Raw genomic sequence first — 71,335 nt, 5'->3', positions numbered from 1 at the left:
TAAAGTGTATATGTATTTTATATCTACAAAATGTGTTGGGTAAAACATGGGTAGATGAAATAGTTGTTTTGTGATAACACGATGGAAGACATCAATGTTGTCGGTGATCCAGTCATCTAGTGGAGTATAGATGATGACTATGGACGATACTTGACAGTCCGGTGGAACGTTAGCAGGCTCATAACCTGTGACATCCCCATTTTCGCGGCCAGAAAAGACCGATTTTGTTTATGCTTTATAAAAATCAGAGTACTTCTTTTAATAAAAATGTTGCGGAATTTGTTCCCAGAAAAACATGATAATCGCGTTATCAAAAGCATTTCTAAAGAAACATATTTTTATTCACTTTTAAAAACATTTGGGATGTCATCGTCAATACAGAAACATAAGCATAAACAGAACTTACATTTATTTACACTAGTGATCTACATCTCTTTTAAATCTCTCAGTGTAATGTGACTTCATATCGACACCTGTGATACAAATAAACTGAGTGGGTCAGGTTGGGAAACCTGGTCAGTACATAAGGTTTTCAACCCACAATAATATACTTATTATGTTTTAACAATCAAACAATCAACCCAATTACCCATCCCCATTATCTTCTTTATTCTTAACGATCTACCCTAAGAACCAGCTATTTCTCATTCATTCATTCCTAAGGATCATCCTAAGGAAACAACATGAAGTCCATTGTTGCCAATGACACTTTGGTCAAGCGCAGCTGCTAATCTTGTCACTTAGGCGCAGCTGCCAGAATTGGGACATTTCCTATGAGGCGCTTCTGCCGATATTGACCTTTTAACGCCACTGTCATGGTCATAAGGCTCCCTATTAGGCACAACTGCCGATACTGTCCTTAGAGCGCAGCTGCTAGGACGTTTACCGTAGATCTAAAACATCTACGGGTTGTGACGCAGCTGCCAGTGCTCATCTATAGGGTACTAGGTCCACTGATGCCAATGTATACCTATAGGGCACTAGGTCCATGCTACTAATGTTCCTCTATTTCAGCTTTTATCCCTCATCATTCATCTACCCATGTTTTACCCAACATATCTTTTAGATATAAAATACTTTATACAGTTTACATCATTTAAAACATGTATAAAAATCTTTCACCAGCATAGACAGCAAGTATTCAGACAATATGCACACATAGCACGTAAATTTATAATAAAATACTTCATATCTATGTGTAAGATGAAAGGGACCATGCACTCACAACACGTAATATATATTAAATACTTCATATCTATGTGTAAGATGAAAGTAACTATGCACTCACAACACGTAATATATATTAAATACTTCATATCTATGTGTAAGATGAAAGTAACTATGCACTCACAACACGTAATATATATTAAATACTTCATATCTATGTGTAAGATGAAAGTAACTATGCACTCACAACACGTAATATATATTAAATACTTTATATCTATGTATAAGATGAAAGTAACTATGCACTCACTTGAAAAGGTGGTGGCTCGGTACTCGGACAACGCTTCGTTTACTTTAAAATAATTTCCTTCGACGAAACCTAGTATTATTACCACTAGATTTTACTCTAATATTTACCGTGACTAATTATTAGTCTTATTATTATTATTATTATATAAGTGTTTAAACAATACTTTCCAACCACTATGTACAAACAGGGGCCAGACATAAAACACCGGAGGGCAGGACCATTTTGGCATATAGCACTTCTGAAATCCAACAACCCTATGCGGCCCTTTAAACCAGATTCCCCGTACCGCGAGTAGTTAAAAAGATATTATAACGACACTTGTATAAGTCATAATAATAGCTCAAATATTTATTATAAATTTATAATAACAATACTAATTTTAAATATAAACTATATTTAAAATAGGGTAAACATAACTTACTTACAAGGGGATTTTAGCTAGGAGTCGGGCTCTGTAGGGGCAGAACTTCGTCGCTGAATCTTTCTAAGAAAATATTCGTGCAGCGCTTCAGCGCTTACCTTACTATACTAAAACTACAGAAAGAGAAGTCGAATCACGAGGGACCGAAATGCTCGGGGGATAAGGAGAGAAAGACTCTTGAATCAAGAGAATGGTGCAAGAAATATGAGAGCCCAAGCCTCTTATTTATAGTAATTGAATTTACAAAAACTACCCCCCATAATTACTTAATGACCTTATAGTTATATAAACAACTAAACACCCCTTTATAATACTATTTTAAATAGATTTAAAGATATTTGTACTAAACTAATGTCGAAAGAACTCAACATTAGTCTTATAATGACCACATCGTCGATACCTTTCTAATGATATATACATATGTATATATATGTGTACATATATATGATTTATACTTTATTTTAATACGTAAATATGCTATTATAATTTGTAACTCGTTCATACGAACTCCGTTTTTGACGTTCTTTATATCCATGCGTAGGTGGAGACGCACTCTACAACTTTCGTTTAGACTCCGTCGGCTAATTTTGAATTTATTTTTAAAGTTATATTTTTAACAGGCCGGGACAGGATTGGTCCGTTATAATCTCATAACTTCTTCATCCGATGTCCATTTTCGTCTGTCTTTTTATTGTTACGCTACTAATAATGAGATCTTCGATTCTCGTTTAGTTTGTGTCGGCTAAAAATCGATCGATCTAATATTCGAATTTCGGGCTGTACACTGCTAATCTAAAACTTCGAAAAATCGTAACTTCTTCATACGAAGTCAGATTTGGGCATTCCAGTTGACAGTCGGGGAGGCTCGGACGACTCCTAATGTGGTTACGGGTATGTATCTTATCCATCATCTTTTTATTATTATCATCTATTGCTTATGGTTATGTGTTTGTCTATAGGATCGTTCCTAGTGAACGACATCTCAACTCTAGTATTGTTTGATTCGGGGGCTACCCGATCATTTGTGTCGCTCGCGCTTAGCAAGCGATTTAGCAGGGCTCCGGAGGAGTTGGATTGCCCACTTCATATGGAGATAGCTGATGACAGGACCGTCAGGGTTGCGAGAGTTCATAGAGGATGTACACTACAATTAATTGATGACCAGTTCTCAGTAGACCTGGTTCCTATTCCCCTGCGAGGGAACAAGGTTATAGTAGGTATGGATTGGTTGAGCCCCAACGGGGCAGTGATCGATTGTGAGCTACAACTAGTGAGGGTTTGCACTCCTAGTGGGGAGAGTTAGTGATTCAGGGGGAAAGGCCACAGCACGGACCGATTCTTTGTTCAGCAGCGAGAGCGAGGCGCTACTTCCAGCAGGGTTGCGCAGGGTACATCTCCTATGTCATGGATGCCCGAGAGAAGGGTAAGGCGACATTTGACGATGTACCGGTGGTACGAGAGTACCCAAATGTATTTCCAGAGGATTTGCCTGGAATACCTCCTGAGAGACAGGTTGAGTTCAGGATTGACCTGGTCCTTGGTGCGGATCCGATAGCCAAGGCACCATATCGGTTGGCTCTTCCAGAGATGCAGGAGTTGTCTACGCAGCTGCAGGAGCTGCTAGACAAAGGTTTTATCAGGCCGAGCAGTTCACCATGGGGAGCCCCGATCCTGTTTGTGAAGAAGAAGGATGGGTCGCACTGTATGTGTATATATTATCGAGAGTTAAACAAGGTAACGGTGAAGAACCGTTACCCACTACCGAGGATAGATGATTTGTTCGACCAGCTTCAGGGAGCATCTTGGTTTTCCAAGATTGATCTACGGTCCGGATATCACAGATGTGGGTCAGGGATGAGGATGTGCAGAAGACCGCTTTTAGGACTCGCTATGGCCATTATGAGTTCGTGGTGATGTCGTTTGGGCTCACCAACGCTCCAGTCGCGTTCATGGATCTCATGAACCGCGTATACAGGCCGATGCTGGATCGGTCTATGATAGTGTTCATCGACGACATCTTGGTTTATTCCAAGACTCAGGATCAGCACGGGGAGCACCTGATTGAGGTGCTAGAGACACTGAGGAGGGAGAAACTTTTCGCGAAGTTCTCCAAGTGTGAGTTCTGGTTGCTCGAGGTGCAATTCCTTGGACACCTCGTCAACCAGAAGGGTATACTTGTAGATCCGGCCAAGATAGAGGTCGTGATGTAGTGGGAGGTCCCGAGGTCTCCATCTGAGATTTGGAGCTTCCTAGGTCTGATAGGGTATTACAAGAGATTCATTCAGGATTTTTCCAAGATAGCAGTACCGCTCACTCGATTGACTAGGAATTCAGTGGCATTCCGCTAGGGTCCTGAGCAGCAGTCAACATTTGAGGCGCTCAAGCAACGACTGTGCAAGGCACCGATTCTTACCCTGCCAGAGGGAGTGGATGACCCTAGTGGCCGTCAGGATTGAAGTTGTGTAAGTTGGGAGTTCAGGAAACTCCCAACAGTTGTTCGGCGTCTTCTTTATAGCAGGCTTGTGGATGGATCCAGGTTGAGGGTTGTGTTAGAGCCTCGCTGCATGTTATTGTATGATTAAGTTGGTTTGGGTGTGGTAAGACCATGGGTGGTAACCATGGTTGGTTAGGAGTGTTGTAAGACTACGATAGGATCATATCATTCACCAGTTTGAGGTAGACTATTGTTAGGGTGGTCATGAGTATACAAGGGGATCAATTCGTGCATTGGGCTCGACGGTCATGATTTCCGGTGAGCATTTCTCTGTTTTAGGTTGAGAACCATTGGGGCTCGAGGCGGAGTCGGGCCTGTGTAGCTCTAGATGGGTGGGACCTATAGGCGAGGTCTGCTCCGTGGTATAGTTTAGGTAGGACCCGTGGGCGAGGCCTATGTGAATTTTCCAATGTAGGTGGGACCTGGTAGAGACCGTTGGGTTGAGGTATTGGATTTTGGTTTGCAGGATTGAATATGTGGTCAGTGAGTGGTGTAGAGGGATGCTTAGGCTAGGATAGCCTTGTCATTTGGACTCTTGGGAAACTGGAGGCAGGACCAGGTGCGAGATTGGTAGTCTCAACGATGGTTTGGGAATCTCTATATCCCAGTTTAGGGAAGGGCTGCCGTGAATCAAAACGTTTCGAGTGAAATGCAAGTGTAGATCCTTGGATCTCGGGTTATGATTTGGGTACCGAGATGGTTCTTGGTGGGAACTCACGTTAGGAATCATGGGTGTTTATGTGCAAGGTCTTCATTTCATTAGGATGTGAATTAAGGAATATATATGCCAAGGGTATCAGTTGAAGGGTTCATGGTTAAAGGGATGGTTTCAGTGTTGATGATAGATCAGGCTCTTACGATTGTGATTTGGATTGGTTCTATCTATGTGGGGGTCAGGAAAGTATGGGGTTTCAGAATTTCATCAATGGTATGTCAGTTCGGCGGCTAAAGGAAGCAATGTCTTGTTCAACACTATAAGGTTCATCTCCCTGTCTGTCTCGCGTTGTTCATTATGTTTGAGGAATTGTTATCATCATGATGAGTCTTTTCTTGAAGGATTATCTAATCCCTTTGGTCAAAGTGGAATGGAATTAGCAATGTTCGGTATGGTCGGTCTGTCAGGGAGTCAGACCAATTCTAGACTTCAGATTTCAGGTTAAGTAGAAGTGGCTATTTCTGCATGGGATTGTTCTAGGCTGAGAAAGGAGTCGTTCATCTTTGGGTTGGGAGAGCCCTGTTAGGGTTGGTTTCAGTTGCCCTTGGGAAGGTTGTGGTATGCTCGGGATTGTGGTCGTGTTGCTCAGGATGTTTGGCGTGCCTGGGATGGTAAGGAATGATTTCGAGGACGAAATCTAATTTAAGTGGAAGGGGGAGGGGGAGTTGTAATGCCCTGTCCCGAATCGTTTCCTATTTCGAGGTGGTGACCAAAGATCGAGTATTATCAAGCTTAGGACCTTGAGGAAATGAGATTTTGACCCATTTGGATGTGGGTGATGTAATTTAGATGATCTGGGTGTTCGGTTTGTGTTTTGCAACCAAGGGGTATTTTGGTAAAGTGTTAGCTCGGGCTTTTATGAAAATTGGATTTTTGTTTGGGAAACTTTTAGGCAATTATGATTTGATAAAAGCGTAGAGCTTCTCATTACACAATTTATCGAAAGACGTGCTGAACCATTCACTTAAATTGTATTGAAAAAATGAATAATATTTTGAACAAGATTTATCTTCCCTTATATACCCCATTATACTCATTCTTTTTAATAAACCATCAATCAAAGTATAATATATGTAAAATGTTTAAAATAAATAAAATTAGAGTTTCTGAGACCAAGAAGCATAGATATATAGTTAAATTACATTAACAAGGATCGGATGGGTTAAGTTAATAATATAAGAGCTAAGTTAAGCAAATATTGAAAGAAATTAGAATAAAAATAAAAGATAATTTGTGAAAATAGAAAGAACGTTAGAAGAATAATGCTGTAACTTTGAGTAGTGGTTTTAACTATTCATTTAAACTATATATATATATATATATATATATATATATATATATATATATATATATATATATATATATATATATATATATATATATATATATCAAAATTTAATTGATTGTAAAAATTAAAAAAATAATTAAATATAAAAAATAGTTTGATGAAAGCTCAATTAATTTTCAAGGATGTGCAACTATCAATTACCGACCACCCTAGATCCACATGTCATTGTTACCATTATTTCCTTTTTTTTTAATTTTTTTATGAAACTTAATACGAATATCAACATATACGTTTAGACTCATTGGGAATACAACAAAACAAGTTAAACATTTTGGACAAAACGATAAATGATTTCAGTAACACATACGGAATAAACTACTAAAAATTTGCAAACGAAACTGAACACGATATTTAACGTGGTTCGGTCTTATTTGACCTACATCCATGGGCGAACGAGAGAGGAGATTTTATTTAGCACTAAAGAAAATTACAATAATATAAGGCTAAAACTGCACTTGTAATATGATCACTCACTATAAGGCACCACTTGTATTTTTGACTACCGAAAATAAGACTCAACAAAAATACAACATCACTATTTCTTTTCTGTGTATCTATGCTCGTTGTGTTGTGCTCTGTAATGTTTCTACTTACAACACACATATTTATATATATACAGGCCCGTCCCAGAGGGTGAACAATATGAGCGACCGTCGAAGGTCCATCTTTTAAAGGGATCCAAATTTTTTATGGAAATTGTTATATTTAGAAGATAGTACAAATAATTTTCTTTTAATTATTGATTTATTATAAAAAAACTTGATGACATTTGTATTTTTTTAAGGGCCTATTTTTTTTTTTCACCCTAAGCCCACAATATGTTTGGAACGGCCAGTATATATATATTGTGAGCCGTAACAATAATTCACTCTAATGTGAAAGTGAATACCCACTATTTTACCTTTGTAAATTGTCTGCAAAAGAAAGAAAATTTCCTCCTCGAAAATATGCACAGTTGAAATAATTTAACATGCATTTCGTGTTGCTTGTTGAGGCGGAAACAAAATTTACTTCTGCACATGGAGTTGGTAACAGTGACGATTCTTCCAATAATTCAATTCATTGCTAAGTTACATTTATGGTCCTTAAACTCTTAGGAACTTGTCAATTTGTTCATGACTCCATAAATCTTAACAAGACTTTGGATCCAAATAATGTAGTAAGATTAATCGAATATGACTGATCAGGGGCACAAATTCAAATTATTGTTCATGGGATGGAGTCACTTGCAACTAGTCCACTAAGATTGCAATCAGTATCGACCTGAGTTGTGGTAAGCTCAAACGTATCATATCATCCATACAACCAAACTTCATAGTTAGTATTTACAATCTTCCATAAAATCACACTCTTACGAAAAAGAAGAAAGACCCTTTCATAGTTATATATGACGTACGTATATTCTGTTTACCCACTAATCTCACCTCTCTTGTTTAACATTTCTTGATCTTTTGATCACCACAAATCATGGTCCTCCAAGATCTAAGATTGTCAAAAAGAGAGATTAAGATAAATGGTTAAAACAGAAGGAAAACAAACATACAAAATGGACCTATGAAGGGTGTTTATGCTTTATATATACAAAGAGTGCAATTTGGAAAAAGATGGTTGAAAACATGATGTTTGATTCTTGTATGATAAACAGATATAAAGACAAATCAAGAGGATTAATGGGTTAGAAAGCAGATGATGTGGATGATAATTGTGAGCATACCATAGCTTCATTCGAGGCTAATTAGGCCATCTATGTACTCGTTGCAAGTTACCCTATCCCAAAAACAACAACTCGTGCTTCCATTCCCATTCCTCATATTTAGATAATGACTAGAACTAGAAGCATGCACTCTCGACATGTATGATGGCTTTGTGTTTAGGGGAATATATATAGAGGAAAAAGAATGATGAGAAAGATAGAGGTGAGGAGAAAGGAGTAAAAGAGACTTTAAATAGATGGGATGTTGATATTTAATCTTTTATATTAAGGAAATTATTATGAAAATTTAATGTTAAGTTATAAATTATATAATTTAAATTCATAAAAATGTTAATTTTCAAACTTGTTGATTCGTCACTAATTTAATGTTAATGTACGTATTTTTAAAATAATTGATTCGACTATTTCAGCGACCATATATCAATCACTAGTCTTCGCGATGAAAGTTCAGTGATTGATGAACGAAATTTCATTTAAACCATGTCAAACTCAAAGTAATATGTTATTTATTGACATTCCACATCGATAAATGATGTGGCTTAGTGTTCCTTTTTTATATTTATATGTTAAAGGAGGAAAAACCCAATAGTCAACAGATAAGTTCAATCCATTTTTGAACTATTTACCTAGTGGCTTGAACTTTAAGCCTCTCATGACTCATCACGACACTGATTGATCTTGACATTATTATAGACTAGGTGTGAAACCCGTGTATTACACGGGTTTATTAAAAATAAAAATTTAATATTAATATATATAAACAATAAATATTTTATAAAATAATGTTTTTCCTTAATAAAATGTAATATTTTGAAGTATTTATGAATGAAATCAAATCATTTAAAGCATTTATGAGAATTTATTATCAAATTAATGAAATGATAACCTTACATATATAACCCATTAGAATTTTTTGAAAAATTTATTTTAAGAAAATCAAGAATTCCCCAAAAAATGACAAGTGGAAAATAACAATTTTAAAAATCCTAGAAAATGACATTTGTCAAAATGAAGGAGAAGATGACAAGTGACAAAAGTATTTTCATTTATTAGGTAGGATTTTTTTTAACTCAATTTTTATGGAATACTTTTTGTTATTACCATTAGGCTATCTTAACGTTGATAATAATACTATATCTAAAATAGATTTAATTAACTAAATAGTTGACGATAAAAGATTACTATATTTTTATTACATGAATATTTAAACGAAATGAAAAACTTCAAAGAATTTGTGATTGATAAATGATAATGTGTCCATTTTTGTATGAGTTTGTTTACATGTGGGAAAAGATTCCTTCACGTGTTACATTTTAGTCCACAAGCCATGGCTGTCTATTGCTCAACTTGCACGATAACATATAATTGAATCTATAAGAGGAAGAAGATTGTATTTTAGAAAAGTATTTACGATTCTCTTTGTGTTTTTTAAAATATTTACCAAAAGGTAGTAAAACTGTTTTTTTTTTTTTTTTATATAAACTGTGAACCCACATAAATGATTCTATTTAATTTTCCTTCAAGTTAGTTAATGACTTTGAAAGAGACGATTTTCCTTGACCTCTGTAAAAACCCTCCTACAATGCGGAAAACTCTTAATGAAAACCCTATATATCAACTTATCATACGTGTTTACTTATTACAAGGCCACATACCATAGATGACGGGATCAAATTGAAACGTTTGTGGGATCAAGGGATTGACTTGATGACTCTTTTGTGTTAAAAAGGTTGAAGATGATTCTCTAACTTCTTTTCGGGATGATGTTTCATGTTTGTATTGGTGATGTTCTTTTGTATTTGGTTGTCATGTGGTTGTTGCTTTGGTTACTAAGATATCGAATTGGTGGGCTATTGATATTGCTTAATTCCTATAAAGGTTGGTTGTCTTGGTTTGGTTCTTTGACGCTGCAGTTTTCTTATAAGCGATATTTGGAAGGTGTCTTCTTCACGACTTGGTGGTTCATTTGGCTGCTCAAAAATTCTATTGTGTTTGACTTTGGTGGCTTCAAGAAGCGGGATTTATGCGATTAAATTCTTACTCAATCGTTTTTATGGGTTTCGAATAGAACTAGAAGGAAGAAAATTAGTTATGTAGGTCGGCTCTCCAATCCTATACTAGTTTTTTGATGTGTGTTTTTTTTTTAATTCTTGGTGTTTGGTTTGTTCTCGTTAGCTCTTTGCTAACGTTTCCTAATAAAATTTGTTGTTCGATCAAAAAAATTGGGCCAACTTTGTATTCTCTTAGAAAGAGTGTAGGAGATGGTAAGAAAATGAGATTCTGGTTTGATATTTGGCTTGGTAGTATTCCTTTGAGGATTCGGCTCTAAAGACTCTTGTAGTTGGAATATTTCAAAGGGTGCACAATTCATGATCGGCTAGTAGATGGTTGTAACTGGGCTTGATTCGGCATACCAGGGGTCGGGTTGGTATGCAGTCCACTAAAGTCGATAGTACATGATCATGACATATCCTCGAGTGTTTGGATTGTGTGTTCATTTTGATAATTTGTTTGCTTGTGGTATGCAGTCAACATCAGTATTAATCTTGTACATAATTCCTTATGCAAACCTTGCCAAAAGCAATGGGTAAAATGTTTATCTCGAATAGTATTCATATAGGTTATGTGTTGTGATTGTGGTTATGTGTTGTGATTGTGGTTTGGGGTCACATAGATATAGGTTATGTGTTGTGATTGTGGTTGTGGCCATAACTCGTTTGCAATTAATAAAAACAAAAAATATATATAAAAATAAATTATGTAAGAGATTAAAACCATAACTTTAGTATACGGGATAACTTCTTTTAATTTGTATGTAGAATGTGATTTACAAATATTAGCAATAAATACATAACACTATGACGATTGTATCATATCAATTGGACCACAAAAGTATAAAAATAAAAATTGAAAACAATTATGTATGAAGAAGATGAATGAAAATAAAAGTTGAAAATATATGTTAAGAAAATAAATAAAAATAAAGTTTGAAAATGTATCTTGCTTGATGCAATACTCCAAATGACAAATATTTAAGAAAATCTAATAATAAAAAGTAAAATTATAAAAACAAATGTAAGTTTAAAGTATAATAAGGGAGCAAGATGACAACTTATTAATATACTAGATGTGAGACTGTGTACTATACATGTATATTAAAAGTAAAAGTTTAACATCAATCAAGATGTAAACATTAAATATTTTTAATGTCTATTTCATCTCAAAGTTTAACAAGATTAAAAATGAATTATATAAAGATAATTTAAAATCCTAGAACTGACAACTAAAATTATTATATCTTAATTTTGACAATATTGTTTTATATCATTTCATTATTTTAATTTATGTAACAAAAAATCATAATAAATGTTTTTAGTGGTAAAAAAAACTATTTATTGTTATATTCATTTGATGGAGAAAAAATATATTTACCTTAAATAATACTTTACATATATAATGTCATTTAAAAAAAGAGAAATTAAATTGCTTCCTACTTTTTATGCCTACAAATGTTCCTACCCAATAAAATTATGACAAGTGTCATCATTCCATATTTTTTTAACTAACTCATTAAGGTTATATTAGGAATATATCAATTACAATTAAATTGAATGGTGATTTGTCATAATTTTAATGGGTAGGAATAATTGTAGACATAAAAGGTAGGAGGTAATTTAATTTCTCTTAAAAAAAATATTTTACATATATAATAACAAAGGTATTAATTAGTAGAATTGATTAATTTTTTATTAACAAAAATATGAATATATCATAATATCATATAATGTGGAATTTAAGTAATTCAAATAATATCATATAATGTGGAATTTAAGTAATTCAAAAAAGTTAGACATGTGGCAATATATATATATATATATATATATATATATATATATATATATATATATATATATATATATATATATATATATATATATATATATATAAAAGGGAATTGTATCGATGTATGTTTACTTATAAAACTTTTTAACTTTTTACTTATCTTGTTAAAATAACTTTTTACTTTTATATATATATATATATATATATATATATATATATATATATATATATATAAAAGTAAAAAGTTAAAAAGTTTTATAAGTAAACATACATCGATACAATTCCCATATATATATATATATATATATATATATATATATATATATATATATATATATATATATATATATATATATATATATAAGTAAAAAGTTATTTTAACAAGATAAGTAAAAAGTTAAAAAGTTTTATAAGTAAACATACATCGATACAATTCCCTTGGGGCCCTTCTTTGCAGCTGTCAATTTGTCTGCAATATCTCGTGTTTTGATCTCTCGATGTCACATGTTATGCATATTTGTATATCGTGCATAAAAAGTTAAAAAGAGTTTTTATAAATACATGGTGTCTAATGTCAAGATGTCGGCAATCGGAATCATCTATATTTTTAGAAGCTCATCGAAAAAATCATCAGCTTGGGTCGAGTTAACCGAGTATTTTTCTTGCTCAATTCTTTTGAAGTTTATAAATAATTAATGTTTTAAATATTATCAAAAAGCTATATTTATTATAATAACAAAAGCTTTGAATAAACGGTTTAACTTATTTCGTTATGGTTTGATATCATCAAAGACATCTTATTTTAAAGGGTTTTTTTTTCTTTTTGTTTAACTCTTTTAGCAAATTTATCAGTGATTCTCCAGTTTTAGATTTTAATTTTTATAAAAACCATCAAAAAAATTCCGAAATAAACTTTCAATTTTTTTCCCAAAATACCCTTTCATTTAAAAAGTTCTTTTTTAATCTAATTTCAACTTTCATGCTTTCCATGTTATAAATTTCAAATTTAAAAGTGATTTGATCAATAATAATATTATTATATTCCTTTGCGAATCAATTTTTGTTTTATTTGAGCCAACTTTTTTGTTTTGACTCATAATTCTCATGTTATTCTTTTGCTATTTATAAAGGAAATATTTGATTTGTTCGATACAAAAAGAAAAGCTACTATATATCTAATTCTTGTTGGCAAAATGCATATTAAATCTATTTGCAGGATGCTCGGAGGACGGAGATTGCAGCAGATGAACAACAACGGTCTAAGTTGACTTTGTATTTTAGATTTTGGGATTCCAAAACCGGGAAAAAAAACAGAATAGAAATTCAAGGATTTGAGAACCGAACAAAATACCATATGCAATTCCTATTGGTTATGATTTGGTTCAATTCGGTTTTATGTTTAATTTCCTTTGTATTGGAATGTGACCTGTTCTGTACCCAGACCAAACTTAGATCGTTTTAATAATCAAATAGAAAGACAACTTTTGAATACCAATCTATGTTCAGTTTTTCACCTACTATATAATCTTTTAGCATCTTTCAAATAAATTTTGATACGTATTTTGTCACCGTTAATTAAACACATTTTTTTCTTCTTTTTGAAAAAAATAAAATGTTTTCTACATGTTTTAATGTTAAAAGTTACTAATAAAAACACAATAAACATTATGAGCAAGAAAACATGAGAAATATAAGCCACAACAATAAAGTCGTTTAACAAAAGTGTCAGCTTTTTTTAAATTTTATTGTCAAAAGACTACCCTAAACGTGCTGAAACGATGTCCAAATCAGGAAAAAAAAAAATACAATGTTCTTTAAGTAAAAAAACATCACATGAAAAAGCGTGATATAAGGAAATTTGTTGACATAATCACCTTTGGAGAAAAGCTCTGTCCCAAAAAAAAAGACTCTAAATGAGTCTTCATTTATAGAATGTGATTCTAATTCATTTAAAAATGGGCCTTCGGTTCTATTTTTGACCCAAGATCCCCTTTAACCTAGGCCCATCACCCAACCCATCCGAGATCCGACCCATAACCAAACAGACTGTTTTAATTTATACTTTGAAGACAGTCTAAATAAATTACTAGTCACAACGAACCTCAAACATACACAAACAGAGTTGTTTAGAAAGAAACACCATATTCTAATATCCAAATACCAACATACCAACTAAAAACAAACACGACACAAACATTTGAAGGAAACAAAAACAAGAACCCAATAGACAGAAATCTCCCTAATCCTTAAAACTGTTTCACTGATTAGGCACTTTTCTCACAAAGCTTCTCAATAAGATCAGCTGCATCTTGAACAGTAGCAATGCTCTGTGCATTCTCCTCTTCTACAGTGATACCAAACGCCTCCTCAAGCCCCATCACAATCTCCACCTGTAAAAAGGGTAAAATAGTCAATTCCACTTTCTCCATTACACATGACAGAACAAAACATGTAGTATGAATACTAATATACTATACCGTGTCAAGTGAATCAGCTCCTAGGGCTGCGAACTTTGATTCACCAGAAACTGAAATGTCGTCTTTTAGGGCGAGTTGTTTTCTAACAATGTCACAAACTTTTTCAACTGTTTCTGGCTTGGCCTGTAGAAAAAATATGTGGGTATTGAGTTTTATTCATGCATGTTCATATGAATGGAAACACAAGGGTAAAATGGGAAGAATTACTTACAGCACATGAAACCTGAAGGCGGCGGAATGACAATGGAAGATTGGTTCTTCCAGAATTGGAAAAGGAAACCAATTTCAGACCAGAGATCTTGGTTGGTGCCTATAAAAGAATGTTAAAGGTTCCGAATTGAGTTCAAAGGACTTATAAAAGTTTTTCAAAGACTGAATCAACGAAATTTTATGCAAAAAAGCCCGATTACTTAAACCCTAGCTCTCCTTTCTCTTTCGGGAATTAACTGAAACCTAAACTGGATAGAAATTCGAAGGTAAAGCATATAATAAGCACGATCTGATCCCTATATCCGAAATAAAAAGATGTAATTTTTCATTTCTTAAACAAATTTGGCCTTGACAAATTTTAGCCATAATCACATAGCTTAAAAACAAGATTAGTAGAAGCTTCTGTTTTTTAGTGTTTTCATGTGGAAATGAATCCAGATCCTAATAAAAGGCCAGTTCGGCAGTCGATTGTATCGTAATTTGGGACTTAAGCAATAAGAAGATAAATTGAATACATCTACGGCTACCATAGATGGACAGTGACAATTACAGCTTCAATCATTGGTCGAACTAACAAAAAGGTGAAATGAAAATCGATTACGAGCAAAAGAATGTATTCAGATCAAACAGAGAGATTAATAGAGATAAACAGATATACCAAGCATTGACGTGAAAGCTCACGAGGAGCGATCAGACTGCTGGAGGATACTCCGTTGAAGGCCGCCATATATGATTTCGATTCCGATCGGGTTGAGAAGGAATGAGATTTTGAGAAGAATCGGCGGAGGGAACGATGAGTGAGTAATTAGGTATATATAGGTAAATTAGGTTCACTTCACATCGGGAAATCCGCCGCTCAGTAGAGTAGACGATCGATTGACCGTTGCGACATTAATGTATTTTATTTTTTCATACAAAATAAATAAAACTACAAATAAAATATAAATATAGGAATATTATTTAAATAACTATTTTCTAATATAAATTAAAAATAAGAATTTTATTTTTTTACTTTTGGAATTATGGCCAACTAGTTTAATATATGTTTGATAGTTAATTGGGTTAAAAGTTGAATATATTAGAAATTCTCACTGATTTCATTTTTGAGTTAATTATGTTTGATTATTTTTCTAACTACTGTACTGAATTGATAAAAATAACCATATTACATTTATGTTGTCTATTGTGTTCCATAAAAAATTATAAAATCCAAGTTGTCATATAAAATCCAAATTAAACATACATCATTTAAAATCTAAATACAAATTGTCATAAGCAGAAAATTAAAAATTCAACAAATAACTATCAACAAAACGCTATTAACTTTAGTAACACGTGTTCCAAAAAAAGTGTGCTAGAAGGGTATTAATGAAAAATAGTTAAAACATAATTGAATATCATGTAGACTTGAAAACATTGGGACACTATTTAATTGTTATATGTAAGAAAATGGCACCATACGTGGAAAATTGGAAGGAAAAAATGACGAGAAATTGCAAAAAGTTAGGCATTCATTAAAAATAAAAAAAAACCCTCAAAATCTCTGCAAATAAACTAATGTCACGTCGTTTTGAATTGGCCAACACTTTTATTATCCTTTGATAGCAAAGACAACAAACTATTAGTCTCTTGAATTTTAGCGGGATATTAAACATTGGTTTCGATGCATTTTATGGGATGTTGGTCGGGAGTTGTCATGTTTGTGGTCGGATGATGGAAAGAACGGTGGGGATCCGTGAGCTTTTCATCCTAATTGTAACCTCCCAAATTTCAAAACCAAAAATTTAATTTTTAATTTAAAGATCTATATAACAGATTACTAAAAATGCCATCAATGTTATCTCATATCATGAAAATCATAAGTCAACCATCTCAAAAACATATCATAGGAAAATAATGTCAGAGTACAAGTTCCAAGAATCTCATGTGCGGAAAATCATGTGTGCGATGCGCTGTTATCGTGTTGGCTCCTTCCCTTCGAAGAAGAAGGACATGAAACAAAAACTGAAAACCGTAAACACAAAGCTTAGTGAGTTCCCACACCATACCACATACCATACAATAGACATACTGCCAGACATATATGGGTGTCCGACCTACCCTGCTAAGCATATCTGGGTGCTCAACCTACCCTTGTCAGGCATACCAGGGTGCCCGACCTACCCGTGCCAAGCATATCTAGGTGCTCGACCTACCATCTGGTCTATTTCAACCGGTTACGGGGACTATCTCACCCCTACCACTACCACATAATAACATAGCATAACATACTGTCAGACATATATGGGTGTCCGACCTACCTTCCGGTTTATCTCAACCGGCTACGGGGTCTAACCTACCCCTCCTACCACTATCACATAATATCATAACATACTAGCACGTAAAACATAACAAATAATGGCATACCAGACAATTATCACAAAGACAATCATCTCAACTATAATAAACTACTAGTGGGTTGGCATTGGTGCCTTCGACCCACTTCTACTGGAAGGTAACTCACCTCAATGTCATGTAGTAGCTAAACTGTCATCGGCTCTAGGATCAACTCATCTCAAACTCCTACACATAAAAAAATCCTTTAATTACCCCTTTCAAACTTATAACCCCTTTAAGGGTCAACTTTAGTCAATGGTCAAAATCAAAGTCAACATCCTGGTCTAAGTCAACATCCATGTCAAAGTCAACATGCCGGTCAAAGTTAACATCATTGTTGACTCAACACGCTGAGTTGGTCCATCAACTCGTCGAGTTCCATGATCCATAAAACCCTAAAAATCTCAATCCAACTCGTCGAGTTCCTCTTCATACAAATTTGGGACATTTCCCTCTCAACTCGCTGACTTCATCCTTGAACTCGTCGAGTTCTTCAATCTTCAAAACCCAAAAACCATGGCCAACTCACTGAGTCGTCTCCTAGACTCAACGAGTTTTCCCAGTAACAGGAAAGGTTGGGGTACCACGACCCAACTCGTCGAGTCCCCCATAGTCTAAACTCATTTCGTTTCCAGTCGGGTTAAATGCTTCCAAACCATAGATCTAGTCCCCTTGGTCTAAGTTACCATGTAAATTTGCTAACTTTACGTCCATGTATGGTGCCATGAAGCTAGAAACACCAAAACTAAGCTATATAAGAGGTCTAGGGCATGGGGAAGGGCCAAGGCTTGATAAAGCTGGCAACTTTAAGCCTCATAAGCTCATGAGTGCCTAGATCTGAAGTCAAAACCTCATGATACACTCAAATCCCGAAAATGACTTCAATATGGACCAAAAGTAACAAAATGCAACCTTAAATGAAGATCTAAGCAAAGGAAAGCCAAGGTATCAACTTTATACCTCAAATGAGTCAGAAATGCAGCTCAACTTCCGGATCTATTGGTTTCCTATTGAATCCACAATCTTCTCCTTCCTTCTCAAGCTTCAAAATCACCAAGAACACACAAAAATGGCTCAAGAACACTTAAAGGTGGATTAGGGTTTCATGGCTAGGGTATGGAGTGATGAAGGCTGCAAACGAGGCCACCCTTTAAAGGTTAAGGTGCTTAAATAGGGTGCAAACCCTGAAAATTAGGGTTTCACTCTGGCAACCCTACTCGTCGAGTTGAGGCTCTCAACTCGTCGAGTAGACTTCAAGTCCCACATCCAAAAATCCATTCCTACTCGACGAGTTTGGGGCCTCCAACTCGTCGAGTCCCTTTGCAAAAATGACAAATTTGATTTAAAATACATACCATGATTCAGGGGTTACACCAATGGTTGAATGGTGTCACAGCGTGACATGAGCCATCGCAGATTTCACTTTTGAGAGTGAGGTCGGTAGTTATGTAATAGAGACCCATGTGTTGGTTTGTTAGTCGTGTGGCATAGAAAGTCGTTATGTAATATAGTGTTGTCACTGGTGGCTCAGTGACCGACAGGTTGAGTCGGCCAGTTGTAGGGTGTTGACTTGCTGGAGAAGTCATGGTGGTATATTAGCAACTTATTATTAGGATTCTTATTAGTGGACTTGTGTTCATTTTATGATGAGGTTTTCTTGTGATCTCTCTCACTATATTGCCTATGTCATAGTGGTATGCATACTAAACTAGCTAAGTCTTAGTAACTGGTGGTTGTATGAGTATTCTTAGAGTTGTTGATAACTACAGGAATGTTGATAGTTCTCATGACTGCTAATAGTCTCAAGGTTGTCGATAACCCATAGCTCTTAGATTGACATAGGGATAGTGGTACACTGGTTGTGAATAGCAAGAAGCCGGTGGTGGAAATGGTTTTGAGACTTTTGAGAATTTTGATAAACAATTGTGCGCTTGGTGTTGTTTTGGGAGCATGAGTGTCACATGAGTTTTAGTATTTCCATGATTGCAATCGTGGGAGTAATTGGTTAGTTGTGACTGGTTAATAAGTCAGGTTTGCAGTTAAGGGCACTAAACGTGATATCTAATTTTGGGTTGGAATGAGATGAACCATTGTTGTTCCGTTTGACTATCTCCAGGGCTTGTTGCGGGGTTTTTGAACTAAGGAGTTACTTCGAGAGTGGAAACAAGATATGATTTCGAGGGAAAAAACTATTTTAAATGGGGGAGAATTGTAACACCTAATTTCCAAAACAGATCGGTTTAGGGCATCAAGGAGTGAAGGGCATGACTTTTGGGGAAAATGGGTGTCACAACGAGACAATATAATGCTCATGTCGTGAGGTCGGTTGCAGCCCAAGCCCACAAATTGTTAGGGTTCTTTCCATATTTAAGAAACTTATCTCATAACCTAGGGTATCTTCTTCAGCCTCCCTTGATTCCAAACGAAACCTAGCCCCATCCTTGAGTTCTTGAGCATTTGGTGGTGTTTTGGTGACTTGAAAAGGAAGGGATCATCTTTGGAGCATAGATCTAGCTTACAAGCTTCATTAGCATCTTCTAGTAACCTCTCTGTACCCTTATGAGTATTCAAGCTTCATGCTTTATGGTTCATTGTTGCTAGATCTAGAGTGTTACACATTATGGTTCATGATTATATGTGTTAGAGTGTTGGGACTCCATAGAGTTGGCAACTTTATGGGTCCTTAGAGTCCCTTGGTTATTATATGTAGTAGATCTAAAGTTTGGCTGAAGTTTGAGCTCATGTTGAGGTTTTGACCTCATTTTCTTCATAAATGACCTAAATTGAGCTCAAGTCTTGCATTGGACATGCAATACCTTAAAGCATCGATTTTTATGGCGTTTGAGGTGTAAGGAAGTCTTCTGGAGGAAGTGGATTAGTGGCTTAATGGAATAAGGGGTTTAATTAATCAAAATGTCATTCAGACAGTTCTCACGACGTGAGACTATGCATGTCATGGCGCAAGGTTCGAAGGACCGTCGTTATTTTGTCTTTAAGTGGCTCACGATGTGACATTGTCACGTCGTGAGGGGTAGTTGACTGTTGACTTTTTGACAAGTTTGACTTTTATTCAAACTTGAAGGATTTCGACTATTGATTAATACTCTTCCATGTTTTAGTGCTAGAGGGCTCGTGGAAGCAAGTAGCATAGAAAGCGGAACACGTCGCAATGTTTTTGGGTTCTTCGTTTTAGGTGAGTTTTTCGCATTGTACACATGGGTCGAAGACACCAACACCGACCCACTAATTTTGGTTATGTATCCGTGTGGATAGGATATTGTTGCATTGTAGTGAGTTGTTAGATATATTTATATCCTTATGTGTTAGGATGCAATAGTAGTGGCATGTTGGTTAGAGTACCAGTAGGCTGGTTATCGTTTTGTGGAGTGTCGTAGGTAGCCAGGTAGGATAGCCTGAGAAGTCTTGATCTAGGATTTCTTGCTTGTTCCTTTTTTGGTTGTGTCTCTAGAGTACGATCATCTGTTTAGGTTGCTATCTCACCTCTGATTACTTATGGCTATGCATCCCATGGAGATTACTTGGTAGCAAAGCAGTGTGTTGTGAGGGGTCTAGTAGGCGGTAGCTATTTGATTATGTGTCTAAGTCAATAACTAAATTAGTATAATTTTGATTTATTAGCAGAGTCCTTTTGGGTTGCCCTCAAACCTATTAATTGACTGGAATGTTTTTTTTGGAGATAGAGACTGATTTATTAATTTATTATATGATTTAAATTAATTAGAAATCAAAATAAATAATTTACTAATATATTATGAGAATAATATATTAATTAGAAATAGTATTGTTTAATTAAAAATTAATCAAAAATTAATTTGAATTAATTTTGGGATTAATTGGATTAATTAAAAGTAGAAGAACGAAAGGTGACAATGTTCAAAAGTTGAGCATTGACCAATTCTAGAACCTCCTAAGGGGGGGGGGGGTTTAGAAGGGGATTCTAGAGCTTTTCTTGGGCTTTAAGGAAGCTTAGGAAGCCTTAGGGAGCAAGAAAAGGGATAAAGGGTTATCCAGTGAAACTTGCCTTATCTTAGCTTCCTTACTCACCTATATAAACCCCTTATGGGATTCATATTTTCAGCCATCCCTTATCTAAGAGTTTAGAGCCGGAAATTCCTCCTTCTCATCTCTCTTCTTTAGCTTCCGATTGTTAAGGTTTGGGTGTGAGCCATTAGAGACACGAGACTAAGCTCGGCTGGCAGATCCAACCTGTACGCCACTTTGCTCACCCGGGCTATAACCCTGAAAGGACCAATGTACCTGGGGCCCAACTTGCCCCGCTTCCTGAACCGGATGACACCTTTCCAAGGTGACACATTCAGTAGAACCATATCTCCTACCTGAAACTCCAGGTCTGAACGACGCTTGTCGGCATAAATTTTCTGCCAACTCTGAGTAGTTTGAAGCCTGCTCCGGACCTGCTGGATCCTCTCTGTCGTCTTGAGTACCACCTCGGTACTCCCTATGATCCTTTGCTTGACCTCACCCCAACATATCGGGGTCTTGCACTTCCTCCCGTATAACATCTCGAAAGGAGGACGGTCGATGCTCGCGTGGTAGCTATTATTGTAGGAAAACTCTGCCAAGGGAAGGTAAGTATCCCAGCTACCACCGAAGTCTAGTACACACGCCCGCAGCATGTCCTCCAAGGTCTAGATGGTCTGCATCAGAAGTTCCTTGGCCAGTTTCTAAATCTGTAGATCCCTATTTGTTTATGATAATTAATCATTGGGGATTGGGCTACCAATGATGCAGTACTTGTTCTAGAAAATTCGAACCATGGTGTTTGTTATAGATATCTAGGACGATTTATCAAGTAGTTACACACTTGAGGTAGAATGCGAGTTTAGATTCAGTGTGAGGGTTCGTTTCGTCTATTGTTATGCTCGTAGGAGCGGTAGGTTTTGTGTTGACTTGTCATGAAATCAAGCGTGTAGCTGAGGCCTTCTGGGCATGAATTTTCGGATCTAGTAACATTTGAGTTATTATGGTAAGGATGTTTGGGTGCTCATTTCAGCGTCAAATAGCGGTGTTCCTAGTTAATGGGACTAAGGCATGAGTATATCAGGAGGATGATCGTAAGTCTTTGAGTATGATTTTTTAGGATCCCAACTGATAGATTTCCGCTCTTATGAAGTTATCACTGGGATGAGTTGTGGTAGAAATATTAAACTATCCAGATTTAGTGGTTTCACCAAGAAATTGATCGGATAGTCGGCAGTGAGAGAGGTAGTGTTGCTAGTTTAGTAACTTCGAGTGACCGAGTTTGTTTTGATGACTCGTTCTAGGTTCCGAGTGGTATCGCAAACCATTGTGTGGATGCATCGATTTAACTAATGGTTTGGAGGAGTTTTCAGGTTTCACATAAGGGGTTGTTTTTCTAAAATTTTGGCCAAAGTGGATTTCGAGGACGAAATCCAGTTTAAGTGGAGGGAAATTGTAACATCCAGTTTGAGGATTTATTTTGATCAAGAGAGAGGGTCTCAATATTTATGGTATGAAGTTTGTAACTTATATGGGTGTGGTTTTGGGGTTAAAATACTTAGGCTTCAGACAAAAAGGTTTAGTTGGGCTGGAAACTAGATTGGGCGTTGCTGAATTAGACTTTTCACGACGAGACATATAAGGTGTCACAACGTGATTTATGTTTTAGCCCAAGCCTATGTTTTTAAGGTTTTATTGCATATTTAAGGAAGTTATTTCCATGTTTTTGGCCATTTTGTAGCCATCATCACATCAGAGAACCTCTTGAATGTAAACCCTAGCCTCCATATTACTTTATCTCCATTTCTTTCCTAGTTTTGAGCTTTTGGTGTATTCTTGATTCTTGAAGCTAGAGGAGGTGATTCTTGGTGCTTAGAAGCTTTCCTCCAGCTTAGATCCAGCAATCTCACCACTTTTTTGAACCTTGGTGAGTATAAAGTTCCTATGTTAATGGTTATTGCCTTAGATCTAGTTTTATATGATTTTTTTGGTATCTTCTTGGTCCCTTTTTTGTGTTCTTGGATTTTGTAGAACTCTATAACCATATGAACGAATTAAACAACTTCTAGACTTGCTTGGTGATCGGGAAATGGTTGTGCATGCATTTCCTTAGGCCATGCATTAAGTTTTGACACTATAAATGGAATTTTCGACTTAGGTCTTGAGATTTAAAGTTATTAAGCCCTTGGTATGGAAAATTTATCCACTAAGTCATTGTGGAGTATCATACCTGAGAATTGGAACCTTTATAGTTAAGGATTAAGAGCTTAATGAGTTGAGATGTTGGACGAAAATCACAACATGGTTTGTTAAGGGTCACGTGATTTTGGAGTGTTGCCGACTATTTTGCCGTTTAGTGGATCACGACGCGACTGGTCAAGGGTCACGACGTGCATGTCGTTGACCGTTGACTTTCTGACTTTTTTAACTAGTTTGAATTTGGGATCAAACTTGGAGGTTTTGAGATATAGACTGTTGTGACTAGATTACGCAATTCATGTAGCTGATTCTTTGGGACTTCGAGTAGTCAGATTTAGTTATGGATTTCAGGTGAGTCTCCCCATTATACTGTGTAGGAAACTGAGTGTCGATGTATGCTTGGTTGTGTGCTTAGCTAGATTGGTAGGGTCTTGATTGTTGCTTGTATGCTTATATGCTTATTAGGTTTAACCCGTTGGGCTGGGCCCGCATGGTTGGGTTGGACCGGTCAGGCTGGACCCACATAGTTGGGTTGAACCCGTTAGGCTAGACCTGCATGGTTGGGTTAGACTCGTTGGTTTGGGCCCATTATCTTGTGTTGTTTGTGATATCTTGGGAAATTCACTAAGTTTTATGCTTATTGTTTTAAGTTTAAATGTTGCAGGTTGTTCTCTAGTAGCAAGGGGAATAGCAGGGTATGGTTGCATGACATCCTTGGATACGTTTTGAGACTTCTGTAATTTTATTTATTATCTTGATACTCTGATTGGTATTTTGAAACAAATAGTTTTATTTGATCTTTAAGAATGTACTTAGAATGATTATCTCTGAATTAAAACTGAAAAATTTTGTTTCAAAATTTGGGACGTTACATCATTATTTTCCAATTGTTATTGCTCATAGGTCACCTTCAAATTATTGGCTTCATTCCTAACACTTCTACGTTGATTAAGAGGTTGTTCAACTTCCCCGCCTTTTATTTTGAGTCCTTCCATTATGACTTGAGTTGTTGGTGTAAACGATAAGCACCACGGAGCATTGTATTGTGAAAATGATATGTAACACAGTCCAAAAAGTACTAGCAGTTTGTACATTACCGTTTTCACTGTCCTCTGAGATGTCAATCCACACACGTGCAAATTCGGCTTCCTCGACAGTAGTATGGCAGGAGCATATCCGTACAAATAGTAATTATGGTGGTGTTGGAGCTCTTAATCAGTCGGGATGGTTTTGGTTTTTGGGTTTCTGGTACGACGACAAGTTGGAAACCATGTTGGTTTTGTGAAGTTTGCATAGAAAAACAAGGAGGGTTGGAGAAAATGTGAAGGTTGATTCGACCCAGAAAATGGCAATTGTGATGAGGCAAGAAACATCATTCTCCAATACTTTATAAATCAACATCATTCTCACAAATGAGGCAAGAAACATTAGATTTTACAAATTCGTATAAAACTCATCCAAAGTTACACATACAACGTTTACAAAAGCCAAAAAAACTACAAGATTCAACTTTCATAATTATTGTACATAAATCACCACCGACCTACATGTGTCACTCACACCTGTTGGAAAAATGGCAGTTTGCTGTAAGTCTCGTTTAATTTAATTAGTAGAGGGAACTCATCCTGACTCTGCACAAATAAATAAAAACATAACTTTTACTTTTACTGGTTGTAATAATGGTGTTTAAGAAAAAAAAAATAATGAAAGCAACACAAGTTATATGCAATTTTTAAGAACTAAGAAGATAAAAAAAGTTTACATATTAGTACCATGTCAAGCTTGTAACGATTGATTGCATTATCAAGTTGGGGTGCCAGATATAAATCTGCCTGCAAGTAACAAATAAAAAAATAAAATACATATAAGAATATTCCAACTCATCATTAAATAAAATGGAATCTAATACAAAAATCTCATCTTATTGTACAAAGTATATAAACATACCAAGTAAATTTCATCTCCAGTTGCATATTTTCCAGCATACTTCATTAATAGCTTCTCGAGAGCTGTAGAAGTGGTCACATGATTAGGAATTTGTGAATTTTATTTGATTTAATATGGACTTGAATAAACAAAAAAGATAATTAAATTGTGCAAAAGTTATTACCTACAAATCCTTTCCTGATATGAAGTTGAGCCCAAGGAAGCTTCTCTTCAGGACCAACAATTTCCCCAATATAATTCTGTTCAAATTTAAGATAATGGGCAACTCAATTATAAAAATAAAAAATGTAATTAAACAGAGATATTCACTAAATGTTCTACTTACAACTAAAGTCATATTTTGAAGAGGTTGAATGCTGGAAGAAATGATACTTGCAACCTATTGCAAGGAATTTAATACATCATATGAGTGATTAATAATAATTTAATATGTAACGCTTTAAAACCTGGTAATTTATTGCTCTTCTTGTAAGATCTTGAGGTAATAAAGAATGCAGAGGATATTTCTCTTCTAGATACTGTAAATGAGAAAGATCAAACATGAAATATTAATATAGATTATAATTTATATGAGAATTGAGAAGGAAGCTAAAGCTTAAAGAAGAATGACAATATATATAAGTTTACCAATAAGATGGCATAAGAATCTGAAATTACAATAGTGCCATCCACAAGTGCAGGCACATATCCCATAGGATTCACCTTTAGAAGTTCTGTAATGTAAGGAATAGTAGGTATCATTACATTTAAATGTGGTTGCCTTCAAAATTGTATAAAATTTGACATATATTTTCTTACTAAATTTGGGAAGTACCCATTTCAGATTTCGAAGTGTCAAATTCATGTAAGATTTAGTATTCTCACCTGGATGATTTGTGGAGGTAATATTTATGCAATCATATTTGATCCCTGCAATTCATACAAGAAACAAGCACATACTCAAATGGTGTTGAATTGAATGAGTATTCTTTTTAAATTTCATACAATCAAACTTTGTAGTTCCCAATACGAATAGATTAGTCTTGGTATTGACTTGTAAACAAAATTTCATGTTAATAATCTATATTGTAATTGTATCCCTGTTTGTGGGGGAAGTAATATTCAACAGATCTAATTAGATGTATGGATATTTGGAATTTAATGAGTTATAGAAACATAGTGAGGATTAAACGGAGGAGAAACCTTTTAAGTTGAGAGCGAGGCGAACACGACGAGAGCAGGAACTCATGGGGTGCGAATACAGCTTCATCGCCTGATTTCCCTCTTCCATTCCTTCACTGATCGAGCTCTGATTGCTTCGTAGACGACTAGAACCCAGTAATGAGTTGAGTTGACTTGATAGTGATTAGGATTTAGGATGAATTTGTTTTGAATGTGCGTTTTCAAAGTCTATCTTCTTCCACTAAAAACTTTGGCTCAATGTTTATGCAAGGAACGTCTTTTTAAATAGAAATTAATGCCAAATATGTTCTTTAACGGGCTAACATGAAATTCATTAGACTTTAATTGATTGCATCATGGGCATTTTATTTTTCATGTAATTCTATCAAAAATTGTAATATATTAAACTCCATGGAATTTAATGACATGTTTTTAAAAATTAAAATATTTTATTTTTCTCACTAAATATGCCATATTAAACTACATATTGAATGCCAACATCACATATATACAATATTCGAATTTAATCCATTAATTATTATGTCAAAAATGTTATGAAATTAATTATTGAAACTTTAAATAATATTATCAAGTATTGCCGATTAGTTACTGCAAGCCTTGTAACCTAACTGAATGAGAAGTTGTTGAGAATGTATCATTTAGTTATCAAGTATTGTGTATTAGTTACTGTAAGGCATGTGACCTAACGTGAGGAGAAGTTGTTGAGAAAGTATCATTTAATGGTTTTAAGTTTTAAAAAAGTATTATGCATTATTTATAATGGAAAGTTATAAAAAGAACCTGCAAAAGTTCTATTAAGATCATGGGATGCTACAAGTAAAGTTCCCTCTGTTGGCTTGGCTCCGATGAGTCTTCTAATTATATTACTTATGTAATGATTAGATCCTTTATGTGTTGGTTGTTTATGCAATATTATGACATGATTGTATGCCTAGTTAGACTAGCAGGGTATTGTTTGGCTGCTTGTATGTTTATATGTTTCAATAGGTTGAAATATGTCGTTGGGCCGAAATAGGCCATTGGGTTGACGGCAACACAATTTTTACAATACTATCAGTCAAATAGGTCGTTCAGTTGATGACAACATCGGTGTTGTAGAACCATAAGTCAAATAGACTGTTATTTGCATGAATAGTTATTACTATGATGTATGTGATATTTTGAGAAACTCACTAAGCTTTGGTTTATAGTTGCAGATTTAATGTTTTTCATGTTGTTCTTCATATGGTGGGTAAGCTCCAGTTTGACTATATTGTATGTGCACTGCAGACGATTATGACTTCATTTTTTTTTTTGACTTGATCATATTATGTTTTTCCAAAACTCGGTTTTGATACATTTTTTACACTATGGTTTTACAATGTTTTGAATTAACCTATTACTCTAATCTTTTATGAAAATGTTTTGATCTTACTTATTGTTTTTAAAAGAAAATTTTTGTTTGAAATTTGGGATGTTACATTCTTACTCATTAGATTGTTCATAACCCCAAATAAATTTATGACTTAGGGTTTTTTTTTTTTTTTTGAAAATTTACATTTTTGATTTTTGAATTGGTTTATATACATTTTTTTCTTTTTGACAAAATAACGCATCATTTATCACAAAAAAATAACCTTTGTATGGTATTTTATACATTTTTTATGAACTTACTATACCGCTTGACGTGCCCCATAACTCCCTCTTTAAATCTGCCCTTGCCGTTTAACCCAAAAAAATTGCATCAAATTTTTTTAAAACGAATGGGTTTTTTTTTAACTATTTTTTAATCACCTAGTATCCTATGAATATCAAACATCATTTATTATTATAATCGATTTTTTTTTTCATAATATAAGATATAAATTTTATTAAATAATACGTCGGGCCTGATTAAAATCCCACCTAGATAGTAACAGTTTTATTAGGCCCATAACATAATAAGGTTACAAGCGGCGGAAGTCGGAATTGCTTCTCTTCTTCATCACAAGCTACGCTATTCCGGCGTCTGCAAATCTCTCCGATAGATGACGTTTTGGAACTTGTCCCCCTTTCACACTAGTATGTTAAACTATCTTCTGCATTCATGTAATCACTTCATTCTAGCCCTACCATATAATCACCATTGTTTTAAATCGACGTGGTTAGCGAGACTACTTAAATTATTGCGTTAGTATTCAAGATTGTTACATTTCGGCCTACATTCTAAATCACGATGGTTAATATTTTATGTAGTCTATGTGATTCACGGCGATTTTTCGACAATATAACGACAATTTACAAGCACTAGGGTTTACTAATATTACAGTCTTAGATTTATCATTTACGTATGATTTTGTTGGTTTGTACATGCTAAAGTTAGGATGACATCGCCATCAAAACAACAAGAACCAGAAGAGAGAAATTGGGTGGACGTCCCATATGATGTAATGGCTAACATTCTACACAAAGTTGATGCTTTTGACATACTTGAGAATGCCCAGAAAGTTTGCACAAGTTGGCGTAAAATCTGCAAGGATCCTATGATGTGGAGAGTTATAGATTTTTCGGTTAATCATGCGAGAGTCGATCAACTACCACCACTAAGGGAGATGTGTGAGCATGCTGTTGATAGAAGCCAAGGCCAATTTGTTGATATCACAATCGTGGGTTTTACCGATAATGAGCTTCTCCAGTATGTTGCTGATAGGTATGTATGTGAGCTTATTGTGCATTCAAGATTTTGTCTCTTAGGGTTTCCTATTTGATATGCCTCTTACTATGAATAGTAAGAGGTTGGATCTACTTAATCACTTGGTCAGATTCAAACTGTTTGATACCATAATTAAAAGCGTCTCATTCGGTCCTATTGCCTTATTGCCTTGATATGACTCTTACTACGCCTGATAAGTGGTTAAGTCTGACTTAATTTGACTAAGTCATGCCTTTGACTTAATCAGAGCTACAACTGACTTAACCAGCAACTATCAAACAACTTCTTAATCGGTTTTGTTACTTTAACAGATCAAGTCAGCTAAGGCGGCTTGAAATCTCATATTGTTTCGAGGTTACATATATAAGCTGGAGTGACGCTTTGAAGAAATTACCAGTATTAGAGGAACTCAGTATCTACGTAACACATATCTCGAAAGAAGCTATTGAAAGTGCTGGACATTACTGTCCCATGCTAAAAACATTGAAACTGAACAATAATCCATTGAGAAGCCGTGAGTTGTCAAGGTTTCCTAATGAGAGAGCAATAGCTATCGGAAAAAACCTACCTGAGTTAAGGCATCTTGAACTCATTGGAGACAAGATGACAAATGTTGGGTTGGAGGTGATTCTTAATGGATGTCGCCACCTTGAATCACTCGACTTGCGTGCATGCTCTTACATTGACTTGAGTGTGTGCTCTTACATTGATGGTGAGGGGGAACCGATTTGGAGAAGATTAAATGTGTAAAACGGCCCAAAGATTCTCTTAATTTATGCATATATAAGAAATTTTTATACTACCACGATGGTTGTATAAAATCTTATGCTATGTAAAAGCGCCCAAATATTCTCTTTTAATTTGTCTTTTTGTTTATTAAAACTTAAATATTAGGTTTTTGTTTCTTTCTCTTCTTCCCTCTTCATGTTCCTACTACAAATTACCTTAAGATGAGTAACACCAAAAGATCCATGGAAAGAAGTGATTTCTTGTATAAAAATTTACACTAGTCAAGATTTTAGCTTTTATTTGGTGGGTTTTATTTTTCTAATCAATTTCTGTTGCGAACATCAAGCGTTAAGTACATAGCACCAACTCTTGGTTTGATGGAATAGGTTGCTAGCTTCTTGTTTCTCTTATGTATTTTAAGAATCAACTATTTTCCCACCAAATTAGTGTTATTGTAACTCAACAAACTACTAGCTTTGATTTTAAATGGTCTGTAACGTTATTTATTTATTTATTTATTGTTTTGTTGTAAGTTGTAACCGTAAACTTTCAAATTTTATCACTCCTTACCATACATATATAACATGCTACATGGTGGTTTAGTCAACTAGCATAGTCCACAAACGCTCATTTAACATCTACATAGATTTTTCTATTAAAAACTATCTGTTTTAAAATTTAAAAATGGTTTATTGATTTTAAACCCATTATTCTTGTTTTTGAAAAATTAAGTCCAACTTGTATTTTTATTCTTAGGCTACACGAAGTGGCCTTGGTTAGGACTTGGCGAATCTATCCGAGATGTACCCGACAAACACCGTGCCACGAATTTGACATGCTGAGTTCGGTGGCCTAACTCAGCAAGTGTGTACCTAGTCTCTCTCCTCTCACCATTGTTGTCTCTCTTCTTCCCTACTCTTCACCCCCCCCCCCCCTCCCCTCTTCTTCCTCCTTCCTTGCTGAATTGATGTAGAGTTCAGACACTAAAAGCATGACTCCCTTCAACCTTAAGGATCCACCACAGTCTACCTCCTCCGACAACCAACACTATCCAATACCAAATCGAAGCTTAAATCAAACATATCTTGAAGACCCGGAGTCCAAACATATCTTAAAAATAGAAAGAAAGCAAACTTGATTACATAAATACCCCTAATGAAAATACTCATGAAGCCACCACCATACATCTTCTTTAACTAGTGCTAGTTCATCTTTTTCACACTTTTAACCCAAAACAATCTTTATGACAAATCACACAAAATCAAAAAGAGCATATCTTAAATCGATGGAACCTTGTGCACAAAAAAGAAAATGAAGAAGACATATGAAGATGATAAAAAACAAAGAGATGAAAAAAAGAAAGAAATAATTTGGGTTGAAGGTTTTAAAATTTCTATTTATTTCTTGAGATTAAGGTTGTGTTTGGCGTCAGCTAGCTTATTTTTCGAGCTTTTTTAGGTTGTCATGCCTGACAAGCAAAAAAATAGCTTATAAGCTAACTTTTTAAAAAACTACTTAGGCTAGTTTTTCAGAAGCTTTTTAAAAAAATTCAAATATACCCTTAATTAATTATAAAAAATATACTTTTCTAAATGTTATTTTTTATATATTTAAGCTAGCTTATCGACTAGTTTTAACAAACGCTATTTTTTATCATCTAGTTGTTCACATAACGGCTAGTTTTTCAGCTATCAGCTAGCTTTTTAGCTAACAGCTAGCTTTTCAGCTAATACGTTAAACATAACCTAAATGGAAGGTGAAAGTTTAGTAAAACCTAAAAGAACAATAAATTAAAATTTTAATTTTTATTACTCTTAAAAGATAATTATATATTTGTATTTATTTGTAATTATTGTGTATACCTTTCCCATAATTATAAGGAATATCTTGTATTTATAATCGACTTGGATTAATAAAAAGGCAAACAATTATACAAACCTTTATAAGGAAGATATTGACTCACAAAACACATCGAAATGGTTTATCGTGCTCATCTCAAAAACCTTGTTGATCAACTAGCTAATGTCGGCAACCCGATTTAAGAAACGAAGATGGTGCTTCAATTAGTCTTCGGCCTCACCAAGGATGATTTTGACACCGTCGCTACCGTCATTAGTCTGAATCGACTGCTATTGGAAGAAACAAGATGCAACAAACTAGACGTACATGTCCAACATGATCTTACAACACATCATGTGGAAACCACCATCCAAACCCCACCCTCATCTCACTCTACAACCGACAATGGTGGTCATAGGAAGCCTTGTGGTAGATGCTCCTCCCTTCGTTGGGGAGTACGAGGTGGTCGGGGATGAGTATGTGTCAAATCATCATCACCATCGTAATTTGTCTATCGATCTAGTTGGTATTTGTAGGCTCAGCCTCCCTGTCCATACCCTACAGCAACTCCAACTCAACATGACGATATTATCTGCACACGACGCAGCTTGTGTCCGACATTAGCCCAACAACAACCGTTGCAATCCGACCATCAGGCTCATTTCACTGCATCATAGCAATCAGTCAGCAGCAAGTCAATGACGCCAACTAAACTTGAAGTTGCCTTCTACACTTTGTAGACGCAATTGTCAGACGATTCCTTATACATGGATATGGGCTCCACGTCTTACTTGAAAAGTGATGTCAAACTTCTTTTGTTTTAATAAAAATAAATACATTTTCGTTGGTAATGGTACCCATGTCCTAGTTAGTAGGGATGAAAGTAGGTCCAAACCCGGACCGGATGGACCCGGACCCGGAAAACCCGGAACCGGTTAACGATATTTTGTAGAACCGGAAACCAGACCGGTATATAGGAATCGGTTCCGGTTCGGTTCCGGGTACGGTACCGGGTAAAGTGGGTCTAGAACCAGAAAACTCGGAAACATCTAAGTGGGTAGGTTGGAACCGGATAAAGTGGGTTTAGAACCGGAAAAACCGGAATTTTTGGTAATTACTTACTACTTAGTGGGTTGAATTTCGAAAATTTTCATATTGATATCCCGACTTTGGGGGATGGTAACTCATTGAATAAGAAACCAAAATTAATATTATTATAGTCTAAAATCATGTACAAACTCTAAAATACACTCTAGAAAAAACCTCATGTCAATCCGACTTTAAACAAATGAGATATGCATGTGTTAACATTTTCACAAAATACAAATTATAAAAACAAATAGTTGAAAAGTTGAAAATTTTCAGTTTTGATATCCCAACTTCGGAGGACTGTAAATCATTGAATATTAAACCAAAAATGACAAAATTATAGTCTAAACTCATGTACAAATTGTAAACTACAAGTTGGAAAAAACCACATGTCAATCCGTCTTCAAACGAATTAGATATGCATGTTTTAAAACTTTCACCGAATACAAAAAAAACTAAAAAACAAAAAACTTCCAGATTTGATATCTCAACTTTAGGGGAGTGTAAGTCAATGAATATAAAACTAAAAATGACAAATTTATAGTCTAAAATCATGTACAAACTCTAAACTACATGTTGGAAAAAACCACATGTCAATCCGACTTCAAACGAATTAGATATACGTGTTTTAAATCTTTTACCGAATACAAAAAAACTAAAAAACTAAAAACTTCAGCTTTGATATCTCGACTTTGGGGGAGTGTAAGTCAATGAATATAAAACTAAAAATGGCAAATTTATAGTCTAAAATCATGTACAAACTCTAAACTACATATTGGAAAAAAGTTTATGTCAATCCGAGTTGAAACGAATGAGATATGCATCTTTTAAACGTTTCACAAAAACCGGTTCCGGCCCTAAAAGTGGTTCCGGTTCCAAACACCGGTTTCGATTTTTAGACCCGGTTTACCCGGACCCGATGGACCCAAACCCGGATTACCCGGAACCCGGATAAAGTCAATTTTTAAACCCGAAACCGGAACCGGTTCTATATATTCTGGTTCTAACGATTCCGGTTCCGGTCCGATTCCGGTTCCGATCCGGTTTTCCGGTTCTAAATCTCATCCCTACTAGTTAGTGGTCATGGTAACACTATCACATCTACCCTAAATTTCCCATTCTGCCTAAACCAAATTTATCATGTTCATAATAATATCAAAAACCTTATAGTTGCTAGAAAATTTACTTGTGACGACAATTTCTCTATTTAATTTGACCCCTTAGATTTTACTATGAAGGAACTCAGCATAAAAAAGACTTAGATTGTAAGCAAACCAAACGAACATGAACAATGATTGTTTATGTTTATTTGTTCGGGTTTAATAGTTTAATAGAACTAACAAATGAAAACGAACACATAAACAAACACAATTTTTTATTTATGTTTGTTCGTTTAAAAAAATTACATGGTTCATGTTTGTTTGTGTTTGTTCATTAAGATGTTAAACGAACATAAACAAACAAACATAAACGCATATAAATCGATAAACGCAAACGAGCATCAACAAACATAAACAAACGAACATAAATAAACATAAATAGCATCATTCAAATTAGTAACCATATATAAATAAAATAATTATACATAAATGGTAGAATGTAAAACGTCCAAAAATCCAAAAGTAACTCAAAAATAAAGTCCTAATATCATTTTCATCCATATACTTTTACAAAAAAAAAAAAATCAAACTTAAAAAACTTCACATTGCTCATCGCATTTAAATTCGTCATCAATTATTAGACCATTTATTAATACCAACATCATACTAACAATTAAAACAAATATCAACATATATAATACTATAAACAAATATAAACCAATATATACAAACGTTCACGAACATAAATAAACCAACAAAGTCGTTGTTCATGTTTGCTTGTACCAAACACACAAAATATCTTGTTCTTATTTATTTGCTTATTAAATAAACAAACATAAACAAACGTAGTGTTAAACAATTCTAGGGTTTTGAGCTTCAAAAAATGAATCGATCCCAAAATTTACGAATTGAGGTTGTAACTAACTTCTCAATCTAGAATCAATCATTTACACCTCGTTACCTAACACAAATTATTCATAACTTTGAATTTATGAAGGTTCGTGGAAATAGAGATGAGTTTAAAATTATCTACATACTTCCAAACAAGAGAAAATGCAGAAAAACACAACCATATTTATTTACCAGCATTCATAAAAACTCTTATATTTTGTTTATATGCAAAAAAACTCTTATATTTTCAGTTACGTTTCACATTAACCCATATATCTAGTTTTTTAAAGAAGTTATTGGTTGTTTAGTGACATAACATTTATCTTTTTTTCGTTTTGAGGTTAACATGGAAGCAAAAATAAATTATCTTGCATCTTCTCTAAGGTAAAACGTGAAAATAAATCATTATTCAACGACCATTTACTCAAACAAAAATAAATGACATTGTTTATTCTTTTTTATGTCAACTTAAAACCGAACAAGATAAATAACAATTCACAAACAACCGTTAACTTCTTAATATTTGGACAAATTTGAAAGGTAACCGAAAATGTAAAGATTTTTCTATATAAATAAAATATAAAGTTTTTTCTAAATGTGACAAAATAAATGGTTGTGTTTTCTTATTTGATCTTATTTGCCATCAGAACAAAATGTGGATTTATACTTCCAAACTCTCAACAGCACTTGCAATGAACTCCAAATCTCTCTTCAAGCTTCAAAACCGTCACTTTAAGTCTCTTCCTCTTCCACATGAAATTAAATTAAAGACTTAGGGGTCGTTTGATAGTTGCTGACTGAAAAAGTGCTGATTGAGAAAGGTCTGTCTGAGTAATAAGTTCTGACTGAGTAAGAAACCATGTTGTTTGATTATACATCTTAGTGAATCTGCTGACTGATGCAAAATGACCATTTTACCCTGATGCTCTTAATAATAATAATAATAATAATAATAATAATAATAATAATAAAAGTAATAATAATAATAATAAAAGCAATAATAATAATAATAATAATAATAATAATAATAATAATAATAAAAGTAATAATAATAATAATAATAATAATAATAATAATAATGTATACAAAAATTTCCAGCATAATAGACATTAAATATACTATTTTAGAGATTAAAACACAAAAAACTCTTTAGCTTGCTGGTAAACGTCATTTTATGTATAGAGGAGATCCGAGTTCAATTCTTGTAACCTCCAATTTCCTTTGTTTTTATCCAAGGCCAGGGGTATTATTGTAAAGTCTTGCTTTCTTTCTCAGTCAGCCTCCTGCCAACTCCTTTCTCAGTCAGACATTTCTTACCGAGTCAGATGACCAAAGTTGGAATATCAAACAACATTTTGCTGACCGAGTCAGCCAAAAACGTCTGACTTGACTCGGTCAGACGAATATCAAACGGGGCCTTAAGGTGTTTGGCTTAGCTTTTCATAGCCAAAAGTCTTTTTTGTAAAAGAAAAAAAAACAAAAAGATGTTTGGCAAACTAATAACTTTTGGAGTTTTAATACAAAAAAAAGCAACTTTTTGGAAAAGTCAGGAAATCCTGACTTTTTGTAACTTTTTGGAAAAGTTCTTTTGAGTTTTTAAAACTAAGCCAAACACGCCCTTAGGACATTTGAGTTCATATCTTTGTTCACTTAACACCAATGGCCCCTCAACTTCTTTATTTGACCCAAAAACCACCCTATCATTATGACTACTTTTAAATTTTACCAAATCTACCCTAGTCATCTTATTCCTTTTACAAAATTTACCAAATCTACCCTACTTAACCATTTAATTATTATTAAATTCATTTAATTCACTTTATTTTTATTATTTTCATTAATTATTTATTTTATTTAATTATTTTTATAAATTCAAGAATTACCCCTAACGAACGGGTCTACAAGTGAGGCTACGAGATCTAATATATTTAGTCTCAAACCAAAAAATAATATTCTTGCTTAGATGATTCTTCTTAATCTGGTGGCTACTAGATTGAATCTTATAGATACAGACGTACAACTTTGGATGCGGCCATATCAACCCTGCTATCTCTGAATTATATATGAATGCTTTGGTGTTTGGATCAAAATGAGCCGAGATTCAATTGATGATAGTTCATAGAAGTGTCAAATTAAAAGTTAACTGATTTCTTTGTTACAAAACCCAATTTTAGCTTTTTAATTCTTTGTAATTACTTAGTTTTTTAGCTTCTTGCTAATGTTAATAAATTTAATCGTTCAAAAAAGCAAAATCAAATAATTAGGTGTAATGAAACAAATTGTATGAGATAATGTATAAAAGGTTTCTACTATTTGAAATCTAACCTAATAAATGAAAATCAATTTTGTCAAATATCATATTCTCATTGAATTTGACACATATTATTTTCTAATAGTTTTTAAATTATTTTTTTCGCTTGTCATTTTCTTGTATTTTTCATTTTCTTAAATTTAAAATCTATATTTTATTGAGATTTATATATATAAGGTAGATCATTCTATTAAATTTCATAAATAAATGCTCTACAACCTTTCAATTCTCCTACATTATATATTAAATTATTTACTTTATTTATTATATCCTTTGTATTATGTAAAACTATTATGTCATGTGTATAACTTTATATTAAACATTGTTTTATAAACCCGTATAATACACGGGTCTCACACCTAGTTGTAATAATTTATTACAATCAAGTGTTTGACGTTTGAAAATTTTAACCATATAATGAGCAAATATATGAAATGATCAAAAACATTTATTTTATTTAGAAAATGATGGCGATCTAGTGGATTTACAAAGCCAAAGACCAGGAAAACGTATCATGTCGTGTCGGACAAGTTGTTTCCACATTACAAAATGACTCAACTCATTTTTTCTTTTACATATGGTTTTGGTTTTGGGGTCTTTTAGTTTATCTAGAAAATATAAATAAATAAATAAATAAATAATAATAACTTGCATATAAATAAACAGATCGTTTTCGAGTAATATTGAAGTTGAAATCCTCAACCCTAACCTTTTCTGTTTAATTTTTGTATGATGTCAACCCGTTTATTGAATGCGTTGAAATATCTTACCCAAACCCGTTAAGACTTCAAAATAAATAATAATAATAAAAACTTAGCATGTATAGATAAACGAAATAAATAAACTTCAATCTTAATAGTAACGAAAGTAAATTTGGTCTTTAAATTTCTATCAAAATCCACAATCAGTCAAAACTCAAAAGTGGCAGGTTTTATGGCAGGGGTAAAAGAGTCTTTCGAAATATACTAAGATGGAAAGTCACACATATAGACAGACACTAACCTGGTAATAAGCATGCAGTCTTAAGTCTTAAGTCTTAATCGGTTAAGACTTCAACATGTATCCAAGGTAAAGCCCAGAAAGTCCCACCACAACAACAAACAGGAATTGGAATCCAATCTGCCCTTTTGTTCTTGTGTTTTCATTATTTCTAAGCTTTTCCTGCAAAATTTCATTCCATTCCATTCCATTAACCAAACATGGTCATGGAATGTAATGAGTGATTCCATTCCATTCCATCCAACCAAATACAAAACAACATGCTGACCTGTCGAAGCAGTGACTCAAGTTCTCTGAGTTTTGACTTCATCTCTTCCACATCATTTGATAATCTCAGCTCTTCTGTATGCTTCCTTGCTAAAGATTGCTCCTTCTTCATTGCCACTACACAAACACTCTTTCTAGTTTTTGACACCTCTATTCCCTCCTCAACCTTTCATAAGTTTCAAAATAATTAGTAATCATCAACACCATTCCATTTCTCTATGATTACAAATTAAGTAACACAGCTGAAAGATCTTACAGGTGCATAACAGCTATATCTTTGAGCAAACTCATCATTTGATTCTGGGGATGCATTATATGGCCTTATCCTTGATATCTCATTCATTGGAGATAACACAGGTGAGGAGGGTGGACTAACAAGGATCACTTGAAGCCTCTTTTCCTCAATATGCTTTCCTTCCTCTTTAGAAAACTAAAAAGATTAAATAAATCAGATAAAAGAATCAACTTTCTAATTCAAAACAACATCTTCATTAGTTCATAAGTTCATTATAACAACCGTTGTAGATGTGATATGCTCCTCTTTTGTACCCTTGGGAACAATTGTACTTTGAATCAAGAACTTGTCCTTGCATACAAAATCAGAAGGCACTGCATTTTGTGCTTGCATAGTAACTGTGAAAAAGATTATCAGCAAATCAGTAGCATCCAAATTCCAACACCACATTCAAGAATCTTGAAGAATAAAGATTATATTTATACCTGTGAAAGAGCATGTTAAATTTGGCTTAATGATTCCGGTATGTGGTCTGACACAGTATTTCTTTGCAGATGTGGTTTTAACCTGCCAAAAAATTTACTTCAGGTGGATAATGATAAATCTGATGTTATCTGTTATCAAATCTTTAGAGATAAGATTGAGATTAGATGTTGGGAATAAGGTTAGGACCTTAAAAGCAACATGGTGATCGGATCTATTTGTCAGTCGAATACAACATGAGCTTTGTTTCTGGAATTCAACTAATGTGAAATGGAGAATAAGAACATTATGAGTTAGCACATTCTTATATAAAAAATTAAAACTGTAGATCTGTATTTGTAATAGACTTAGCCATGTAAAAGGAAGGCACCCTCAAAAATCAATGTGTGTATATTATAAGAATATCTATATAAGAATGACTAATGAATGTTGTTTTCATCTATCCCCTTGAGTGGAGTTACAAAATATGGTATTAGAGAATGGGTATATGTCTAATTGATGATTGAATTAGAATGCTGATACATGCTTGATTGAATGGGTTATCAAGATGTCAATACATTGATTGTAGTGAAAAAATGAGTATGATCACTTTTAGTGAAACAAACTCATAAATTTGTTGGTTCTGATTATTGAAAAGATCATGAATTACAACAAGATTATGATGTTTCTTCAAAAAACTTGTAACAGATATGATAAGACCTAGTTTTTGCCACCAATAACTGCTATAACTGTATTCACTGACAATCAGTATCATTGACCCACAGATTTTGTGACTTTCATCATAGACCATCAAAAAAGTTGAATGTTTTGCTTCATCTACCATGGGTAAGGCAACGGTTTTGTGGTTTCATAGTACATATTTAACTTTCCTTTATTGGCAAGGCCACATTGCTTGGTGTATCTGAACACGTAATATACTTATTTTACCTCTATAACCATTAAGTTTCATGTATCAACTTTAGCTTCTAGCAGATCTAGCATGAAAGCAAATAAAAATCAGAGAGAAGGATCAGCTTACATATGAACTTAACTTCTTCAGGTTGAATCTCCAACAGCTCCGTGTTCATCTTCCCATCGAAAATTCAAACAGAATAAGATAGATGTATCAAAATCCCTTTCCTGTAATCAGAAATTGCAATCATACCATAACTCCAGCCAATATTAGAACCACGCATGAAACACACACTAAGGACTGTGATAGAGTCGTACTGGTTCCGATTTGATCCATTAATTAGCAAAACCAGTTCAATTTTCTAAAAGAAAACCCTAATTAACTACTGAAATCTTCCTATGTTTAAGTTTCTGGACGAGAAATACGAAAACAGAGTATAGTAGAGAAAAGCTAATCAAAGAACATATTGAGCTAATAAGAATCACCTGAAAGAGCAAGAGAGGAAACGTGATTCAAACAATGTGGATACTGGATAGAACGAATTAGAGGATGATTACCGAATTCCCAAACGCCTGTGTTACTGCGTTATAGTTCCATGGCGATTGGCGGGTTGGTAAGGACCGACTTCATTTTGAACTCGTGACGTGACTCGTGAGATACACCGTGTCAAGCTGAAACTTATTTAATTCACAAACTATCCATAGATCGAAAAAAAAAATGATATTATAAAATTGAAGAGTAAATTACACGAATGGTCCCTATGGTTTAGGGTAATTTGTGCGTTTGGTCCCTAACTTATTTTTTTAACTCGGAAGGTCCCTACTGTTAGTTTTTGTTACGCTCTTGGTCCTTGTCTTACCTAAAAAGACTATTTTGCCCTTGATTTTTTAATTTATTTAAATAAACACACCCCCAACCCCACCCTCTCACCTTACCTTACCTATCCCACAATTTTTCTTTATTTAAATAATAGTATTTTTAGGTAAGACGGGGACTAAGCACGTAACAAAAACAAACAGTAGGGACCAAGTGCGTAACAAAAACAAATAGTAGGGACCTTCCGAGTTAAAAAATAAGTTAGGGACCAAGCGCGTAAATTACTCCAAACCATAGGGACCATTCGTGTAATTTAATCAAAATTGAAATCTTCATTTTTCTTAATTTTAATAAAAAAATGACAGGACTTTAGGACTTTAATATAGAAGTGATATTTTCACTCAATATTTATTATATTTTAATACTTTATGTAATTTAATAAAATAGAGAAAAAAATCATCAAATAACATGTGAAAAAAATTTAATTTAAAATAACTATAAAATAACATGTATCAAAATAAATGAGAATATAACATAACAAAAAAATTATTTATTATAGTAGATTTATTATTTATATTTATTTGTATTAGAGTAAATTACATCAACCGTCCATTGTGCGATGTCAAAAGAAGCATTTAATTCTTCTTTTCAAAAATTAACGTAAACCATCTTTTGTTTGGTTGAAAGTTTCATGTTTTATCGTTCATTAGTTTAAATTTACATTTTTCATTCCTTGTGATACATGAAAATTCGGGTCGTTACATTATGGGGATAATGACTTAGGAGGGTAATTACCTATTAGCGTTGTTCACATATTGGCAACTTGTTTTTTTTTATACCTAATATACCAACTAACTTGTTTTAACCGTTTACATTATAACAATATTACCGGCTAACCTCCATTTTAACCGGTAAATGCAATTAATTCATTTAAATGAAAAGGAAAATTAAATACGTGGCTCCAGAAGATTATACGTGGCATGTTACGTGTATATTTACACCTCACTTATTATATAGAGGGTGTTTGTCGTTGAAGCCCTAGATCGACAATGGCTTCTTCATCTGCTTCATCTGCTTCTTCCAAACGAAATGTCGAACTCCAAGCTGACCATCCATGTAAGTGCGACATGCCATCTCGTGTGAAGATTTCAAGAACACCCGACAATCCAGGAAGAAAATTTCGAGTTTGTCAAAATTCTTTGGTAAATATGTTTTATTTATTCAACCCGAAACTGAATCTTCTTCTTCATCTTCTCTTCAATTTAATTTTTTTTTTATTCTTTTGAAGAGTGCAAGAACTCCAAGATGTAATTTCTGGGAATGGTTGGAAGACGATGAGTACCAACTACAGAAGAACAGTGATTTGGGACAAATCTACAACCTAACATTCAAGCTTGGAAATTTGGAAAACGAAATTACTTATTGCAGGAAGAAGTTGGAAGAAGAGAAGAACTCTGATTTGGTTTTCAGACAATAACTAGACAAAGTGAAGTGGAAGTTGTTTACTCATAAAGCTGCATTGTTTGTGTTATTTTTCTTGTATGTTAAACATGTATTTTTTAAAGTTTGATGTGTTCTTTGTATCCTGTTTGATATATTGTTGTTTGATGTATTCTTCTTTGATGTGTTCTGACTAAATCATGTACTTGATGAAGTTTTGTATGCAATGAAAGTTATGACTAAAGTTTGATGTTTAATACTTGATGTATTAAGACAGTAAACATGTAACTTGGGAGTTTGATGTATTAAGACAGTAAACATGTAGTGTATACAAACACATAAATAAACATGTACTTAATTTAGGGATAATGACTTGGGAGGGTAAACATGTACTTAAATTAACATGTACTTAAAGTACCAAAATATTCCCAAACATACAGGACCCAAGATGTTAAAGTATCAAAATATTCCAAAAGATGTGCCAAGTTTGTCCTATTGTGCCAAATGATATTACAAGACCCAAGATTCCAAAACATGCAAAATAAAACAACACATTGAATTCAAATCTCCAGTGGGTGGTCAGTACTGCTTCCTTCCTTCCTCCTTATGTTCTTCCTTATCTGAATCTTTGTGATTCTTTCTGAAGTTTTTCTTGTCCTCTTCCTAACTGATTTTCTGCATTGTGTTGAATTTCCTGTTCCACATTATCTTGAACTTCAATTTCATGTTCCACTTCATTGTTAGCTTGAATCCCATCTTCTATATTAGCATCAACTTCAACTTCTGGTACCAGATCAACTTCAAGAACATCAACTTCAATGTTAGCATCAACTTGAATGTCATCTTGAATCTCCCCTACAAGGTTATCTTGAACGAAAGGAACATCAACTTCAACTTCAGGAACATTAGCTTCCACATCACTTTCACTTTCAAAGTCACTATCACTTTCACTTTCAAACATGACAACATGTTCCACTTCCAATTCAGCTTCAAGGTCTACTTTACCTGTAAAAGGGAAAAAATTCAGAAATGGCACACAAGTATAATATATTACATAATTTAACACCATACCTTGTTTCTTAGGTTTCTTTTTGTTAGAACCTGAAGTAGATGGTACATCATTTGGTCTTAATGGACATGTTGATCTGTTATGTCCTCTTTCCCTACAAATGGTACATCTCATGATCATTCCCTTTTTTGAGACTGTATGCCTTGTTCCCTTAGCTTCTCTCTCAACCTGGTCCCTTTTCCTTTTCATTGTTGGTCTTCTAGGTAGTCTTCTTTTTTTAGGGGGCAATGGTTTGGTGTAATCCACTTCAGGCCACATAGCATTACAGTTTAGTGGCCTAATGTTATACCTATAACAACTTGCATACATTGATGTAGTAAACCATTTTGACACATACTCCTCAGGGTCCCTATTAAGGCTTGAAATGGCAGCATATCCATGCACACAGGGATACCCTGCTAACTGCCATGCCCTACATCCACATTGCCTAGTATTCAGGTCTACAACATACCCTTCAGTCCCCACCCTCACCTCAAATTGCATATATCCAGAAGGTACCACTTGCCAAAACCTGTCCATAATCATATACAAATTAGAAAATACTAAAAATGACAAACATATAAGCAATAAGAATTTACCTTTGTGTTTGCTTGTGCTTATTCAACTTCAACCTTATGGAAGGACATATGCTTAAATCCCAAGATTGACCCTTGGCCTTGTATATACACAACCTTTCCATTACATAAATCCTGATTTCTTCTAACATGGTAATAAGTGGTTTCTTCCTAACAACTTCAATCACAGAGTTAAAACTTTCAGAAACACCATTTTCATATGCATCACAACTCCTATCAACCTGAAAAAATGCTTTACACCATGTTTTAGGGTCCCTTTCCATCAAATGTTCATAAGCTAGTGGCTCCAGCTTCTTGATTTCATTCATATGGTATTCAAATTTTTGTGGAACTGTAGATCCAACAGCTCTCCAAAACAGTTTCTTAAATATTTGCCCTTTAAATCTTTTTTGGAAATTAGCACATATGTGCCTAGCACATTGTCTATGCTCTGCAGCTGGAACCCTTTCCTTCACAGCTTCAACTAATCCCTATAATCAAAACATAAACAACATAAGCAAAAACATATTAAGTATGTAAAATAAGTATGGAAAATAACAATAATTGAAGTGTGAACATTACTTTGTGTTGGTCTGATATTATGGTTAGTCCATGCCTAACTCCCATTCCAATGTCATCAATTAGAAGATCAAGAAACCACTTCCATGATTCTTTATTTTCTACTGCAACCACAGCCCATGCAACAGGATATATGTGGTTGTTTGCATCTCTCCCAATGGCTGCAAGCAACTGACCTCTGCATATGCCCTTTAAGAAACAACCATCTACTCCAATTACCCTCCTACAACCCACCATCCATCCATCCTTCAAACCCTTTAAACACACATAAAACTTTGAGAAGTATGTTTCTCCATCAGGCATCACATCCACCTCCATCTTAACTGTTGATCCAGGATTTGTCCTTTTTAGCTCTTCTCCATAACTCCATGTTTTAGCATAATGCTCTATTAAAGTACCTTCTATCTGCTGAAATGCATATTTCCTAGCATTTCTGCATTGTCCAACACTAGCTATCAGGTTAAACCTTTTACTGACCTTAGCTTTCAATTTCCTAATGCTCATCTTTGGTTTCTGTAATATATCATTCATGAAATGAGTTCCAATCCATTTGTAGCTTACAATGGACCCAAATTTGAAAACTCTTGCACAATTATGCCTATCAATTAATGACTTAATCTGAAAAGACCTCTCATTCTTCATCCAGGTTGCCCACAACCTAAAAGGACAACTCTTACTCTTCTTGTTCTTCTTATATTTACAACATTTTGCCAACAGCTTTTAATGACCATTTTTTCAAACCATAAGTCATACCCATTCTTGACAGCATAGTTGGTTAGACAAAGCTTCAATTCGAGAGGGTTGGCAAACTTCATACCTAAAACTGGGACCATTTTATCCCATTCTTGCTTCTCATCAAAGGCAGGGAACACAACTTCATCATCTTTATCACTATCTTCATCATCATCAACATCATTTACTTCTTCTTGATTACTATTGAGAATGGGTTTACCACACAACTTGTTCAAGAATTCATCATCATATGTTTTGTCAAATGTATGCACCTCTTCATCAGGTTCATGCTCACATTCCCTTATCTTTGAAATTTGTGACTCTGTATCATCATCTTCTATTACATCAGACAGCTCATCACCTGTTAACAACTCCTTATCGGCCCAGTCAAGAATGGGTTTGTTTTCGTGGTCAATGTACACATTCATCCTTAGCTCTTGCTTATCCATGTAACCATCTTCAATAAACTCAAAATAGTCAGCATCATTGTCGATTCTTCTGATACCCTCTGCCAATCTTTCATGAGTACTACAATAGTACAAGTTCTCACAGCTTCGTCTTGTCAGCTTTGAAACCCACAACACAAATTCTCTATAGTCCATGCCACCAAAATCCACATCACGAACTGACATTCTCATAGGGTCTAAGTACACTAACGGGTTTGGTGCAAACATGCCGTTGAAGTGAAAATCTATAGTGAGATACTTACCGTTAGATGCTTCCATTGATGTTCAATACGTATCGTTAGACGATTTCAAGTCCCAACTTCAGTTCCTACTGCTTCGATCGACTGAATTCTGAGAAAACTTAAGTAACCGGGATCGATTTGGGGAATGATTTGGGAGTAGTTGTTAAAATTAAGAACCCTAAATAAATTAGATCGATACACCTTTACACCTGTTTAAATGAAGTCGAATACAGACAAAGGGTGAAATAGCTACGTATTAAGCCACGTATTTCATTTTCCTTTTCATTTAAATGAATTAATTGCATTTACCGGTTAAAATGGAGTTAGCCGGTAATATTGTTATAATGTAAACGGTTAAAACAAGTTAGTTGGTATATTAGGTACAAAAAAAAAAAACAAGTTGCCAATATGTGAACAACGCTAATAGGTAATTACCCTCCTAAGTCATTATCCCTTACATTATGTGTATCTTGGATGGATAATCCGTCTCTGCCTTTCGCTTCTTCCATCCTAGTAGAATCGGAATCAGAATCGAAGACTTGATGTGTATGTTGTTGTTTTTGCTAATTACTCTTCTAGGCATTTGCATATTTTTATAAATAAATAAATAAGAAATCTAGTTGAACTAAACATCTAGATCTAAACATTAAGTTATCTAATAGTTCTTTATTGGTTGTTAATAAGAGAAGTAGTTAAGGGAGATGATGTCGCTGATAGATAATTCATATAAACGGGGCGAGGCCTTGTTATTTATTAAAATTATATAAAAAAAAGTAGAAAATGGCAATACAATCATGTTAGGTCTGTTAGGGACAAAATCTATAACAAAAGAAAACCATATGAATAGTTCAAGTGAAAAAGCAAAAATAAGGACGAAACTTACAAATTAGCGCGAACCATATGAAAATTTTATGTAATTTAATCAATTACTATTGTAAGTCTAAAATATTTTTATAATTAGTTTCACGTTGAAAGGAAAATAAATACATATTACAATATAAGTAGGCTAAATTAATACATTTACATACAAAAGGGTATATTTATATGACACTAATACGTCTTTGGAGTTTGTGCACGAGGTTGAATCAAACATCCAAAGTTATAGTATATTAAATTCATATTGGATGTCAATTAGCTAATTTGATACATTAAGGGCACAAATATACTAATGTGGAATGGTGATGTAGTAATGGTATGGGGATTAAGGTAATGTTTAGGATTGCCACTTTTGGCATAAGTACCCATGAAGCAAGTCATGGATGGAGGCGGATGGTATGTAGGTGTAACACCTGCAGATTCGAGCTATTCAATTTGAATATTATAAACATTAAAATTTAACTTTTTGATAATAATCTTAATCAAAGTTATAGTATATGTGGCAAGGATTCCGTGCATATAAAGAACGCCTAAATCTGACTTCGTAATAGGAAGTTATGATTTTTCTAATATTTTAGCTTAGCAGTCTACGACTCAGAAACCAAAATCAAGATCGGTCGATTGTTAGGAAAAAATATCTAAAAAAGAGTTGAAGATTTCGTCATTACCTATATGTCGATATAAAGATAGTCGAGAACGAATATCATATTAGAGAGTTTTTAATTTTTAACGACTTTAACAGTGTAAGTCTGTTAAAAATATAACTTTAAAAATAAAGTCACAATTAAACAAGGGAGTCCAAATGAAAGTTGTATTTCTCGTCGATGGCTACATGTGGATATAAAACTCGTCAAAATTGAGCTCGTATGAAGAATATATGAAATTTTGAAGAAACGAAATTCCCTGTGTGCGCTCGCGTGCAACGACAAAGTGCACCACGTGCACTGACACTCCACTAGATGCTCGAAACGTATCACCACCCAGAAGTTGCCACATCAATCTTGTCTAACCAGATACGAGGCATGCACCTAGTTTGTGTGTGGCGCGCACCCTTTTCAGGCCTATATAAACCCTCAAAGTTTAGCTTATTTCTCACACCCTTTCCACTCAATATCTCTGAAACTCTCTCAAAGCCTTTTAGTTATTTACTCCCTAGTTCCCGGTCACTTTGGTAAAGCCCTGCAGTGTCAGATAGTTAGCTACTAGAAACTCTCAAGTTAGAGTTCTTCCCGCTTAATTCCTAGTTTTCATCAGTGTGCCCTGTAAGTTAAGCTACACTTATTTTATTCAAGTGTAACTTTTAATTATAGTCATAGTCGTTATTATTAACCTATAGTTAAGATTTATCAGTGATTCTAAGTCATTAAATTGATTGATTTACTTATGGGGATGATATCTACGCTGCATGTCGTGAGGTGTTTAAAGTGGGATTTCCAAACGGTATACATTGTATACCAAACGGACCTTACCTTCGATACGATCCTACATGGTTGTTCCTTACTTGATAGATTTTGATGTAGACATTGGGATTGGCGAGGAATCTAGAACATCATCATTTGTAAGATAAACTAAAACTTAGTAATGCGAACCTAGGTTTCATCAATGGAAAAGATAAAATCCTTAATTCATGAAAGAAGTCTAAAACATCATTTTTCCAATTTTTACCCTTTAACTCCAAGACACAAACCAATAATTTAATCACTTATCCAAAATTATCATCATCTAATAAGGTCTAAACCCCATTCCCTTGAAGACCAAGGTCTTTACTTGATCTATTTATTATCTACAATCCTGAAATAAGAAACTTCTTGAAATAAGATGTTACATATTAAAATTAGGTATGATGTGCTTGACACATTGTATGTGTTAAGCTTCTAGACATATTTTCTTCACTGCTTGTAACAACCCCTACAAATATAAACAACAAAATGAGTGAAACAAACATAAAAAAGGAACTAACACTCACCTTGTGTTCATCGGAAAAAAGGGTAATCCCTGCACCAAGACCACCATCAATGTCATCCATAAGTAGATCTATGAACCACTTCCATGTGGCTTTGTTTTTCAACACATATCACAACCCATGCTATATGGTAGATGTGGTTATTTGCACCCCTCCTAATAGCCGATAGAACTTCTCCTCTAACTATGCCTTTTAAAAGGCAACCATCAAGCCCTGTTACATGTCTACACCCTTCTTTCCAACCATCCCTCACAACTTTAAAACATACATAGTACTTGGAAAACAAAGTTGTGGAATCCGACATGATGTCTTCTTCATCCAACCTCACAGTAGACCCAAGGTTTGTCCTCAAAATTTCCTGATCATATGACCACAATCACCCATAATGTTCAATTAGGCTTCCTTCAATCTATTGTAATGCAAATTTCTTTGTATTTATGCATTGTCCCACACTCACATTATGTTGAATATGGTGGAACTTTCATATTCCTTGCACTCATTTTGGCTTCTCTATAATTTCACTTATAAAATGTTTGCCTAACCATTTATAAGTTACCATCTACCCAAATATAAACACCCTAGAACAGTTATGTTCACTCACTATAGATTTGATCTGAAAAGAATTCTTTTTAGCCATCCAGGAGCCCCAAAGTCTAAAAGGGCAAGATGGTGACTTGTTCTTTTTGCAACACTTAACTAACAATCTTTGTGAGTCGTTTTTTTTCAAACCAAAGATCATACTCATTAGCAACTGCCTAATTGCTTAACATATCTTTTAGCTCTGTAGGGTTAGAAAATCGCATACCTACCATTGGTTTCATCTGATCCCATGGTTGTCTCTCATCATGTACATGGTATTAGGGTAACACATATTCATCAGCTTGATCTCCATTTACTGTATCTTGACAAAAGAATGTTTAAAAACCTATCATTTACAATTTTGTTGGTTGGAAATGGATAAGAAGCATCATCTTCTTCATGGTCAACAAAATATGTGTCTGACAAGACTGGATCTTCATCTTCTTGGCAGTTGCCATTTTCATCTTCACTTACCTCATCCTCAATCCAGTCAAATATAGGTTCATTTTGGTGGTCCACATACACATTCATTCTCTTGTCATTAGCATACGCCATATCCAAAAATTCTTTGTAGTTACCATCGTTGACTAGTGTATGAATGCCCTCACTTAACGATTCTTTTGGAAGGCAGAAGTACATATATTTGCTTTTTGATATTGTGAGCTTCTGAAGGAAATCCATGAACTCTTCGAATTGAAACCCACTAAAGTCAACGTCTCAAACGGATGCTCTGTCGGGATCAAAGTAAACTAAAGGATTTGGTGCAAACGTCTCGTTGTAGTGAAAATCCACTACAATGAACTTCCGATCATTGGGAGACGATGATGCCATTCTTTAGAGCGATGAAAGAAGAATTCATGCCCTAATTGAGTTTACTAACCAAATGCAACTTAGACTTCAATTTTAATTTTAATGAGGGGGCATACCATGTCATTTCCACATAATACATCATTTATAGATATTTAAGTTACAAAGATATCAAATCTCCTAAAAACAGTAATAAGGGTAATATTTACCAGTTTCAACAAGTTGAAAGGTTAATATGTTACAAATAAAAGTTTAGTGACCTAAAAGGTAAAAATGCTTTGAAGTCATTATTCTATAATAAATGATATAATTATTTTTTTATTTCTTAAAAAAAAACTATAAATGAGATTTGGACATATTTATTATTTATTTCTCAACAATAAAATATAGGTTAAAACAACCTTTCACGAATGGTATCGATACACCCCCATTTCCCCATTTCTCTCCCATCTCCTTCGTCCATACATTACTCGCAACAGTGTTAGAGTGATATTTTCTCGATCCTCTCTCTGTAACAATGGTGAAAACCGCAGCGAATAAGCAAAAGCCGGCCAAGAAACCATTAAACGCCAACAAGAAGAAGTTCGTAAAGACAAAGAAGAAGAAAAATGTTGCAGAAAAATCGATCATCTCAAACACATCAGCTAGTCAAGCTGCCGAGACATCTTCGGATTCTGATGTGGAAGAAAACTCACCTGAACAGATCCAGAAGCTCATCGAACCATACACTAAGGACCAGTTAATCGAAATTCTCATCAACGCCGCCATAGCAAACCCTTCGCTTTACACCCGAATTCGTGACGCCGCCGACAGTGACGAGTCCCACCGGAAGATATTCGTCTACGGCCTTGGCTGGGACACTACTAAGGAAACCCTAACTCTCGCCTTCCAACCGTACGGCGAAATCGAGGATTGTAACGTCGTCATTGACCGTGTCACTGGGAAAGCGAAGGGCTTTGGGTTCGTTCAATTTAGGTCACGGAAAGGGGCAATGAAAGCTCTCAAAGAACCAAAGAAGAAGATTAACAACCGAATGGCGTCGTGTCAGTTGGCATCATTAGGGTCTGCAATCGCCGGCTCCACGGACAACGCCAGTAGGAAGATTTATGTTAGTAACGTTCAACCCGATGCCGATGCAGAGCGATTACGAGCATTCTTCTCCAAATTTGGGGAAATCGAGACAGGTCCATTAGGGTTTAATTCGTCAACAGGAAAGTCACGTGGCTTTGCTTTGTTTGTGTATAAGACTCAAGAAGGGTTTAGAAAGGCTTTAGAAGAGCCTTACAAAGTATTCGAAGGACATAAATTGCATTGCCAGAAGGCAGCCGACGGGAAAAACAAGGGAGTTGCAACTTCATCTCCGGCGACTGTAACCACACCTGTTGTCCAACAACCTACCCCTCAAATGATGGCTGCTGTTGCTGCGACTCAAAATTTTGGAATGTTCAATCAATCTCTGGGATTGAACCCTATGTATGGAGGTTTGTTTTCAAATCAAAACGCAGGGTTTCTCGCAGCAAATCCTCTTTATGCTTCAGGGGTTTTGGGGCAACTGGGTGCTGCTATTGGTGGCGCACAACCCGGGTTAGGTAGTTACTATGGTGGTGCACCCATGGGTGTTGATAATACGTCATTGCTAGGGGCTACTCCTCCAATGCTACAGGGTGTAGGCCTACTAAATGCCTACCCGAAGAAGAAAGTAGGATCAGCTGCTTTGACTTCAGGTTCAGGTTCAGCTTCTGGTTCCAGGTCTCAAGGTGGTGGTGGTGGCTCTTTCGGTGGTTATCAATCTCACTCGTGGTATGATCTAATGGATTGTTTTTGGTTCTTTTTTGTATATATTCACTTGAATCTATCTTTATTGTTTTTAGAATGTTTTGTAGTAGTGTTGTTTCATATTGCAGGAGGCAATTCGAATTTAAAATGGATTAAAAAAAATACTCTTTTGGGTTCAAATAGAACATGTGGTCTATAATATATCTTAATCTTAACTCATGCATCCAAAAAAAAGAAACATTCTGCATTTATTCATTCATATGTTTTTCCATTTTTGAAAGTTGAGTTTTAAGTTGGTTTTTTCATGATTTTTGTTTTTTTAAAAGTTGAGATGTTTTGGTACTACTACAATTTTGAAAGTGAAGTCTATTTGTTCTCTTTTTACATGTTGAGTTGTGTATTTGCAGATGAAGTACAGCTGTCATTGAGGTTAATTTTCAGTGAGTATTGAAGAATGAATATGTTTTAAAGGCTTTATTTTCTGTTGGTGGCTATATCTTGGAAGTTGTGCATGTACAAAGATCTTTCCTATTTCAATCATCAAATCCTTCTCATTTTTGCTGTTTTCTTTTATGAATATTTTTGAATATATACTTTAATAATTTCCTTGTATGGATTTGATGACATTTTATATCCTTCATCCTATTTTACTTTCTTCATAGTTTTCCTATTGATTTCTTGATTTCAAATGGCTTATGCATGTTCCTTCTATGTCTTGAAGATGACATGGTTGATAATTTTTTTTATTCTTTATTGGTTCAAGAGTTATATTAATTTATTTTTGTTTTGTTATTTGTGTTGACAATTCTTTATTAGTTTTGTAGTTGGTTTTTGAGGCTTTAATTTGCATAAACTTCTTTATTTATATTAACTTTTTTCTGTTTTATGGGAGTTGAACAGAATGATACTGATTTATGGTTTTACTTGTTTAAATTGGATGTTTTATGGTTTGTAGTTGGTTTTTGAAGTTTTAATTTGCATATCTTTTTAAATCTGTTTTCCAATTGATTGATAAACTGTTGTATAAAGTTTCTTTTGATATTTTTTGTTCTTTGAAAAATTGTGAATTGGTAGTGTTGTGTTCATGCTAAATGAAAGAGCTAAATTTTTTGTAATAGAATATTAGATGTATTACTTTCTAATGTAACTTCCTCATAGAAATAAATTATTTATATTTTTGTATTTATAATAGTAACGTATTATATGTCTTTGGCTAATAATAGCCATGAAACTTGAGCATATTTCACAGGTTTTAGATGACCTTACTATTTTGGGTAAATAAGTGTAACTGTGCTGTCATTATGTGTAAAATAAAACTACATTGCTTGTATTGGTGATAATATGGTAAAGATAATCTCTGGAAATTGCCTTTATTTTCAGTTCTCCTATTTCATTGTTATTTACTTTTTAAAATTTTGTGTGATTAGTAATAGCTTTTAGTGAGTAATAAAATACGCAAAACTATAAGAAGTTGCTAAAGAATGCAGGGTTTACCTTTTTGGTTAATTTGTATATGAATGAGCTGATTTTATTTATATTTTTATCTATAATCTATAATGAGTAAATAAGGAAAATCAAAATTATTTGGCCAAAATTTTGTCAAATGGGTTAAAAGTCATTAAAAAATTTAGTTTTAGGGATAATGACTTATAAGGTAACATAGTTTTGTTTTTATAAACGTTTAGTCTTTTTCTTTTGTATGTATATGACAATTGAACTCTTTTGAATTGTTCACAAAATGCCATATGAACTGTTGATGTATGTTTTCAAGCCAATGTGATTTGTTTTTGTACACATTTAATCACTTATGTTTAGGTTATGTATACATTTTGTCACTTATGTTTTGTATTTATATATATTTAGTCACTTATGTTTTGTTTAGAATTTCATCTTTTTCAAAAATAGCAAAGTTTTTGTTGCTTGTAGGAGGAAATTTACATTCTCTATATCTAATTCATCCGAGTTTTATCTCAGTGTGGGTTTTATGGATCTATTTTGGACATTTGGTTACCATAGGCTTTGGAATCTAGCTTGCTTGTTGGAGGGAACTTCTACAAAAATAAATGGTAGAATTTATCGATTAACAACCAAACAAATGAAAAATTATTATTCATAAAATTGAATATCTAAATATTCTAAGCCAAATGAGTTTACTTTGAGCATACAATTCTAACAGGGTTGACACTCCTTTAACAAATCTTCAAAAAGAACCGAATTCATTAGGATCGCATCAAGTAGAGCCTCAAGCTAAGAGATAAAGAATTAACTTGTTTGTTAATTTCAATCGAACTGTAACGACCCAAAAATCATGACCAAAAATTTCATTTTTAATTTAATAAATAAACCACAAGTGTTAGCCATTCATTTCAAACATATCACATCAGAGTATCATGTCAAAAAAATTATTTTATTTTATCAGAGTAAACATCCCATGCTAAAACTCCTTTGGTATGTGTGCCATACGATCACCCCGAGTTCTTCCCTCCGTTACTGGAAGTACCTGAAACTAAAACTGAAAACCGTAAACACGAAGCTTAGTTAGTTCCCCAACCTACCACATACCAAATACAACCACATACTGGGCCCCTGCTTGTTACATCGGGACTTGCCCGACATCGGACCAACTCTGGTATCGGGCCCCGTTCGGCATCAGGCCCCGCCTGGCATCGAGCCTCGCTCGGTATACATATTTGTTTCTCTTAAGCCTCGCATGTCTCTGGGCATCGCTCGCTAAACACATACAAACATATAACATAGCACATAACACATAAGCTAAACACTCTATTGTATTCTTGTACTAAGGCCTCGCCTATCTTGGGCCCCGCCCCTGTCCTACTACTAGTGAGTCATGGAACCCCGTCCATGCTCCTGCTGATAGTGAGATACAGGACCCCTCCCACACTCACCTACTAGCATACAGTGCCTAGGGCTAACCCCCGGGTCTTCCTATTCATAAACCACATGGGTAAGCATTGTGGCCGTAGACCCATTCACACAGTGAGGAAACTCACATTGCACTGTTGAAACCTTGCTGATATTCCTCTAGCTGTTATCTGCCAAATCGTGCACTGCTGCTCCTTCGGCACCCCGAGCTACCAACACCAAATATCACTTAGTCCAATACATTAATCCATCTTAGGGTAAAATGACCATTCTACCCCTAGTCCAACTTGGTCCATATCTAATGCCCAAAAACCAAGGCCCAATACTAAGTAAGCTTCCTAAGCCCACTAGTGGCCCATTAATGGCCCAATTTGCTACATTGGGCCCAATCCCTTAATGGGCCTTACCCTAAGCCCAAAATATAATCCATGGCCCATATCATTTGACTTCTGCTGGCCCACTAAGGCCCAAGGTCCAAAGCATGGCCCAAATCGAGGCCCATTAACTTGAAGTCCAAACTGCCAGAGTACGCAGGGTGTATACTCACGTACGCTGAGCGTACTAGGCAAATGACGTGTACGCTGGGCGTACTACCCCTGTTAAGACACTTTCCCATTAAGTGCTTAATACACCACTCTAGAGGCTACCAACTCAGATCCATGTCATTTTCCATATTTTAATCCATAAAGTCACTAACTTGGTGACTTGCAACCCACCAAACAAGCCCAAACTGAAAAGTTGACAACCTACTTCCATAACAAGGGCTAAATATCATGCATGAACTCATTAGGACCATTAAGATTGAAACTTTATTACTTATGGGACACTTTTAGCTCTGAGGGTGGCAACCCCAAGCTCAAAATCGAAGTTGCAGCAAAAAGGTTCATTCTTGGGACCAAAATAACCCCAAAACCACACTACACAAGATCTAAGCTTTCTTAAGCAAAGTTATGAACTTTATACCTCCAAAGAATTCCAAATGATGATGCTATTCCAGATCTATAAGCTCCAACTTCCCAAGTCCTTCTTTAACAACTTCTTCTTTTCCTCTTCCAAGCTTAAAACCACCAAGATGAGCTTCCCAAGGTCAAGATCTCACAAAATGAAAGGATGAGGCGTTCTAGGATTTCTCTAAGGTTGGGGAGGCTGATGATGAGGCTAGGGTTTGAGCAATTATGTTCTTTATATAGTGGCTCACCCTAAAATTAAGGTTTAAGGACTCTGGGCGTACGTCCCCAGCACCTGCGATCACTTTGCCCTGATACGCTGGGCGTACCCCAGCCTTATGCTAGGCGTACCCAGCTAAACGTACGTGTGCATTACATGCATGCCAAGGGGCTGCCTTGCCAACTTTTCCATTAAGGGACCATAAATGACAACAACTTTAAAATGTTATAACTCCTTCATCCTAAGTCCGTTTCCGACGAACTTTATATCCACGAAAAGGTGGCAAGAAGCCCTACACTTCTAGCGACACACCTCGGCCCAAAACTTCTTGAATAAAACTCCGAACCCTTGAAAGACCAAAACGCCCCTAGCCTTGGCCTCCGAAATCCATAAATGAATATTTTCAGTACATGGTGTTACACGAACACCAAGAAAGTTAAACAACTTCATGTGCCTAAATCTTCTCTCTTGGAACAAATATGTTTAAGCGATTCATAAGTGCAAGCCTACTCTCAGTTCTAGTTTTAGGATTTGTAAAAAAAAATGAATCGTCTATTAACAACTCCCGGACAATTGAATAATAAAAACAAACCCTAAGTACAAAAATTAATCATATCTTAAATCTGATTCAGATGATGGTCTTTTTGTTCTACCCCTATGATGACAAGGGTAGTTAGATGACTCTCTAAGAGCATGTCGTGCATCATCTAAGCCATAATGCGAATATCCTAATTTATTGTAGAATGTATAATCATAAACCATGTTCAATTCTTTAAGTTCTCCAAATATTAAGATAACCAATTCTTCTCCATATAGACTTAATAATCTAGGGTTTTAGAATAATTTAGGGTTTTAGATGTCACACATGAACTTTTGTATTTATTATTATTATTTTTTATTAAATAAAGATATGAATTCGGTTCTTGTAACTTTTGGAAAATCAAACAAATGATGAATATATACACAATGGGTGACTAAATGTGTATACACATAAAACATAAATGCTTAAGTATATACAAAAACAAAATACAAATAACTATATGTGTATAAAAGCAAAACATCAAAAAACGTCTACCGGTCATAATGATATTTTGTGAACAATCAAAACAAATTCAGTGACCATTTATATTCATAAAAAATAATAAGTGAATAAATATGTATAGAAACAAAATTATGTTAATTTTAATGAATATAAGTTCTTAAGTTGTTCTTTATCGCACAATTATTTTGAATCAAATCAATTCATTTGACATTAAAATATTGATTTCACATATCAGTTCAAAATGCAATAAGCAATAAAAAACTATTTCATTCATTATATATACATATAAATTTTAAACCCCCTTTATGAACAGTAAAAATAGCTTATTTTTCACTTTAGCCCCTAGACTTTTATGTTTGTGGGTTTTGTTAAGTTTAACCATTGGTCAAATTATTTTTACATCCCGGTTAATATCCGGTCAATTGGTTTTATTTTACTACGTGATCAATGTCTGGATTAGTGTCCTGCACATGTGTTATGTCCCCTTTTCCACCTCCCCTGCTCCCAATCAGATGCGTTTCTCACTCCCTTTTTTTCTATCCTTTACACCGACTCTTTCAGTTTTCATCTTTTTTTGCTCATGACACCCCCAACGACTTCTGAGATCGATTGACAATAGCCTTCTTCGATTCCGGCCATGTCGCAGTCGACCAGACCGACGACTATTTTAGCCGATTTAATTATTTGAATTTAATTATGACATTAGAAAAATTAAATTGTAATTTGGTTGGTTCAAATGATATTTGAATTTAGTCATGCTTACGTTACCATTCTCTCTTCTCCTTCCTTAAAATCAATTCAATACCCATTTTATGTTTGGTTAATTTAGATGAGATGATGTCGTTTGTTCTAGATACCTCACTGGCCTCCATGATACCTGAAAAATATATTTCGGTTATACATACCATAAATACTGAAGGTTTATAACCCTCGCAACACGGGGAAACCTTCTCTAGTTAAGTTTAAAATCAAACATTTCCTTATCACATGAAGTCATGCATATACAATTTCAACCATTCATCTTGAAATCTGTATGAACATTGACATGCATGTCGTAAGTTGAAGTAACTTGCATATATTAATTTTTATAAGATATAAGATTAATAGATTATAATTCAAAAACGATTTTAAATAAGATCTCGATTAAAAACTACATTACTCACGTTATATATATATATATATATATATATATATATATATATATATATATATATATATATATATATATATATATATATATATATATATATATATATATATATATATATATATATATGTTTTTTTTAAATCTTTTTTCTTACTAAAAAAATTGAATGCCGGATCATTTCAAACGTCAACAATATCGAATAGAAATACTGTTTTATGTAATAACACATTTTTTTTAACGACTGATTATTTCATTTTAAGTTTTTTTACTACATAATATAACTTGAGATAGTCGTGTTTCATATCGATAATCAATTGTATTTGTTATGCGTCCCACCTAACCAAAACCTGAATTCTAAACTTCACCACTGTCGAGTCATCTCATCGGATATTCCAAGGCGCCAAGCCACCAACCTTTGGCATCATCGCAGCTCTGTAAGTTTGTCTTCAATCTCTACAATTCACTTCATTCACAGTTCGAAATTTTCCCCAAACCTTTTGATCACTCGTAACCCTAATCCTCTTATCCAATTTTGCCAGTTCAACATGTCAATAACATTTCAAAACCTCGTTACCCGTCATTCACACGCTCGCATCTCCCTCAGATTAAACTCCCCCAATCTTAAGACCCCTAATTTCGATATCACAGTTCTTCCGCATTACCAAACCCTAAATACCCGACTGGTAATCCCTTTGAAGTTACGTTCGATTCATACGGAACGACATTCTTCGATAAGAGCCTTGGAATCAGATGGAGTTGTTGATAAACAATACATTGTTGCTGCTGATACATTCAATATCGATGCTTTTCTTTCTATAGCTGAATTCTTTTGCCTTGCTTCTTCTGCTGTTCTTTCGATCGGGTTTGTTATTAATTCAACGTTTTCGACTTCACAAAAACCTGTCTTGGAGTGGTTTGGGAACCGGGTGACAGTGTGGCAGTCTTTGTTGTTGGTGGTGGGGATTGTGATTGGTGCTACTATTAGGAGACGACAATGGAGGAGAATCTGTTTAGGGTTTAGTAAACCCGGATCTTCTGGGGTTAATTTGGTTGAGAGAATTGAGAAAGTGGAAGAGGATCTTCGAAACTCAGCTACCATTATTAGGGTTTTGTCAAGGCAGCTTGAGAAACTGGGAATTCGGTTTAGGGTCACGAGGAAGTCTATGAAGGAGCCCATTGCTCAGGTATGTGTCTTCTTGCTTACACCCAAAGTTATTATATGCCACAATGTTTGTATGATACTGCAATTTGTTATTTTTCAGTTCTAGAAATGCAAAATTTTGCTTTATTATGGATTAGAATACAGTGTTTCTTCCAAATCAAGAAACATGTAATGTTCTTGGTGTCTTTGTTGCAAAAATATTAAAGTTGCTTGTGTTTATAGGCTGCAGAATTGGCTCAAAAGAACTCTGAAGCCACTAGGGCACTTGCAATGCAAGAAGACATTCTGGAGAAAGAGCTTGCTGAAATTCAGAAAGTTCTGTTGGCAATGCAGGTTGGTGCTTCAGTTATTAACATTCTTTGCTGTCTGTTATCTGTTATCTGTTTCGTGTAAAATTGAGTTGTTGGGGTATTTATTGGCCATATTTTGAAATGCAGGATCAACAACAAAAGCAACTTGAACTCATCCTTGCCATTGCCAAAAGTGGGAAACTTTTTGACAACAGCAAACCAGTAGTAGCCCCTCAAGATCAGAAGAAAGCCGAAACTAGCCCCTTAACTGGAAAACCAGATGGAAAGAGATGAAAATTCAAACTTTTGGTAGCTAAAAAGAAAGCCAACAGTGTGATGAGGTTGCAAATTTGAAGCCATGGATCCTGAGTTAACACTGAAATATGGGTGCTTGATTTGTACATTTTGAGGCAGTTCAGAATTGGAGAAGGATAATGACTTTTTTACCCTTTCCCTTTTGTTAAAGAGGTACATTTTCCCAAATATGCATTGTCATCATACATATGATATTTTGTTGTAGAGAATCCTTACTCATAAAAAACTAATATCAATGGATATGTCAAACATTTAGTCGATTTTTTTTCTTCTTGTGTTTTTGGCATGACATTTAGTTTTCTTTGTTGCTTTGCTGTGTTAAGCCACTCGTTTTGATTTTGTATCAAAATGTTATACATTCTGATGTATGATTGTCCATCATGTTTATTATATATATATATATATATATATATATATATATATATATATATATATATATATATATATATATATATATATATATATATATATATATATATATATATATATATATATTGTATTCCAATTAGATGAAAGAATGTAATTGATTAATAATCAAATTTTCTGTTCCGCATTTTGTATGAATAATGCTTCTTGTATTTTGCGACATACATAAATACTTGGATGTGGTTACATTTCATATTGTTAAATAAGTGAGTGTAAATTTATTTACAAATATTATTTTACATTGTTTGATAAGTTAAAGTAAAGGAATGGAAGGAATTGAAAAAGAAAATCGATGATATTGAATTAATTGGGGAAGAAGAGCTTTTTCTTCAGCGGAAAGACTAGAGCGGAAGAATTGACAATCAAAATTCAAAACTCCTTGAGCTTTGACAACTTTATGAGATTGGACCTTAAACAAAAATTACGTTTGAAATAGGACATAAATGGCGACGAAAATATATGGTATGTATAAGATCTTTTAATCTTCCCTTTCTAGCTTCAATGGCGATAGAAAGCTAAAATTGATGATGCTTGAATTTGGTCACGGGCCATTAGTCCAATTCACAACTACTAGCCCACTAGCTACAAAATCATTTTCCGAAACTTAAATAAATATACAAAATAGTGTAATGGAATTGGAAAAGGAGAGTTTAACGAATTAAACAAACTATTGGATAATTTTTATTTTTCTGCAATAGGTGACTTTTGATTCGGTTGAGACTTGAGAGATAAGGGTTATTTTTACTTTTCTCACATGACTTTCAAAATCTACAGATAATTGTCTTCTGTATCAGAGATCTTGATACATATAAGCATATATTTTAAATACGCATAATGTTTTTCATGACAAGGCTATTGGTGATATATTTGTACAAGAACACATGAATTAAATATTCCACTCGGCTTATGTTTGAACATGTATTAAGTGTAAATGTCAGCGATTCTGGTTATATTAGTTCTAAAAGAAAGGGAAATAATTGATGTAAAAGATTAAATATAATTTTGCTTTAATACACATATGATTAAATTAACCGTAAGCTTCAAGATGACTACGTTTTTTTTTTAAATAATAACGATGGTTTTGATTTGTTGCTCATGATGGGAGTCAGGGTGTTGCATGTTGTTTAGGCAATTCAATTATTTAATTAAGGCTCAAACAGCTTTATTAATTGCAACAATTTGAACTAAATTAATGTTAATACTTGCTCTTGATTTTGACGTGATTGGCATAAAGTATAAACGATGACATCTGGTTTATAAACTAATCTCTAATTAATTACATATATTAAAAAAAAATATATTATGTTTCAAAGAATATTTATAAGATTCGTATAAAGTTCTCTCCATATGTCTGGACAAACCTTCATTTTTGCTAAATAGACTTGCGTTCTAAACAAATGATATTTAACACAAAGTTGTAAAATACAATCAATCAAATTTTAAACCTTTCGATTACTAAAATGCTAAGGGGTTGCTTTAGAAGTGCATTTTGAAATTTATTATAAGGCTTTGAGGATTTCAAGCCTCGTAAGAAACATTTGTATAGTTTAGGATTAGATAATAGAGCAAATTACATAAAAGATACTAAGATGTTTGTTTTTACAAAGACAAAAAGTCTATAATTTACGGATCACATCTGCAACCTCTATAGTTGAAAAGATGAACTAAACGTTTCCGGTCTGCAAGAATTAGACTATTTGTTTTTTAAAGTCTGTAGTCTGTTAAAATAAACTAAAATTTAAATAAACTATTTTTTTAAACTTATAATAGTTTTTCAATAAAATAGTTATAGTTTTAAAACACTAAAATGTTCCATTATATTCAAATTCTTTTCGGTTTCAATTTATTTAAGATATTCCACGTTGAAATCATACAAACTCTTAGTCTTTAATCGGTATTTGATTATTTTCTATAACAAAATCCTCTTTTGAACTTACTACTATTGTGACTTTATTATAAATAGTTAACAAATCTAAATCAAATTTTATATATTATTGTATATCATTTTCATTTTTCACAACTCTTTTTTATTAACTTTTTTTGTTGTGACATTATATTATGATTATTTTGTCACTCTAGATTATTTTTGTATTTTAATGATAATAGGATAATTAAGTCAAAAAAATGAAAGTAAAATGATATGAATTATCAGTTATATTTAATATTTATTTGTAGTTAAAAAGATGCCTTCAAACATTTTTTTTAATGTCTAAAGAAGTTACATAAAAGAGTCATTCAAATAAACAAAAGGGGCATTTGAACAAATAAATATTAATAGGAAAGGTGTTTTTTAATTACAGAAGATGTCTGATTAGGGTAGAAGACTATATAGTTTATATATGTGCCAAGAAGAGGATACACAAACTTTTTTAGGTCTGATGTCTTCTAAAAAAACAAATAGTTTGCAAATGATAATGTTTGTGTGTGGTCTGCATGATGTGACAAAAGAAGTCAAGAAGATCTGCAGATAAAAACAAATACCACCTAAGTTTATACAAAAATTTATTGACACAATGTTTTCTTTTTAAGTCACTAAGTTTATAATTTTGTTGCAAAATTAACCAATCAACTTGTAACACCCAGAATCAGAAAGGCCAAGAAAGGAAAGGAAAACCCTAAGTCAAAAGGGGGTCAACTCGTCGAGTCCAAGGAATGACTCGGCGAGTCGAAGCGGACTTTGTGTCGCAGATTAAGTGACCAACTCGGCGAGTCGGCGAGTGGACTCGACGAGTCTGGTCTGGGATGGGAAAGCCCTAATTCCGGGACTTGGTACCCTATTTAAGCATCTTATTCCCTTCCCTAGGGTTCATTACAATATCTCTCATCCAGAACCCCAAAACCCTAGCCACCCAATTTCATTTTTGGAGCTTTTGGTGAAGATTAAGGTCCATTGGAGTGGATTTTGAAGGCTTGGAAGAAAGGAGCAAGGAAGTAAGTGTAGATCCAGCCTTCATATCGATTTGGCAACTGTTAGAAGGTAAAAGTCTGGACCTTGATCTTTCAATCGATAGATTCCCTTTCTAGCTTGCTTTTGGTCACATTTGGAGCATTCCCAAGGTTAATCCGAGTATTAAACTCTTGAGGATGGATTTGGACAACATATCTGGACACTCTTGAGCTTTAAGAGCTCAGAGTTGCTGGCTTTATCCAGCTAAGATCCCATTTCATGACCTAGGTTTTCTTTGAAGCTTGGATTAAGTGTTTTAGCCCCATAACACCTTGCATGCACGTAAAGTTGGCAACTTTACGTGCAATGCTAGCATAAGGAGTCCAGATCTATGAGTTGGAGGTGTTGGGATGGACTATAATCGACAAATTAGAGATGTCACAAGATGGACTCGGCGAGTCGGGCCGCAAACCCAAGACCTTCTGTTTATGAGTCAGATCGGTGAGTGGGGTAGAGGAGGGCTTAGCCAGTCTGTGTCCATAATGGGCATGAAGATCATGGTACTCGACGAGTTCAAGGAGGAACTCGGCGAGTCCAAGGCAATATCCTTAGCTTATGAAGATGGACTTGACGAGTTGTTCTACAACTCGGCGAGTCGGTTGAAGATGGTCCCGAATGTTTAGTTGAAGGAGAACCTGTTGGGTTGTTGCTAGACTCGACGAGTAGAGTCAAGGTTGTGTTGGGATTTGAGGAGCATGGACTCGACGAGTTGGTAGAACAACCCGGCGAGTCGAGTCAACTGGAAGTTGACTTTGACCTTTGACTGTAACCTTGAGAAGGACCTTGACCAGAGTTGACCTAGTTGTCTTCGGGAGGACAGTTAGGCTAAGTGTTGCTATTGGTATTGTTAGCTCGGGGAGCTAGAGGAGCAGCAGTTCAGAGAGTTGTCGGATAACAGCTAGAGGGTTATTAGCGGAGTTCAACAGTGCAGGTGAGTTTCCCTTTGTGTGAATGGGTCTGCGGCCACAATGCTGGCCCATGTAGTTATGAGTAGGAAGACCCGGGGGTTAGCCCTAGGCACTGTTTGCTAGTATGATATTCAAGACCAAGGTCCAATGTCAGGCGGGTGCCCAAGGAATGGTTTGCATGATAGAGTATACTTGTTGTCTGTGTGATACTTATATGTGCCTGGTAGGGGGTGAGTGTGGGCGAGGTCCCGTATCTCATTATTAGCAGAGTATGGATGGGGTTCCATATCTCATTAGTAGCCGAGCAGGGGAAAGGCCCAAGTTAGGGAAGGAGTGAGTTTGGGCTGGGATCGTATCTCACTATCAGTAGGAGTGTGGACGGGGTTCCATGACTCATCAGTAGCAGGATATGGGCGGGGCCCAAAACAGGCGAGGCCTTAGTACATGAATGCAGTAGAGTAGTTATGGTTTATGTGTTATGCGAAATGTTATATGTGTGTATATGTTTTGCGGGCGGGGCCTAAGAGAAACAGATATGTACACCGAGCAGGGCTCGAAGCCAGGCGGGGCCTGTTGTAGCGGGCGAGGACCGAGGTAGCAGGCGAGGCCCGAGGTAGTGGGTGAGGCCCAGTATTGGCAGTATGTAGTTATGTGTATGGTATGTGGTAGGTTGGGGAACTCATTAAGCTTCGTGCTTACAGTTTTTAGTTTTGGTTTCAGGTACTTCCGGTAGCGGAGGGAAGAGCTCGGGATGATCACACGACACACACCATAGTTAGTCATCCTGGGATGTTTTACTCTGATAATGAGAACATGTTTTGAATTAACACTTTGATTTTATGTTAAGATTTATGTTATGGATTGACAATTGTGGTTTAAGTAACGTTTTAAAAAAATGAAATTTTTAGTCGTGATTTTTGGGTCATTACAGAACTAGTTTGTGTAACACCCGTTCCAGATATGAGTTAATTTATAAATGTTAAAACAACAATTGTTTTTTTGGGAGAAAACCATAATCCTTTGGCTTTGGTCCATATTTAAAGGACATGATGGCTAGGGTTTCGTGATCATTCAGCCTCCATCACCCTCTCAAGCTCAGAAAACTTAACCCTAACCTCTATTGCATTTGTGAACTCATTTTGGTATTTTTGTTGATCTTTGAAGGAGAAGGAAACCTTTGCTGTGCTAATTTACATTGCAAGCATCATCTACATCTTCTAACATATCTTCTAGACCTTGGTGAGTGTCCAAGACCCAACCTTTTCCGTTCTAAGTTGTTAGATCTCTAGATTTTGTCCATTTTCTTCATGTCTTGATGGGTTTGGGTGGTGAAATCTCATAAAGTTTGCAACTTTATGAATCTCTAGGCCATTTGGAGTATTTGGTGCTTTGGATCTGAAGAAGATGAGTTTTGGTAACATGCATGAGATTTTGATCATTAACCCTTGTTTTGACCTAATACGAGTTCAAAACATGCATTAGATATGCATGTATGAAAAACTCGAATTTTTATGTTAGTAATGGTGCTAGGGACCCCTCTGGACTTGTTTGGCAAGAGACCTTCAAGATTAAGTGCTTAATGATTAATCCATGTTGTGTTTTTGCCTTTTTTGGACCTATGAGTTGAGATCTTTATCTCTTGCAGGGTCCTAAGGGATGAAGTTGGAAACTTTATCCATTTAGACCATAGAATGGACCATATCTGAGTTTTAGAGCCCTTAGAATCGAAGAAAACGACTTAACCTGTAACAACCTGTCCCAAATCGTTCCCTAATCCGAGGTCGTAACCTGAAGACCGGTTATCATAAGGCTTATGGCCTTTGGTAAACAGAGAATTAGACCCTTTTGAGAGTGGAAAATGTACATTGGATGACCGGGAGTTCGGTTTGTGCTTTGGAGCCCAAAGGTATATTGGTAAAGTGTTACTTCGGGCATTTTATGAATTTTGGGGTTGAGTTCAGAAAGTTTTTGTAACGTCCCGAAAATCACAACGTAAATTGTTTTTTTGATTAATAAATTGTCAAAACATATCTTTCCCATGAAACCAGAGTAACTAAGTTCTAGCAAAACATCGACAAATCAGAGTAGTTCACAGAAGACGGAAACATGCGGTGTGTGCTCTACAATCATCCCGAGCCCTTCATTTGAAAACCGGAGCTCCTGAAACATAAACTGAAAACTGTAAGCACAAAGCTTAGTGAGTTCCCAAAAATACCATACAACATACAACCACAGATTATCATGCAACATACATATAGTTGTCATGGGCTCCCCCATGGTCTTTATCTGGAATGTCATGGGCTTCCCCTATGGTCTTTACCTGGAATGTCATGGGCTTTTCCCCCATGGTATGACATCCAATTTCCATGGGCTCCCTCCGGGATCATCGATACAAGTATAACAGAGACAAGACATTGGTGCCTTCGACCCATGGATATAATGAGAAGACTCACCTCAAGCGAAAGACGAACCAACAACCGATTCTGCTATGAACTGGCACTAAAAACTGAACCAAAACCCCAAAGGTAAACCCCATCAATACATAAGTCTAAACCCAAGCACTAGGCCCATTAATGACCCAACTAACTAGGCCCATAATTGGCCCAAGCCTATTGGGCCCAATCAAGGCCCAACTCTTTTGGACCCACTAAGTTCCAATTCACCATCCAAGGCCCATTAGGGCAAGCCCAGCAAGGCAAACCCATCCAGAAGTCCATTACTCTAAAATCCTTAGTCCATTATGAGACTAAACCAAAAGATAAGTCCAAGATCAATAATCGTCGAAAGCCCAATTATGACCCACTTATGTCCCACTTTTCCAAATTGGGCCCAAACCTTTGCAATGGGCCTTACTCTAAAGCCCGATAATTTCCTTAGTCTAAAAGCCACCTTTCAGATGGCCCACAAAGGCCCATAACAACTTGGTCCAAGAAATGGCCTAAACCGAGGCCCACAAATGCGAAGTCCATTCTGACTGAGTATGTAGGGCGTACTCAGTTGTACGTTGTGTGTACACGCTTGATGGCTTGTACGCTGCATGTACAGGCTAGTACGCCCATTGTACTCCTCTATTCAGCCCACTTTTGCCATTAAGCACTTAATGCTTAGCCTAAAGGTCCAAACCACAGAACCGAGTCCTAAATAATGTCTAGACCCATAAAGTCACTTACTTGGTGACTTTGCATGCCCCAAATGAACCCAAACTCAAAATATAACATTCTACTTTCATGAAAATGGCCCTAACTCATGCATGGATGGATCTAGACCTCTAAAATGGCAACTTTATGACTCAAGGACCAAAATAACACGAAAAGTGGCAACTCTAAGCTTCAGAAACGATATGAACTCATAAGATCTCATCAATGGGACCAAAAGGGTTCATAAACCCCAACCAAAAGAGATCTAAGCTAAGAAGCATCAAGTTCAAGACTTTATACCTCAAATAAGTGCTAAATGATGATAGGGTTTTGGATCTATAAGCCTTCACTCCTCTAATGAAGCTTCAAGGATGACCACCTTCCTTCAAAGCACCAAAATCCATCTTAAAATGACCTTCTAAGCTCAAAATACACAAGCATGGAATTAGGGTTCGAGTGTAGGGTAAGGAGGACAAAGAGGCTGATAAAATGAGAGTTTTAAGTCGATAAGGATGCTTAAATAGTGGCCAACCCCGGAAATTAGGGTTTTCAAGATCTTAATGTACGCCCCACGTAAACCTATGTACGCCCAACGTACATCTCCGGATCCTTGATCAATACCCTCGCATTAGTACGCTAAGCGTACCACTTGGTACCCCCCGCGTACTCGCTTCACCGCTTGTACGCTAAGCGTACCTTGTTGTACGCCCCACATACTGCTTAACCCTTAGCTCTAAATGCTCCAAAGATCATAACTCCTTCGTTATAAACCCGATTCCGACAATCCTTATATCCATGAAAAGGTAACTAGAAGCTCTACACTTCAATCAACTCATACCCGCCTTACCATATCCCGAACGAACATCCCTTTCCATAGAAGCCTGAGCTGACAAATTAGCGAAGTACCCTTTAACTCCAAAACACAAACTGAATACTTGAATCATCTGATATACATCATGATGGGTTATGAGCATATCTACATTCCTATGTGATCATGCAACCCTAATTGCTTTGGATCTAAGTTTTTCACTAATTGAACATGCAAATTGAATACCAAAGCAATAACCCTTAGATCTAGCATAAAATTTCGAAAATCATGTATAACTTAGGGTTAGAAGATTACCTTACTTGTTATGTACTAATAACAAGAACAACCTTGAAGATCCTTGACTCTTGAAAGCTTAGTGCCCCAAATGTTGCACCTCTGATGGTTTACAAACACCCAATACAATAAGATGAGAAGAGAGAGGATGAGGCACTCTATGATTTTCCGCTATGCTAGGGTTAGCTTCCAGTGCCCAAAAATTCAAGGAATAACCCTCCTTAAATACTTGTGGTTTCTAGGGTTTTCAGGTGGAAACCTTAATTTCCTTAAGTCACTTTTTAACAATGTGGTGTAATATAAAAAAATGAAAGTAAATGGGTATGAATTAACAGTTATATTTGATATTTATTGTATTTTTTTATAGTAAAAAAATAAATATTACAAAAAATAGGCCTTTGAACAAATTTTTTTAATATATAAAGATGTTACATAAAAGAGTCATTCGAATAAACAAAAGAGGCATTTGAACAAAAAAAATTAATGGGAAAGGTGTTTTTTTAGTGCTAGAAGATATCTGACAGGTTAGAAGACTGTAGTTCAAATCTGTGCCAGGATACACAAACCTTTTTAGTTTTAATGTCTTCTAAAAAACAAATAGTCTGCAAAGGATAAGGTTTGTGTGTGGTCTGCATGATGCAAACAAAATAGGTCAAGAATATTTGCTGACAAAAAACAAACACCACCTAAGTTTATACAAAAAATTATTGACACAATGTTTTCTTTTTTCTCAAATAAGTCACTAATTATAAGTTTATAATTTAGTTGTAAAATTAACCAATCAACTAGTTTGCTTCAAGTGTTTCATGTTTCTCACTTGCTGATTAAGCAAAAAGCTAATGTGGCTTCCAAATCTGATTTGAGTTGACAAACATTTGGGTTAAATTGAACCCTTACATAGATATGTACCCACTTCCATTATGTCTTCTTCATTTTTCTCTCTCATGAAATCATGATTTTCTGCAATGACTTCCCAAGGTCGCAGAAGTGATTCATCATTCCAGAATGATGTAAGCAAGGCAAGGAGATTATCCACAATAACATTTCCTATAGGAAACATTCACTAATTTGCTTACGCCACTCTCAGATGATGAACCACTTGAGCGACATTGAAAAACCATTGCACAAAATCTTGATTTTATCAGAAGAAAAGAAGAATAACTAAGGGAAAGTGAGTACGAATCTACTTAAGGATTCAATTTTAACCCAAATGATTGACAACTCAGATTAGATATGTAAGCCACATCATTTTTTTTGTCTACTCAACAAATGAGAAACATGAAACATTCGAAGCAGATCAGTCGATTGGTTAAATTTGCAACCAAAGTGTGAACTTAGTGACTTAAATGAGAGAAAAAACATAGTGTTAAAATCGAAATTTTGATTAAACTTAGTGTGTAATGCTATAAATGTCAACCGAAAATTTTCAATTAAAACTTTGAGTGTTTATTCAAATCACAACTACATTATCTTAAAACAATTATCAGAGTATCATTTAAAAGTTATCATGTACACAAGTCCCCTATTGGCGTGATACAATCGAGCCGTGCCCCTTCTTTAATATAAGAAAACCTGAAACAAGTAAACCGCAAATCGTAAGCACAAAGCTTAGTGAGTTCCCCAAAATACCATGCACATCACAACACAAATAAATAGTTATGGGTTATCAGCAACCCTGGGGACTATCAACAATCCCAGTGGGAAAATAGCACGTCCACTGGGTTATTAACAACCCTAGAGATTATCAGCAGTCTTAGTGGGCAAACAACACACCTCGTGGGTTATCAGCAACCCTGGAGACTATCAACAATCTCAGTACACAATATCATATATCATAGTAACAACAAGTAAGACCCAGTTGGTCAGCACACACACACACACACACACATATATATATATATATATATATATATATATATATATTACCACACAGGCTCATACAAACATGCAAGAGTCACAAAGACAACTAGCATTCTACATACACAATTTAGTGAGCCGGCATCAGTGCCTTCAACTCACAAGCACCGGGAGAAGACTCACCTTAATCTGTTGGTAACCAACTAACTACTCCGTCGTTGAACCGGATAATCTTGTACATCTACAATAAATACAACCCTAATCAATAATTAAGGTTTTACCCCACGAATGATCCAATTATTCCAAGAATGGGAAAAAGACCATTTTGCCTCAAATAAGTCACAAGCCAATTCACAGTTGCCCTAAGGTTAGCATGTAACGTCCCAAAAATTAAGACCAAAAGATTTCGTTTTTAAATTAATACTATATTCCAAACATCATCATAAAATCAAGATAGAGCAAAGTGTGTCAAATACATCATGAAACATCAAAGTAATCATAAAATATGGAACGAGGTGGTGTATGCACTACAATCATCTCGGGCTCTTCCCTTTCAAACTAGAAGTACCTGAAACATAAATTTAAAATTGTAAGCACAAAGCTTAGTGAGTTCCCCAAAAATACCACATACCATATATAATAAACACATAATAGGCCCGACCCGTCATCAGGCCCCGCCCAACATCGGGCCTCGCTCGGTATACAGATCTGTTAGTCATCAGGCCCAGCACGACATCGGGCCCCACCCGGTATACATATAAACATTTAAACATATAATCATACAAGACATGCAATAATCACAAAAATAATAGCATACAAAATAGTCATCGGGCCCCGCCCAACATCGGGCCTTGCCCGATAAGCATACAAGCAGATAGCACATACAAGAGTCACACATACATCTAGCATCCTAACATAATAAACCATGGGCCGACGATGGTGCCTTCGACCCGCTAAACACAGTGAGGGAACTCACCTCTAGCTGCTGAATCACTCAACTAAATCTCTGACTGTTGGACCGGAAAAATCCCCATGCTATAAAAATCAACAACATCCAATTATTAATTAGATTCTGACCCATAACCAAAAGTCTAAGCTATTTGGCCCATAACCAGGGTAAAAGACCATTTTACCCTTTATCTAACTTGGCCCAAAGCCAAGG

The 71,335-nt window shown here is 34.9% G+C and overlaps 7 protein-coding genes and 1 long non-coding RNA gene across 10 annotated transcripts; 3 read left to right on the top strand and 5 right to left on the bottom strand.

Moving 5' to 3' along the window:
• Positions 1–6,840: 6,840 nt before the first annotated feature.
• LOC111883375 (uncharacterized) lies at positions 6,841–8,620 on the bottom strand. Its single transcript, XR_002847415.2, has 2 exons — positions 8,170–8,620; positions 6,841–7,937 (listed from the first exon to the last, which is right to left on the bottom strand). It is a non-coding gene; the product is annotated as an uncharacterized LOC111883375 (long non-coding RNA).
• Positions 8,621–14,046: 5,426 nt separating this feature from the next.
• On the bottom strand, positions 14,047–15,518 carry LOC111883410 (acyl carrier protein 1, chloroplastic). Its single transcript, XM_023879741.3, has 4 exons — positions 15,358–15,518; positions 14,701–14,799; positions 14,490–14,612; positions 14,047–14,402 (listed from the first exon to the last, which is right to left on the bottom strand). The coding sequence occupies exons 1-4, from the start codon at positions 15,424–15,426 to the stop codon at positions 14,277–14,279; spliced, it is 417 nt and encodes a 138-aa protein (XP_023735509.1). The 5' UTR covers positions 15,427–15,518; the 3' UTR covers positions 14,047–14,276.
• A 9,171-nt stretch (positions 15,519–24,689) lies between these two features.
• LOC111883450 (glutathione S-transferase zeta class) lies at positions 24,690–26,644 on the bottom strand. Its single transcript, XM_023879784.3, has 9 exons — positions 26,406–26,644; positions 26,088–26,132; positions 25,851–25,936; positions 25,670–25,741; positions 25,549–25,602; positions 25,387–25,462; positions 25,224–25,285; positions 25,049–25,108; positions 24,690–24,907 (listed from the first exon to the last, which is right to left on the bottom strand). The coding sequence occupies exons 1-9, from the start codon at positions 26,491–26,493 to the stop codon at positions 24,833–24,835; spliced, it is 618 nt and encodes a 205-aa protein (XP_023735552.1). The 5' UTR covers positions 26,494–26,644; the 3' UTR covers positions 24,690–24,832.
• A 2,103-nt stretch (positions 26,645–28,747) lies between these two features.
• Positions 28,748–29,826, top strand: LOC111883352 (putative F-box/LRR-repeat protein 23). The gene is made up of 2 exons (XM_023879676.1): positions 28,748–29,073; positions 29,388–29,826. Exons 1-2 carry the CDS (start codon positions 28,748–28,750, stop codon positions 29,824–29,826), a joined length of 765 nt encoding a protein of 254 aa, XP_023735444.1.
• Positions 29,827–35,263: 5,437 nt separating this feature from the next.
• Positions 35,264–40,600, bottom strand: LOC111883423 (vesicle-associated protein 3-1). Of its 3 annotated transcripts, XM_042899221.2 has the most exons (9): positions 40,397–40,600; positions 40,038–40,138; positions 39,209–39,279; positions 39,022–39,103; positions 38,819–38,934; positions 38,558–38,731; positions 38,303–38,467; positions 38,038–38,196; positions 35,264–35,470 (listed from the first exon to the last, which is right to left on the bottom strand). In XM_042899221.2, exons 2-8 carry the CDS (start codon positions 40,084–40,086, stop codon positions 38,080–38,082), a joined length of 774 nt encoding a protein of 257 aa, XP_042755155.1. In that variant the 5' UTR covers positions 40,087–40,138; positions 40,397–40,600; the 3' UTR covers positions 35,264–35,470; positions 38,038–38,079. The 3 variants fall into 3 exon arrangements, with proteins under 3 accessions (XP_042755155.1, XP_023735524.1, XP_042755154.1); XM_023879756.3 differs by lacking the exon at positions 35,264–35,470 and having other exon boundaries at positions 37,872–38,196; positions 40,397–40,598; XM_042899220.1 differs by lacking the exon at positions 35,264–35,470 and having other exon boundaries at positions 37,872–38,196; positions 40,469–40,593.
• A 2,183-nt stretch (positions 40,601–42,783) lies between these two features.
• LOC128132403 (uncharacterized) lies at positions 42,784–45,011 on the bottom strand. Its single transcript, XM_052768957.1, has 4 exons — positions 44,373–45,011; positions 43,815–44,281; positions 43,239–43,747; positions 42,784–43,172 (listed from the first exon to the last, which is right to left on the bottom strand). The coding sequence occupies exons 1-4, from the start codon at positions 45,009–45,011 to the stop codon at positions 42,784–42,786; spliced, it is 2,004 nt and encodes a 667-aa protein (XP_052624917.1).
• A 5,403-nt stretch (positions 45,012–50,414) lies between these two features.
• Positions 50,415–52,462, top strand: LOC111883374 (UBP1-associated protein 2A). The gene is made up of 2 exons (XM_023879698.3): positions 50,415–51,814; positions 52,198–52,462. Coding segments are annotated over exons 1-2 (1,284 nt in total). The 5' UTR covers positions 50,415–50,531; the 3' UTR covers positions 52,199–52,462.
• A 5,854-nt stretch (positions 52,463–58,316) lies between these two features.
• LOC111883405 (uncharacterized) lies at positions 58,317–60,056 on the top strand. The gene is made up of 4 exons (XM_023879734.2): positions 58,317–58,463; positions 58,569–59,213; positions 59,414–59,524; positions 59,629–60,056. Exons 2-4 carry the CDS (start codon positions 58,575–58,577, stop codon positions 59,773–59,775), a joined length of 897 nt encoding a protein of 298 aa, XP_023735502.1. The 5' UTR covers positions 58,317–58,463; positions 58,569–58,574; the 3' UTR covers positions 59,776–60,056.
• Positions 60,057–71,335: the final 11,279 nt, after the last annotated feature.

This window comes from Lactuca sativa, chromosome 2 (genome assembly GCF_002870075.4).
Source record: "Lactuca sativa cultivar Salinas chromosome 2, Lsat_Salinas_v11, whole genome shotgun sequence".
In the NCBI taxonomy this organism is placed as follows: domain Eukaryota; kingdom Viridiplantae; phylum Streptophyta; class Magnoliopsida; order Asterales; family Asteraceae; genus Lactuca; species Lactuca sativa.
The sequence above is the reverse complement of the archived record's forward strand: the minus strand, read 5'-3'. Positions and strand labels throughout refer to the sequence as shown.

What these genes read in the sequence shown, in the direction of transcription:
- LOC111883410 (XM_023879741.3), bottom strand. Translation starts at nt 15,426, where the DNA reads ATGGCGGCCTTCAACGGAGTATCCTCCAGCAGTCTGATCGCTCCTCGT. An exon ending in AGCTTTCACGTCAATGCTTG is followed by an intron (nt 14,800 to 15,357) that starts GTATATCTGTTT and finishes ATTCTTTTATAG; the next exon opens with GCACCAACCAAGATCTCTGG. An exon ending in GCCTTCAGGTTTCATGTGCT is followed by an intron (nt 14,613 to 14,700) that starts GTAAGTAATTCT and finishes TTTTTTCTACAG; the next exon opens with GCCAAGCCAGAAACAGTTGA.
- LOC111883450 (XM_023879784.3), bottom strand. Translation starts at nt 26,493, where the DNA reads ATGGAAGAGGGAAATCAGGCGATGAAGCTGTATTCGCACCCCATGAGT. An exon ending in TACCTCCACAAATCATCCAG is followed by an intron (nt 25,937 to 26,087) that starts GTGAGAATACTA and finishes CTTACATTACAG; the next exon opens with AACTTCTAAAGGTGAATCCT. An exon ending in ATTCTTATGCCATCTTATTG is followed by an intron (nt 25,742 to 25,850) that starts GTAAACTTATAT and finishes TCTCATTTACAG; the next exon opens with TATCTAGAAGAGAAATATCC.
- LOC111883352 (XM_023879676.1), top strand. Translation starts at nt 28,748, where the DNA reads ATGACATCGCCATCAAAACAACAAGAACCAGAAGAGAGAAATTGGGTG. An exon ending in CTCCAGTATGTTGCTGATAG is followed by an intron (nt 29,074 to 29,387) that starts GTATGTATGTGA and finishes TTACTTTAACAG; the next exon opens with ATCAAGTCAGCTAAGGCGGC.
- LOC111883423 (XM_042899221.2), bottom strand. Translation starts at nt 40,086, where the DNA reads ATGAACACGGAGCTGTTGGAGATTCAACCTGAAGAAGTTAAGTTCATA. An exon ending in TGAAGAAGTTAAGTTCATAT is followed by an intron (nt 39,280 to 40,037) that starts GTAAGCTGATCC and finishes ATTTCACATTAG; the next exon opens with TTGAATTCCAGAAACAAAGC. An exon ending in ATCACCATGTTGCTTTTAAG is followed by an intron (nt 39,104 to 39,208) that starts GTCCTAACCTTA and finishes ATTTTTTGGCAG; the next exon opens with GTTAAAACCACATCTGCAAA.
- LOC128132403 (XM_052768957.1), bottom strand. Translation starts at nt 45,011, where the DNA reads ATGAAGAATGAGAGGTCTTTTCAGATTAAGTCATTAATTGATAGGCAT. An exon ending in TAATATCAGACCAACACAAA is followed by an intron (nt 44,282 to 44,372) that starts GTAATGTTCACA and finishes TTTTGATTATAG; the next exon opens with GGATTAGTTGAAGCTGTGAA. An exon ending in AAGCACAAGCAAACACAAAG is followed by an intron (nt 43,748 to 43,814) that starts GTAAATTCTTAT and finishes GATTATGGACAG; the next exon opens with GTTTTGGCAAGTGGTACCTT.
- LOC111883374 (XM_023879698.3), top strand. Translation starts at nt 50,532, where the DNA reads ATGGTGAAAACCGCAGCGAATAAGCAAAAGCCGGCCAAGAAACCATTA.
- LOC111883405 (XM_023879734.2), top strand. Translation starts at nt 58,575, where the DNA reads ATGTCAATAACATTTCAAAACCTCGTTACCCGTCATTCACACGCTCGC. An exon ending in TGAAGGAGCCCATTGCTCAG is followed by an intron (nt 59,214 to 59,413) that starts GTATGTGTCTTC and finishes TTGTGTTTATAG; the next exon opens with GCTGCAGAATTGGCTCAAAA. An exon ending in AAGTTCTGTTGGCAATGCAG is followed by an intron (nt 59,525 to 59,628) that starts GTTGGTGCTTCA and finishes TTTGAAATGCAG; the next exon opens with GATCAACAACAAAAGCAACT.